Source organism: Balaenoptera physalus (assembly GCF_965194825.1).
Source record: "Balaenoptera physalus genome assembly, chromosome: 5".
Lineage (NCBI taxonomy): Eukaryota > Metazoa > Chordata > Mammalia > Artiodactyla > Balaenopteridae > Balaenoptera > Balaenoptera physalus.
In genome coordinates this window covers 113,553,693-113,614,640 of record NC_138884.1, presented here as the reverse complement: position 1 = coordinate 113,614,640, position 60,948 = coordinate 113,553,693, and the positions used below count along the sequence as shown (strand labels likewise).

General features: G+C 51.8%; 1 protein-coding gene and 2 long non-coding RNA genes across 3 annotated transcripts; 2 read left to right on the top strand and 1 right to left on the bottom strand.

Annotated features, from left to right (window-relative positions):
- The first annotated feature begins 474 nt into the window (after positions 1-474).
- On the top strand, positions 475-10,661 carry LOC309661189. Its single transcript, XR_014263890.1, has 2 exons — positions 475-4,017; positions 4,986-10,661. It is a non-coding gene; the product is annotated as an uncharacterized lncRNA (long non-coding RNA).
- A 14,476-nt stretch (positions 10,662-25,137) lies between these two features.
- Positions 25,138-42,162, top strand: LOC309661415. Its single transcript, XR_014264037.1, has 4 exons — positions 25,138-25,470; positions 38,497-38,707; positions 39,635-39,735; positions 40,259-42,162. It is a non-coding gene; the product is annotated as an uncharacterized lncRNA (long non-coding RNA).
- MSX1 (msh homeobox 1) lies at positions 27,937-32,970 on the bottom strand. The gene is made up of 2 exons (XM_082462560.1): positions 32,244-32,970; positions 27,937-29,886 (listed from the first exon to the last, which is right to left on the bottom strand). Exons 1-2 carry the CDS (start codon positions 32,710-32,712, stop codon positions 29,444-29,446), a joined length of 912 nt encoding a protein of 303 aa, XP_082318686.1. The 5' UTR covers positions 32,713-32,970; the 3' UTR covers positions 27,937-29,443.
- Positions 42,163-60,948: the final 18,786 nt, after the last annotated feature.

Below are 60,948 nucleotides of genomic sequence, written 5' to 3'. Positions count from 1 at the left end.
CAACCTAAGTGTCCATCAACAGATGAATGGATAAAGAAGATGTGGTATATATATACAACGGAATATTACTCAGCCATAAAAAGAAACGAAATTGAGTTATTTGTAGTGAGGTGGATGGACCTAGAGTCTGTCATACAGAGTGAAGTAAGTCAGAAAGAGAAAAACAAATACCGTATGCTAACACATATATATGGAATCTAAACGAAAAAAAACATGGTTATGAAGAACCTAGGAGCAGGACAGGAATAAAGACGCAGATGTAGAGAATGGACTTGAGGACAAGGGGAGGGGGAAGGATAAGCTGGGACAAAGTGAGAGAGTGGCATGGACCAATATATACTACAAAATGTAAAAATAGATAGCTAGTGGGAAACAGCTGCATAGCACAGGGAGATCAGCTTGGTGCTTTGTCTCCACCTAGAGGGGTAGGATAGGGAGGGTGGGAGGGAGACGCAAGAGGGAGGAGATATGGGGATGTATGTATATGTATAGCTGATTCACTTTGTTATAAAGCAGAAACTAACACCATTGTAAAGCAACTATACTCCAATAACAATGTTTAAAAAAAAATGTTGCGTTACTTTCAGGTGCACAGCAAAGTGATTTAGTATACATATTCGTATATTTATTCTTTTTCAGATTCTTTTCCCATATAGGTTATTACAGAGTGTTGAGTACAGTTCCCTTGTTGATTATTTTACATTCAACTCCTTTCCTATGTAAGTGAGTTGGTGTTGGGTTTCAGACCCCTAAAACAGAAAATGTCCAGAGAAATTTTTTAAATGAAAGCATAGTGGGTTGAATGCTGGCCCATAAAAGACATGGCAGCCCAGAATGTTAGAATGTAACCTTATTGGGGGTAAGCGTCTTTGCAGATGTAATTAAGATAGGGATCTTGGGATAAGATGATCCTGGATTAGGGTGGGCCCTTAATCCAATGACAAGGTGACACATAGAGAGAAACACAGTGGGGAAGGCCATGTGAAGTCAGAGGAGTGAGGCAGCCACAAGCCAAGGACTGCCTGGAGCCACCAGAAGCTAGATGTGGCAGGGAAGGATGCTCCCTTGGAGCCTTCAGAGGGAGCACGGCCCCGCTGACACCTTCATTTTGGACTTCTGGCCTCCATAACTGTGAAAGAAGAAATTTCTGTTGTTCTAAGTCCCCCAGTGGTGGCATTTTGTTACGGCAGCCCCAGAAAACTAACACAGTGGGCATCATGCAAAAAAATAGGGAAGGACATTAAGCAGCTGAGGACAGGATCCAGCTGGTGTCCTCTGTCCGTCTGCCCCCACCCCACCCAGGGAGTCTGGTTAAGGCTGTGCAAACAGCTACCGGACATCACGGTTAGCGATGGGGAGGGCGATGATGGAGGGAGGATGGACTTTGCTGTGTTGACTCACCTCCTCTACTGATGTTCAGAGCCCCACCCATGCACTTGAGATGCTCATGACTCCCCTGCCACTGAGCCCAGCCATGGCTGCACGGGCTCCACCCAGCCTTAGGATGCGGAGAACTGACCGTCTCTCACCCCAGGGGTTCTCTATCGATGCTGGGCTCTTGATGCCACGGGAGCGCCCGCTGTGCCCACACACACACTACCCAGCAATGCGAGGAATTAACACCGCATGGGTTAACCTTTGGCCAAGGAGGGGTCAGGAGCCAATGGAAAATTGCTCTGCTCTCTCTCCCCTGGGAGATCCTTCTCAGATGATTCTCACAAAATAGTTGGAGGAGGTCGGGTCACCAGTCACCCTTAGCGGGGTCAGCGCATCCTTCCACCCAGCTTCACTCACTGCCCCCTGGGATCACGCTCCCCGGCAAAGCTGTAGCACAGAAGCATTTTGTCTCAGGTACTGTTTTCTGGGAATCCAGGCAAAGGCAGGACTCACGCATAGTTGTAAACAGAGACTGCATTTAACTCATCTCCATATCCTGCCGCAAGTGTTCTTCACAGCGAAAGCCAGTAAATAGCCAAGTATTAAATAAAATGCTGATGAAGCCATTTTAACAAGCAAACTTCAGGTACAGTGACTTCAAGAAGAAGAAGTTTAATTTTTGCTCTCGTAAGCATCTGGGTAGAGAGTCCAGGGCTGGTGCATGTCAGGAGCAAGGACCCTTCTGTCCTGTTCTCTGCCATCACAACAACCTGTGGTCAAACTTGCTCCCATCACCTTCCTGCTGACAGGAAGAGGGAAGAGGGACAGGAGGTATGCCTGCTCCCTATGAGGGCATGCAACCCATCACTTCTGGTCACATCCGCTCGACCAGATTTGGTCACATGGTCATTCTTGCTACAGGGGGCAATTTTTGATCTGGGACTTCCCAGGCTCCAGAACTGGGAAGCCCCCCATTCTCTGGTATTTTGTTAGAGCAGAACAAACTGCTTAAGACACCAGCCGATACTGGGAGACTCCATCAGCAAAGGGAGTCAGGGAGGATGGATGCTGGGAGACAAGGTATCCTCTGCCACAGATAAAACTGCTTTCTGGAATAGACTATTATAGACCCTCTACCACACAAAACCAACCAACATTTAAAGGGGACCCAGTGAACACGAGTGACATTGATTTAGGTTCTCCTGGGCTAAATCAATGACGCGGCTATGTCTTTCAAGTTCTGGATCAACTAGAAACCTCAGAATAGTTCTACGAGGCTAGGCCTCCATCATCCCCATTTTATGGGTGAGATAAATAGGCTTAGAGTGCTAAGCAGCTTTTCCAGGACCAGGAAGTGCCATAGTTGGAATCTAACCCAAAGCAAAGTTCCCAGAGCCAATGCTTTTGATTCTCACATCACACTGCCTCCTTGGAGTCATCTCATACCATCTCTTGTTTGTCCTTTGTGGAGAACAAACTCTAGGGTGCCCCATGATCTGATGTTCACGCTCTTGTGGGAGCCCCTCTCCTCGAGTGTGGGCAGGACCTGTGATGCACTTCCAGACATAAAGACTGTGGGAAAGGTGATGGATGTGTGTGGTTAGGCCCATGTGATTACATTACATAAGACTGTGACATCTGTCTTGCTGGGTGTGAAGAAGCAAGCTGCATGTTATGTTGTAAGCTGCCCCATGGAGAGGGCCACGTGGCCATGAACTGAAGGCAGCCTCCAGCCTCCAGCCAAAAAGAGAACAGGCCCTCAGTCCAGCAGTCTACAAGGAACTACCAACAGCCACAGGAGCTTGGGAGCAGGTGCCCTCCCCAGTCAAGCCTCAGATGAAACAGCCCCAGCCAACACCTGGATTGAGGGATCTGGAGCAGAGGACCCAGCCAAGCCATGCCAGACTCCTGACCCACAGGAGCTATGAGATAATAAATGTGAGTTATTTTAAGCTGCCAGTTTAAATGAGTTGGTAATACTGTTACACAGTTATACATAACTCATGCTGTCTTAGTTCCCGCTCTGAAAATGGGCACACACACCACCTTTCAGATGTTAAGCTCAACCTGCAGGGAAGGAAGCCCTTGCCCTGCACCCAGCTGTATTAGTTTTCCATTAATGCATAACAAAGTTCCTGGCTGGAAACAATGCGAAGTTATTCTCTTACAGTTTTGGAGGTCAGAAGGACAAAATCCGTCTCACTGGTTCCTTCTGCAGGCTCTAAGGGAGAATCTGTTTCCTTGTCTTTTCCAGCTTCTAGAGGCTGCCACGTTCCTTGGCTCATGACCCTCCCTATATCTTCAAGACCATCAGCTTTGATCAGAACTGTCTCATGCTGCCATGTTATGCTGTTTCTCTCTTTTCTGCTTCCCTCTTCCACTATAAAGACCCTTATGGTCACACTGGACCACCCAGATCATCCAGGATCATCTCCTCATCTCCAGGACACTAAGGACCTTAATACTATCTGCCATCTGAACTCCTCATCTTAATGCCATGAAACCTGACATAGTCACAGATTCTGGGGATTAGAACGTGGACATCTCTGGTTGCCATGACGCTACTGACCGCAATATGATACACCCAGTGCTGGCATTTCAAACTATCATCTCATTTCGTCCTCAGAACAACCAAGTAAAGTAAGTACTATTATAATTCCTATTTTACAGATGAGAAACGGGGGCAGGGAGGGTTTAAGCAATTTCCCCAAAGTCTCGCAGTTGGCAGGGGTAGTATCTGAAAGTAGAAAGTTTGGATTCAAAGCCCGTTCTCTTGACCATTGCACTGCATTGCCTCACAATAAATGCCCAGTGTGTGTCAGGCACTGCGCTATATATATATTGATGTAAAGAAACCCTGAACTCTCAAGATTGCAACGATGGGGAGAGAATCTCCATTGCAGGATGGGGTGGGACCATCACAGTCCCAGAGCTCCTTTCTTCACAGACCTCATGCTGCTGGCTGCTCCTACCATGGTCTACCTCTCTGGTCTGGCAGAGGTTGGGTGGGCAGTGTCCCCCTTAGACACACTCACAGAGCCAGACTGAGGGCCAACAGCTGAGCACTTTGCTGAAGCCCACCCACAAGAGGGGCCAATCATCCCTGGGACAGTAAGATGGAGGGAATTGTGTTTACAGAACATCTCCCAAGGGAGGAGGGTCTGGAAAGAATCCCCACACGGGCTGAGGAATTAGACCCCCAGCCAAAGATAAGCTTGAGGACCGACAGATGGTTGCTAAACTCTAATCTAAGTAGGGCCCAGTTAACTGAAGAAGTTTTGTTTTACTCCATGAAGCCTGCAAGTTTGGGCCAGAGCAGAATTGTTCTGACAGCAGAAGCGATGTCAAGACAGCCACTAGGGGCCCTCCTTCTCCACGCCTGCCACCCCCTCCCCGTAAATATTTACAAAGTAAATACTTAGAGAACATCAGTTTGAAAGGAAAATTGTTAGCCTGCTCAGGGGTCCCACACCTTGTCACCCTCTTCACAGAAGTTCTTCCCTTGAATATCCAGTAGCCGACCTCTATCCAGATTTTTTTCCCTAGAGACTGAAGGATTTCAAAACGGGAATAAATATGGGGAGTAACATAAAAGTATATTTTCTCAGCAGGCTACGTCATCCTGGCTTCTGACCTGCTTCCGTCCTGGTACCTGCTGCCTGGAAGACCACCCTGCCATCTACACCTGCCCTCCATGAATGATAATCTGAAGAGATACGGGCAGTCTCTTCCCCCATCTGCCCAAGGCTCACCCTCCAAGGTCCAGCTTCCCAGCTGAGGACCCAGCTCACACCACACTCTCACACTCACACACACACACACACACACCAGAAAGAAGAAAGTGAGGACCAGGAGATGATGTGATTTGCCCACTCCATGCTACAACCAGTAACAGAGCCACAATTTGAATAAATGTTTTCAGACTGCAGAAACCTCACCGCCTCCCTATCAGAAAAGAAAAAAATAAATAAAATAAGCGCATACAACTTTTCTTGGGCTGGCTGCCCCACGCCCTTCTCATGTCACCACTTAATATTCAAATGTGGAGAATTTCCACGCTGGAGAATAAAAAGTCAAAAGATTTTCCCTAGAAGGCCTCGGAGCTTGATTTCTCACAAATGGCCCCAGGGATGGAAAAAGTCTCACAAATTGAGACTGGCAGGAGAGCAGGGCCCATTTTGTCTGATATTTCTTCTCTCCTTTCTTGGCACCGGTAGGCTTGACTTGCGCCAATGGAAAATTCCCAAGTGCCAAGCAGTTCTCAGATAAACTGCACGCAAGAAAAAAAAAAAAAAAGCCTTTCAACTAAGACAACTCATGAGGGATTAAGGTGGGGCTCCAGCCAAAAAATTTTTTTTTCAGATTCCTGACATTTTTTTTATGTCCATCAGGAGGTTTGCACCCAGCCTCAGTCTGTCACTAAGACCAGCACTGGGTCACATTAGAACCTGGATTTCAGGCTCCCAACATCGCCAGGCCTGGGCTTGGAAATGCCCCTGGGGAGGAATGGAGGCTTCCTGGAGGACCAAGGAGGAGGGTCCCTGCTTGCTCCCATCCAAACTGTGGCCAGGAGAGGTTATGGGCAAGCTTGGAGATGATCAGACCAAGAAAATGCCAGTGGCTCTGGGCCTGCCGGAGAGCTCAGACTTGAAGACAGAAGGATGGACAAAGGTAGAGATTCAGAGAGGGTGGGAAAGAATGAGAGAGATTGATAGGCAAAATATCCTAGCGCATAAAGACAAGATCTAGTACGTAAGGCTCAATCCGTAAGACAAAAGATGTTTTTTGAATCCTACATCATGCCATCTCATATTAACAATAGTGTTAGTATATTCATTTAGGCACTATTTCTTAAGCACCTATGTGTCAGGAATCGTGTAGAAATGGAGGATTCAGCAGTGAAAAGAACAGCCAGAGCCGGCCACTGCTGGCAGGGAGTTTTTATCCCGAGGGTAAAGACAAGCATTAAAACTAACAGTAATAGAGCTAAGGGGTGCTGCTAGAGCTCTGTGAGTGCATGGGAGCGGGAAAGCTGCTGTTTATTTGGCCTTGATGTTTTTATGACGCATGTTCACCCAGGGTCATTTTCAATCTTTTAAATAACCTTGCGAGGTAGGGATGGCTGTTATAATCAGTAGGTTTTCCATGTTAGCAATGAAGAAACAGACTCAGAGAAGTTGAGGATTTGGCTGGGGGTCATACAGGGCAGCCCAGAAGGCAGATGGGCCTTCCCCAGGTCTGAGATGCTCTCCCTCGGAGCAGGGCCGGGGGCCTCGGCTTCCAGGCAGATCCAGGTGGAGGTGCAGGCCTGCCGCAGCTGGGGCTGGCCGACTCCACTGTGTGGGAAGGCTGCCCACCTGGCACCCCCTTACTCAGGCTTCTGCTGGCCCCAAGACTTTAGCAAGTCTCTGCCTTTTCTGGGCTCAGCGTCTCAGTAACAGGGTTGGGTCTCTAAGGACCCTTCCAACCCTGACCTCCTCTGAGGTCAAGAACAGACCAAGACTTCCTCTGGGCCCTACTGCATCTCTCCTGGACATTGGGGGTGCCAACTCTGATTTCAGAGCTGTGATTCTTCAGGGACGGTGTTACCTGAGTCTTGCATAGAACCTTGTTTAAAATGCTCATGCTTGAGCCCCATGTCAAGAGAGGTAGCTCTGGGAAGGAGACCAGGTGATTACCTACAGTGAAAACTACAGAACCTACAAGAAATGAGCCAAGCCTGCAGTGCAAAGAAACATCAGCCCAAGACTGGTGTGCGGGTCTCCGGAAACAGTGCCCTGCTTCACGAGATATCCACTTCTTTATACATGGGAGAATTCTGGGATACTCTAAATGATACTTTCACTTAAAAATTTTTTTTCCAAAGCATATATTAGTTTCCTGTGGCTACCATAACAAATTACCCGCAAACTTGATGATTTTAAATAACAGAAATTTGTTCCCTCATGGTTCTGGAGGCCAGAAGTCTGAAATCAAGGTGTTAGTAGAGCTCAAATAACAAATGCTGGAGAGGGTGTGGAGTAAAGGGAACCCTCCTACACTGTTGGTAGGAATGTAAATTGGTGCAGCCACTATGGAGAACAGTATGGCGGTTCCTCAGAAGACTAAAATAGAATTACCATACGATCCAGCAATCCCACTCCTGGGCATATATCTGAACAACACTATAATTCAAAAAGATACATGCACCCCTATGTTCATAGCAGTACTATTCACAATAGCCAAGACATGGAAACCAGCTAAGTGTCCATTGACAGATGAATGGATAAAGATGTGGCATATATATATATATATATATATATATATATATATATATATATACATACAGTGGAATATTACTCAGCCATAAAAAAGAATGAAATAATGCCATCTGCAGCAACATGTATGCAACTAGAGATTATCATACTAAGTGAAGTAAGTCAGAAAGAGAAAGACAAATCCCATATGATATCACTCATATGTGGAATCTAAAATATGGCACAAATGAACCTATCTATGAAACAGAAGCAGACTCAACAGACATAGAGAACACACTTGTGATTACCAAGCGGGAGGGGGAAAGAGATGGACTGGGAGTTTGGGGTTAGCAGATGCAAACTATTACATATAGAATGAATAAACAACAAGGTCCTACTGTATAGCACAGGGAACTATATCCAATATCCTGGGATAAACCATAACAGAAAAGAGTATAAAAAAGAATGTATATATGTGTATAACTGAGTCATTTTGCTGTACAGCAGAAATTAACACAACATTGTAAATCGACTATACTTCAATAAAAAAAAATAAAAATAAAAAGGTGTCAGTATGGCTAAGCTCCTTCCAGAGATCCTAAGAAAGGATCCTTCTTGTGTATTCCAGCTCCTGGTGGCTGTGGGCATTCCTGGGAGTGTGGCCACATCACTCTAATCTCTGCCCCCATGATCACATTGCCTCCTCTGTGTACCTCTTATGAGGACACTTGTCATTGGATTTAGGGTCCACATGAGTCATCCAGAATGATCTCCTCATCTCGAGATCCTTATCTTGATCATATCTGCAAAGACTATTTTTCCAAGTAACACCCCATTCACAGGTTACAGGGATTAGGACATGGACGTATCTTTTGGAGGGTTTCCATTCAAGGCTGTATGTGGCATATTTGAGTTTTCAACTGCTTTTATACTTTATATAATGGAATTGTACTGGAGTGGACCCTCTGTGATGTCTCCATTTTTAAGATAGGGAAACTGAGGCTCAAGAGGAGACTTGATATACCCCAAGTCACATGGCTAAAAGTTGTGGAGATTAAAGATGACATACCTGTCCCTCCATAGGGAGTAGTTAAATACATTTTAGTAGGTTTTGTTGTGGAATATTATGCTCCTGTTAAAAAGAAAGAATGAGGTTGCTCTAATGGGCTGGTATAAACAGATATCCATGACTGATGGTTGGATTAGAAAAGGGAGCTACAGAGTAATGCTCACAGCCTGATTGTGTGACATTCCACCCATTCCTGTGTGTTCTTGTGCACAGAGGGCCGGGAGGACCTCAGCAGGGGGAGGTTAGGGACCAGGCTCCAGAGACAGACCTGGTCCTGAACTCCTCCTCTCTACTCATCAACACTGGTTCTGGGCAAATTACCTGCCTAGCAGAGCTTCCCTTTCCTCATCTGTAGTATGGGGACAAAAATAGTGCTTAGCTCCTGTGTCTTTATGAGACAGTGCCTACAAAGCACTTGAACAATTTGAGTGATGGACAGTAGTTATTATTATCTTCATTATCATCAATGGATTTATTATTATGTAAATGTCTCAAGAAAGGTTTTTATTTCCATATAAACACTGCAGATGAAACACATTTATTTCCACTTCCTCTAACAGCCCACTACAATAACAATAAAGGAATTTTTAAAAGGCATTCATCTCTGAGAACAAAGGGTGCAGGAATCAAGAGATGTCCATAAGGTTTGGGAAGATGGTGAACAAATGGGCAAGTGATACGCAACCTAGCAGAGCCGGCTCAAGTGAATTCCAAGTCTTAGAGGAGGAATTCTACACATGAGCTGGTCATGCCCAGAACCAGAGGCCCACCTGCCTCTAGAGATTGGGTGAGAGACGGGTGGAAGCAGAGGAGGACTGGTAGAAAGTCCTCCCTCACGTGCATCAAGATGTACACTCATCTCCCATTCTAGTGAACCACTAGAGCCTTCTTCTCTAGAGAAATGGACCCAAACCGGCTCTGGATTCCAAGATACCAGATACATCTGAAGGAGGCAGGCTGGTATCTGCCTGAAAACAGCATGAGGAGAAATTCTGCACTTACAATGATGAGACCACTTGGTGCCTTTCCATACTCAGCTCTCAGAAACCTATTGGCCGGTCTCTACCCTCGATGCCCTTCCCAGGGAAGAAACTGAAGGGATTCTCTCTGGGGAAACCCACCAGTTTAAGGGGAAAGATCCACAGGAACTGTCATTTGGGCTGGATCACTGCCTTACTGCCCACCCAGGTAGCCCACCGGTCCACAATACACGCCCATGCCCACAGAGCCTGTGGTCAACTTTTTTGTGCAAAAATGACCATCCCTTTGGTAAACACCTCTTAATGGGAAAGAAGAACTTGGAGAAAAAGAGAGACAATGCAGCAAGCAGACGAAAACTTTTAAAATATAATTCAAAGCCTCAAAGAGAGAAAATATTGCATCTGTGAAATAAGAACATAGTAAGATGCTATAAAAAGGGGACATTCACAGAACACAGAAGAGCTCTTAAATATTACACACATAACAGCAGGAATGAAAACATCAAGGAAAAGAATGAAAGATAAAATAGAAGAAATCTCCTAGAAAAGCACTGTAGAACATAGGTGAGGAAAGATTTAAAAAAGATTTTTAAAATGTTAAAGTATCGCTACAGTAATCAAGACAGTATGGTACTGGCACAAAAACAGAAATATAGATCAATGGAACAGGATAGAAAGCCCAGAGATAAACCCAGGCACGTATGGTCACCTTATCTTTGACAAAGGAGGCAAGAATGTACAGTGGAGAAAAGACAGCCTCTTCAATAAGTGGTGCTGGGAAAACTGGACGGCTACATGTAAAAGAATGAAATTAGAACACTCCTTAACACCATACATAGAAATAAACTCAAAATGGATTAGAGACCTAAATGTAAGGCCAGACATTATAAAACTCTTTTAGAGGAAAACATAGGCAGAACACTCCATGACATAAATCACAGCAAGATCCTTTTTGACCCACCTCCTAGAGAAATGGAAATAAAAACAAAAATAAACAAATGGGACCTAATGCAACTTAAAAGCTTTTGCATAGAAAAGGAAACCATAAACAAGACGAAAAGACAACCCTCAGAATGGGAGAAAATATTTGCAAACGAAGCAACTGACAAAGGATTAATCTCCAAAATTTACAAGTAGCTCATGCAGCTCAATATCAAAAAAACAAACAACCCAATCCAAAAATGGGCAGAAGAACTACATAGACGTTTCTCCAAAGAAGATATACAGATTGCCAACAAACACATGAAAGGATGCTCAACATCACTAATCATTAGAGAAATGCAAATCAAAACTACAGTGAGGTATCACCTCATACCAGTCAGAATGACCATCATCAAAAACTCTACAAACAGTAAATGCTGGAGAAGGTGTGGAGAAAAGGGAGGGAACCCTCTTGCACTGTTGGTGGGAATGTAAATTGATACAGCCACTCTGGAGAACAGTACGGAGGTTCCTTATAAAACCTAAAAATAGAACTACCATACGACCCAGCAATCCCACTACTGGGCATATACCCTGAGAAAACCATACTTCAAAAAGAGTCATGTACCACAGTGTTCATTGCTGCTCTATTTACAATAACCAGGACATGGAAGCAACCTAAGTGTCCATTGACAGATGAATGGATAAAGAAGATGTGGCACATAGATACAATGGAATATTACTCAGCCATAAAAAGAAATGAAATTGAGTTATTTGTAGCGAGGTGGAAGGACCTAGAGTCTGTCATACAGAGTGAAGTAAGTCAAAAAGAGAAAAACAAATACCGTATGCTAACACATATATATGGAATCTAAAAAAAAAAAAAAAAAGAGGTTCTGATGAACCTAGGGGCAGGACAGGAATAAAGATGCAAACGTAGAGAATGGACTTGAGGATACAGGGAGGGGGGAGGGTAAGCTGGGACGAAGTGAGAGAGTAGCACTGACATATATACACTACCAAATGTAAAATAGATAGCTAGTGGGAAGCAGCTGCATCGCACAGGGAGACCAGCTCAGTGCTTTGTGAGCACCTAGAGGGGTGGGATAGGGAGGGTGGGAGGGAGATGCAAGAGGGAGGAGATACGGGGATATATGTATACGCATAGCTGATTCACTTTGTTATAAAGCAGAAACTAACACACCATTGTAAAGCAATTATACTCCAATAAAGATGTTTAAAAAAAAAAAAAGAAAGAAAGAAATGCAGGTTAGGAGGCCATGCGAAGCAGAGTTTGCAGTGATGCAGCTACAAACCGAAGGATGTCAGGGATTGCTGGCAACCGTGGAAGCTGGAAGAGGCAAGGGAGGATTTTTCCCTTGAACCTTCAGAGGGCGCGTGGCCTTGCCAACATCTTGACTTCAGACTTCTAGCCTCCAGAACTACGAGAGAATAAATTTCTGTTGTTTAAAAAAAAAAAAAAAAAGTTAAAATATCAGTCTAAGCAGCCTAACAACCAAATGATAGGACATAATAGGAAGTCTGAAAGAGAAATGATCAGATTTACAATTCAGGTGCTTTCTTACAACTGAAGGCCATGGGTTTCCAGACTCACCTGGGGCCCAACACAAAGAATAAAAAAGAACCACACCAAAGTACATGATGATGAAATTCCCAAGCAACAGGAATAAGGGAAGGATCCCAAATGCCTACAGAGAGATAAAATAGGAATCAGAATGACATCAGACCATCAGTAGCTGGAAGTGAGAAGACCACAGAGAAATGGTTCCAAGGTTGCTGGAGCACATGTACATGCAAACAAACTATCTTTGGAACGTGAGAGTGAAATGAAGACAATCTCAGTCATGTAAAATTTTGAAAAATTTACCTTCCATGCACCCTGCCTCAGAAAGTTACTGAAAGAGATCTACACCAACACAGGAAATAAACCAAGCAAAAAAAAAAAAAAAAAAAAGGCATGGAACTCAGGAAATCAGGGATCCAACCCAGGAGAGGGGCAAAGGGAACTTCCTGGGTGATGGGAAAGAGACATTCAAGGCTGACAGCTGGGTAGTGGCCTAGATGGCAACCAGTGGTAAGAGGGTAATTCTCTCCAGGAGAAATGACTGCAAGGGGGGAGAAAATGGATCTGAGAGGTTACCTGGTATGTGTGAATTTGCCCAGAAGAGTTTCCAGTTCTGAAAAAGTGAGAAGATGAATTAACTACAGACACATAGGAAATTAAATAAAACGTAAAGGCAATTATCAACCCCAGAAAAAAGAAAAAGCTATACAAGACAGGAAATGTAATTAAAGTTAGCATACTATGTGGTATGATTGTGAACACAATTTACATGGTCATAATAATAAACACTGAATATTGATTTAACAAAAAAATGAAATTAGACTGGTGGGAGGATAATTGGGGGAACTAGGGTAAGAGCAAATTTCATCTTGGTAACAGAAAGTCCACTGATAATGTTTGACAGAAAAAATCAAGAATTATCAGTGTAGAGATATTACTTAGAAAGAGGGAAGAAAATGCCAAAAGGAATAACTAAAAGTTGAAAATGATTGCATCTGGGCAGAAGAATTGAGGTGGGCAGGATGGAGGCTGCTCTCTGTCATTGTAAGCCTTTTAAACCATTTGACTGTAAAAACTATACAAACTTACTTCTTTAATAAAAAGTCAAAATTAATTCTAAAAACTTTAAAAAACCTATCATCTCTGGGGAGAAGAGTGGAGATATGCTCTATACTCTTGAGTACTCTTGTTTATTTTTCAGTGGGAATGTCTTTAAAGTATGGCTTATATTAAAACAAAAACTAATTGTTTAGTGAGCAACAAAAAAGGATCTGGGATTTGAACCCAGGACTCTGGCTCTCTGTGGGGAGCAAGGCTAGCCTCTAAGACGGGAGAGGGGAAAGTTGGACCAGCAAGACGCGTAGGACTTGGAACAGAGAGACAGGGGGGAGGGAATTCCCAGCTGGGAAAAGACACAAAATATTTGGCTCAAAACAAGAAACCCACACAGAGATTTTGGTTTGAAGCTTTGGAAAACATTTGTTTTTGTTCCTCGTAAAAAGTGGATGACGAACCGAATTATTTGAAATGCGGTTTTAACAAGAAAAAAAACTAATAACGTTTCATTAGCATTCTCTTACCAGGCTGTTACTAACAAGTCCAAAGACAGATTTTAAGAGTTCTGGTTCTTTATCATCTCCAGTGAAAACCATCAACACCAGGAGAGAGTTTGGGGTTTGTTTGTTTGTAGTTTGCTTTTTTCCCCAACATTCTTTCTTCTTCTTATAAGTGTTTTACTTGATTTGTATTTTTGAAACCATATCCAGTGCTTTCAGAGCTTACTAATGTGTTTAAAGGCACTTAAAGCAAGCGTGGCTGGATTGAATGGACATGGGTATTCCAGTCACACAGAACTTAATTTGAATTCCAGATACAGGCTCATTAACTGCATGATCTTGAGCAACTGACTTACCCACTCTTGGCTCCAGTATTCCCTGAACAACTGGGACAGGATGCCATGTCACATATTGATGTGTACATTATATTAAAGAACAAGAGTAAAGAACCAAGTAGGTACTCAGCAAACAAAAATGATTCTTTCTTTACCCTAACCACATACAGAAAACTACCCAAATGCTAAGGACTTAAATGACCCTTATCTTAATTTCATCCTAGCAGAATTTCCTACATTCACCTGTACTTTAAGAACTTCTGGGAAATCCTTGTCAAGAGTGATCTCACAGACATCACAGACTGAGGGCAAAAGCTTCTGTGAGAGCCTTAGCATTTAGTGGCCGTGCCCTGGCCAGGGATCAGTGGTAAAACAGGGTCCAACTCGCTATTATGTCTTCAGGCTCCAGCTCATCCAAGTCCTGAAAAAACTAAAAAATAAAAAAGGCATCCAGCTGTAATGCAGAAGGCAGATGCTAGGAAAAGCAGTCCAGTGTGAAAATGTGATGGGAACAGAGCACAGGTCCAGGAATTCAAACATCCGGGCTAATTCTAGTCCATTCCTCCCTGTGCAACCTTAGGCAAATACCCCAAACTTTCTGGCCCTTGGTCTCCTTGTTTGGCAAAAGGAAGTTATAACTCCTGCTTTGTCAGCCTCGCTGATTTGGGGTGAGAGTCTACAAGAGGAGAGTGCAGCTGGGGGACATATCTGTGTGTCTTTTCCCCCCGTATTTCTCCTCTTCTCTTTTCTCTCCCACACTGGCTGATGTTGCGGCAGGGGTGGGGAGGAGAGCAGGAACCAAGCCTCAGGCTTTCCGGCTTCTGAGTCCAGGAACCTGATAATAGTGGTGAAGTTTGAGACCTTACTAAGTCCCTGTCACTATTCCAAATATGTCACATGCATTGACTCATTTAATCCCCATACTGGTCCCATGAGGCAGGAATTACGACACCCATTACACAGATGAAAAAACTGTTAACTAGAGAAGCAAACAAACATGCCCAAGTTCAAGTGGCCAGTTAGTGAGCGGCCAGCACTTGAACCCAAGCTTCCTGGCTCCAAGAATGGCGCTCAGCTCCATCAACATCAACTCCATGTGCACACCAAGCCCGTCCCTCCTTTGAATCTCAAGGTGTCCTGCCTTCACACTGGACAGGGACGTAGCAGGATGTGAGAGCTGCCAGGCCTGCATGGAAATGATGGCCTTTTCCTCCTTTACCATTTTCCCCTAAATCTGTGTTCCCGGGGCTGTCAGATGGGAAGCTGCTGACTTCTCAGCACCCATGTTCCTGCCTCCTGGGTATCCAGGTTTCCCAGGGCCTCCTCTGAGAAATGGGCAGCAGTGTGGACAGAGACCAAAAACTGGGCTCATTGTTCAGGGGCCCAGTTTGCCAGCCAGCTGCTCCCCCAGACCTGCAGGGCCTAGAGCTGCCCACAGAACCTCTCAGGGCTCCACCTGTGTATGAGACGAGAAGTCTTCATTTAATTAATAAATACTGGGGTTTCCCTGGTGGCGCAGTGGTTGAGAATCTGCCTGCTAATGCAGGGGACACAGGTTCGAGCCCTGGTCTGGGAAGATCCCACCTGCCGCGGAGCAACTAGGCTCGTGAGCCACAACTGCTGAGCCTGCGCATCTGGAGCCTGTGCTCCACAACAAGAGAGGCCACGATAGTGAGAGGCCCGCGCACCGCGATGAAGAATGACCCCCGCTTGCCACAACTAGAGAAAGCCCTCGCACAGAAACGAAGACCCAACGCAGCCAAAAATAAATAAATAAATAAATAAAAATTTAAAAAAAAAGAAAGAAATAAAGAACTAATGAATAGTTTTTTAATAAATAAATAAATAAATAAATAAATAAATAAATACTGAAGCCCTACTATGCACTGAGCGCTGTCCCAGGTGCTGGGGCACAGTCACTGCCTCATGGTGCTGAGAGTCAAGTTGGGAAGAGACAGGAAATACATAAACATGTAAACATACACTCTGCTCTCAGGTAGTGATTTATATGAAGAAAATCAAAGCAAGCTTAATCATGATCATGCAGTGAAAACAATGCAATTTTAGACAGGGGAAGTAGGAAAGGCTTCTCTGAGACACTGGAGCAGAAAACTGAAAGAGAGAAAGAGCATGCAGGCATACAAATACCCAGAGAAAAGCACTGCAGGCAAAGGCAACAGTAAGTGCAAAGGCCCTGGGGCAGGGGTATGTGCGCTGCACTTGAGAGACATCCAGAAGGCCAGAGGAGTTACCATCGCAAGAGTAATTGGGAAAGTCATAGGGGGCAGTGGGGCAGATCACGTAGGGCTTTGTAGGGTTAGGACTCTGCACTTCACTGTGAAGGAGATGGGAAGCCATTGAGGCATTTAGAGCTGGGGAGTGAAATGATCAGATTTCAATTTCTTAAAGATCCCTCCTGAAGCTGCTATGGAGAACTGGACAGGATGGACCAAGCAGCAAGCTAAAGGGTCTTAGAAGCCATTATATCAAAGCTCACTGAAGGCAGGGGAACAGCAGGGATGTTTGCTTCGGACTGAAGTTGGACCCGATGACCTGAGTGCCTGACCTCACTCTGCTCCTCCTCCCAGTGAGACCCCCAGACTGTCACCAACTCTCTCTGGGCCTCAGTTTCCTCCTATGGCCCATCAGGACCTGCACCCATGACTGGCTGTCTCCATGCCCAGCTAGCTCTCTGATTCTGAGCCTGGACCTCCCAGAACATGGCAGACACGTCACCCCTGAACCGAAGCCGCAGTTCCTGCTGGTGTGCTGCCAAGAGCACCTCCTTGTAAAGCTGCGGTTCGTGTGGGAGGCGGGCATCCCATTTTATGAAGACTTGATTATTAGCTGAGAGGTTGCACTTACCTCTGCCCAGACCCCTGGAGGACCAGCTCTGTGGGTCGGGTCAGTGATACTGAGCCTCCAGCAAGAAATACCCATGAGCCACCCAGCACACGGGGGCAAGACTGGCTGCATAGTTTGTGGGGTCCAGGTCAAAGCGAAAATGCACAGCCCCTTTTTCAAAAAGCAGGGGGGAAAGTGTGCTCAAGGGGCTCACGTAGAAAGTGTTTGCCTCTCCCTGTGGCCTCACTCTTGCCCTGTAGAGGGGTTTCCTATGTGGTGTCACCCCCTTGCATTCACAGGGACCCTGGCAGGTGTCTGGGGGGCCCCACGTGTGACGTGGCTGCAAGTGCCCACTCCACCAGCTGCCTGGCTCCCCCATCCTGCCAGCCACCTGACCTAACCAGCGACAGGGAAGTCGAATCGGTCAGGTACCTCCTCTTCCCTCGGACCCCCTGCCCCAACCCTTGGCAAACGGGTGATCCCCAAGGGTGTTGCAATTTCTATGCTGGGATGTGCTGGGCTCCTGGATCAGGGTGGACAAGAGGCTCACCCCTCCCAAGTTGCCCATGGAACACGTTCACCCACCATGCCCCACCTCCAGATGCCCTGGGGTGTCTGCGCACACTGGCACACGGGCCCCTGCCAGATGGAGAGCAGCAGCAGTCACGGGGAGGGAGCAGAGGGGGAGGCTGGCTGGGTCCTGAGTGACCAGGAAGGAGGGGAGCAGACAGCCAAAAGCTGTCCCGGGGAGGCAGCTGGAGGCAGGTCCAAGCCCCCAGCACATAAGACATCACTTACAAAATGTAAACTCACGATCAAAATTACCAAGGACTTTGAGAAGGGGACTGCAGCATTAAACCCCCAGCCTGGGACCCTTCTGAGAGTGGGTCCCAGTGTGACCACACTGGTCACAGGCCCATGAAGCCAGCTCAGCATGAGAACAAAATCAGAATGGCCCCTGCAGGCAGGGGTAGGGGGTGGGCTTCATTCCATCAGAGAATTTCAGAGTTCCCATTCAATCCTGGTGAGGCGGGCCTGAGTGCAGTGCTGGACCCACCCAGCTGCAGATGGAGACCAGTGGTAGGCACACCCTCCCAGGTGGAAACAAGGACTCCCCAGGCAACTTAGAATTCCACCCAGGAGGAGCAGATTTGACTCAGGAAAATGAAGACCCCCAAGATCCACGAACATCTGTAAAACTGTAGATCTTCAGGCACCAAGACTTCCTGAGCCTCTCCAGAGGCCACTCAGCAAGACGGTGCTCCCTCTCTCTCTCTCTCTGCTCCATGCTCTGATACCTTCAGCCAGCTCAGGAACGTTGCTTGTGGCCCATCCAAACTGCATGCCTCGTCCATCCTTAAATGGATGTGCTGGTGGGAGGCAGACGTAGATCTAAGCAGTCACCTGAAACCAGTCCACCTGGAGTCAGCTGGGGTGTCATGGAATGACTCAGGTTTGCCTTCTCAGCCCAGATTTACCCTCTCAGGCACTGAGGGGCCATGGCAGGGCACTGGGCCTCAGTTCCTTCATCTGTAAAATGGGCACAGTGAGAACCTGTCCCAGTTGCACGCTAGATAATGAAGATGACAGGAGACCAGATTTGTGAATTCGGTTTAAAAGCAGAGATGTCCATTTTCCAGGCAAATCATGCCAGTGCCTTTCCACTGCTAAAGGATGCTCGAAGCCAGAAAATTCTACCCACATCAGTGATGGGGGACCTTTGCATTTCCTGGTCCCTTAGCCTGGAGGTCCTTTATTCTATTAAAATGTTCCCTACATCCCCCATCAGGCATCCCGTGCTCCCAGTCACATCCTCATCATACCACCTGGCTTGACAACATCTGTTTTCATGTCATTGTTAGTGCCAGCAGCCTCCACTCTCATCCCGAGCTGCTCAGGGACCAGCACCTTGTCTTGTCACAGCATTGTCCCCAACACCTCTCCCAGCTTGCCTGGCACAATGAACACTCATCAAATGAGTGGGTGGCCCAGGGTCTCCACTGGTCACTTCACACCTTTTAACATAAGAAATTACCTTTTTTTTTTAATTAATTAATCTAATTTATTTATTTTTGGCTGCATTGGGTCTTTGTTGCTGCACGTGGGCTTTCTCTAGTTGTGGTGAGCGGGGGCTACTCTTCATTGTGGTGCACATGCCTCTCATTGCAGTGGCTTCTCTTGTTGCGGAGCACCAGCTCTAGGCGCACAGGCTTCAGTAGTTGTGGCACGCGGGCTCAGTAGTTGTGGCGCACGGGCTTAGCTGCTCTGCGGCATGTGGGATCTTCCCAGACCAGGGTTCGAACCCGTGTCCTCTGCATTGGCAGGCAGATTCTTAACCACTGCGCCACCAGGGAAGCCCCAAGAAATTATCTTAATCACATTGAAAATAAAAGGTGAGAAAGGGAAAAGTATTGGGGCGGGGTGAAGGAAGGGTAAGAAGAACGTCCTTTCAGGGTCCTCACCACCCTTCCTTGCCTCCTCCAACCCGGCTCTCAGGGGACCTATGGAGTCAGACTGAGGGCTCCCCTTCTAGAAATCGAGGCCAGGACGCAGGCGGTGCACCTGCCCCAAGCTCTCATCCACGAACCCGGTAGCGTTTACTGGGCCAGGGGGTCCGCTGACCGGGCCTCTCGGATCCGCCGCCCTATCCCCGGACCCTGAGCAGTTCGATTTGACCTGGAAGAGCCTCAGATATCAGCCGATAGGCGTTTCAAGAGAGCAGAAATATTCGCCGGGCGCCTCCTTGCGTCCCCCGCCCAAATCAATGCGCCGTGAAGTTTCCAGCTCAGGCCTCACCTCCCGAATTTCTCCTTCGAAACCACCTCCCGCCCCCGACCCTGCCCGGCCCCAGCGTGGAGGAAAACTGGGTATCCCGGTCAAGAGTCCAGGTTCCTGAGGGTTCACCCGGAAGCTGCTTAGTGACCTTGGACGGGTCACTTGACATGTGTGGAGCACAGCAGACCCGTCTAAGAAAGGGAGTAAAGACAATATTTTCTCTGAAGGTTACAGGGTGAATTAAGCGAAATAGCGCATGTTATGTGCCTGGCACAGCGTCTGGCTCAGAGTAAGCGCTCATTTAGGGCATGCGGCACTTGCTTCCCCACCCGGTGCTGTACTGGGCGCTGGCATAAAAAAATCTATCAAACCACAGTCTGCCCTCAGTTCACAGGAGGAAACGATGTTGACAGATGTACTTGGTGCAAGACTTGAAGCATGAATAAAGTGGGGGGCAGGGCAGGGAGCTCAGGCTCCACCTTTGTTAATAACACCAAAGGAGCAGATATTATTCAGATAATTGAGGGCGGGTATCTTCACTCTCTGGACATGTAGTCCCTTCCCTCCATGTGCCCACCCTGCACTTACACAGCCCCGAGAGTGAGTGCCTCCCCAATTTTTGCGCCCTGGGCACCTGGCTTGACTTCCCGGGTGTGGGCTGGAATCTTGTCTAGCCACGTGGCCCTGGGCAAGTACCTTCACTTCGCTGGGCAGCAGTGTGCTGCTGCGTGCAAAGCGGTAACGATAAGAATCCTGTCCTCGGCTCGTGAGGATTAAATGGGACTGTGCAGGGCAGGCGTTGGGCGGAGAGTCATGTACCCGCCCCTGCCCAATAGCAGGCAATCCTCTTCCTTCGCTGGCGTCCAGGCCTCAGTTTCCTAAACTGCGAGATGGATCCAGGGCAGGCCCTGGAGGACGGCTGAACTCCGGGAGCGCACTCCGGGGCGGGACCGCACAGCTGGCGCACAGCTGGGCCTCGGGAGCCAGGCCGGGTGTCAGAGGGAGGGGCGGGGGAGCTTAGTTGTGAGCTGCGGTCGCCGCGGGGGGTGTCCGCGGCGGACTCCGCCCCACAGCTGAGGCCCAGCTGGCTCTAGGGCTGGCTCGGCCGGGTTCCAGGGACTCCAGGGCGGGAGCTTGGGCGCCGGGGGGCGGGGTCTCGAATCTGAATAAGCTCGGAAGGGAAGAGAAACTACAGTGGGGCCTGGGGCTTGCCTCACCCCGTCGGGTTGCCAAGCTTCTCCAGAAACTCTCCGAAGGTGTCGGAGTGGGGAGAGGCGCAGAAGAGAAGGAAGGTTACCAAGAAAAAAGCATCTCTGCAGCGGCCACCCTGGTCCAAGTCGCCATCACTTTCCCTGTAACTGGGGCCCGCGGTCCCTCCTATTCCGCCCCCACCGTTCTCCTCGCTAACATCTCCCAGAGCTTCAGAAACTGCAAAGCGGACCGTGTAGGCCTCCTGCTCTTAATTCGACAGAGGCCAGTTCCAGCCTTGGCTAGCCTCTTCCCGCCTCAGGGCCTTTGCACTTGCTGGTCCCTCTCCATGGGAGATACTTCCCTTGGCTCCTCTTCGCCCTTCGGGTCTTAGCTCACAGGTCGCCTCTGTAGAGAGGTCCACCTTGACCGCTCCCATTGTGCTTCCTGTCGCCGTCCTGTTATCTTCTCCCTTCAAAGCATTCATCTCTACCTGAAGTTCGTATTTGTTAGTGTGTCTGTCTTGTTCAACCATTGAATGAATTAATGAAAGTACACTAGACACAGACTTTCAGTCTGTGACCTTGGCCAAATAGCACAACCCCTTCAAGCCTCAGTTTTCTCATCTGTAAATGAGGACATTGATCCCATTGGCGACAACGGCACATCTCTAAGGCAATGTCCAGAACGATTTCTCCAAATCTGACCTGGGTTTAGGGAGGCACCGAGCACCTAGAGCAAGGCAACCTGGTCAGTTCTGACTGTGGTCCGAGGGGGATTCTGCCAAGTGCTCTGGCCCAGGTGCCGGTGCTTCCTGGTGGCTTTGTTGCCATTCAGATCAGTTTCTGCATTCACGCTGGAGGTATCGGCAGTGGTTGGTGGAAAACACTGATGCAGTCTTAGGCACTTGTGTGACCTTACCCGCCCTGTGACTTGGTTTCCTCACCTGTAATATGGGTTAACAGTGTGTCTGAGTCTTAGGGAGAGGATTAAAAGGATTAATTCTGGGTTCACAGTGGCACAGAATCTTCCATCCTTCCCATCACCATCCGAGGACAAGAACATCCTTGCCACTTTTCACCCACTCATCCGCCACCCTTAGGACCACCCCCCCATGCCCTTGGGGGATCCAGGCATCCCGACTTCCAATTGGCCAGCCATAGCAGCCACAGAGGGTATCAGCACGACCAGCACAGAGCGTGATCATGGCCATCCCTCCACTGTGCTGCGTGCTCTCCTGCTCCCCAGGCACGTTCCAGGTCGAGTCACCCCAGCCTCCTCTGCATTAGCCTGGATGTGACTCCATTCCCGGGACCAGAAAACTGAGGCTCAGAGAAGTGAGAGGCTAGGTGACAACGCCCAGCAAAGGCTGCCTCCTTCAGAAGCTCTGCTCCAGCTCTCATTAGCTGTGTGCTTTTTCCTGAGTCACTCAATCTATGCTGCAGTTTCCTCGTCTATGAAATGGGGATACCAATGGTGCGTGCTCTCCTGGTAGTGAGGATTCGTTGGCATAATCTGCGTGGAGCGCCTGGAATGGTTCTTGTACATGCAAGGGCTCTACACATGTTACCGCAGTCACATCAGGAAGGATAGGTCCATCGTTAGTTCCCAGCCCCAGCTTGGGAACGCAGGTGATATAACAGACCAACAGACCTGGGGAGAGCTCTTTCCCTTTAGCTCTCTCCAACCCTCCCAGGAGTCATTGTTGTGCCCACTTAGCAGACATGGAGCCTGAGTCTCAGAGAATGGGGGGAGGGGGTGTCACTCAGCCTACCCCAAATATTTACTTCCAGTAGGTGTGGCCCTGACATTGGCCACTTCTTTGGTAGAAGAGCCCCAACTGCCACTGGAGGACAGAAGCAGGGAACCGGTCATCAGAGAGAAAATAGGGTATCTTTTTTCAAGTAGCATCCCCAAACGCAGAGTTCAGCCTTCCCTCGGGGTAGCTCACCTGAGTGTCGACAAAGTGACAGGGGCCGAGGAGTCCTGAAGGTGCCTGGCTGGGGAGGCAGGGAAGGGACCCCGCGCAGAGGAGGCTTTGAGGTCGCGCCCCCATCTACCCAAACCTACCCACCCAGCTCCTGGTAAACAGGGCAAAGACAGCCTGCAGCGCCCCGCGTTGCAAAACCCGCTTCCCATGGGTGGGAAAAAGACTCACAGCGCCGAGCACGGAAAACCTCACCCAGACCGCAGCCCCGCGCGTCTGCAAAACCCGCTTCCCGTGGGTGGGGAAGGAGGCAGCCCCTGCGGTCCCACAGCAGCGAGTTGGGATCCAGCCACCGCTCGGCGCCCGCCTGGAGCCATAGTTTCCTGGACTAAAAAATGGGCAGCAAAGGGAGCCGTGGCGGGGCTGCTGCCCGGACCCACTCAGCTTCTGGTCGGGGCCAATCATTCTCTCTGCTCCCAGTCAGGCCGTTGAATTCGCTTTTACTACCCGCAAACACAGGTCTTTATTGCACCCCGCCACGATGCTCTAGGTCCTGCGAGCCAGGCTTTAGGGGCAGATTCCATAGGTTCCGAGAGGAGCATCAACTTGCTAGAATTCACCATCCAGAAAGGCATAAACCTGGATTCCAGCCCCCATGTCTGAGTTGTCAGCCCCGACTCTTTCGGATTCTCTAGGAAAGTACACACACACACACCTCTTTTAAGTACTCATCATCAAGGGTAATTGCTGGCAGTGCGAAGCATCTCACAAGCACTTTATTTCATTTTATACTCTTAATAATTCAAAGGGATTGTTGCCACATTCCACACTTTCTCTACGGGGAAAGTAAGGCTCAGAGAGGTTAAGTAACTTGCCCAAGTTCACACAGCTGATAAGTACCAAAACCAGGATTCTTAAGACCAGATGGTCTGACTCCAGCGGTAAACTGGCTGCTTCTAGAAGCACCGCCTTCTCGGTTGGGGGCAGGACGGGGGTGTCTGAAAGGATATTCCAGATCTTGGGCCTGGGTTCAGCGGAGCACGAACAGGACTTCGGATCTGATTGCTGGGAAGGCTTCGGAGACTCTTCGGAGGCGCAAGGCGGGTGTGTGAGACGGAGGGTTGGGGGAAGGGGGTTTCCAAGGAGGACCCCCAGGATGAGAAAGAAGAGCTGAAGTCACCCCGGGGTTCTTGGGAGTGCCTAGCATTCCTGTGGGCGATTTTTGATGCCTCCCAGTAAAAGCTTTTACATCCTGGGACTGATCCCACGCACACGCGCTGGGCACATTCCCTCACGGTGTCCTCCACGCAGCAGATCTCCCCCCAGACGCATCCGCTGTGCTCTAGGCTATGCGGCTCACTCCTCTGTGGAGCCCTGTGGCCCAGTCTCTGAGTGGCTTCTCTCGGCCTCTGCCTGAAGTCTCTTTCTGCGAGCTGGAAGTCTCTCAGTACATCATTTCTCAGAGTTTATCTCCCCCCAACCAATGTCTATCAGTGGGTCTCCCCCCCCGCCCCAAGATTATGTGTAAATATCAGTGTCACCCGGTCCTAAGTGACAGAACTCCCGTAGGACGTTGGAGCGTAGCCTTGACGTGCCTCTATGAACTGGAGCTGTGTTCATTGGAATGCGTGTATGTTGATTGTGGGCGTTGGGTGTGTGCTGTGTGTGTTTGGTTGGGTATATGTGTTGGTTTTATGTGTACACAGTGTGCAGCGTATGTTGGTTTTGTGTGGTTGGGTGTCTGTGTGGCTTGGTTGTGTATGTGTTGTGTGTGTCGAATTGCATGTGTTTGGGAAGTGCCGTTTGGGCGTGTGTGTATTTGTTGACTGTGTGGGTCTGTGTGCTGGGTGTGTATGGTTGGTGATGTGTGCTGGTTCTGTTTGTGTGTGTGCTGAGTGTTGATTGGATGTGTGTTGGGTATCTGCGCTGGTTGTAACATGTTTTGCATGTGTCAGTTCTGTGTGTGTTGTGTTAGATGTATGTTTGTTGTGCTGTGTGTTGGTGTGTTGTATATGCGTTGATGATATATGTTCGTGTGTGTGTGTGCATGCGTGCTTGCGCGCGCGCGCGCAAGCGCTCTCTGTCGCCGAGGGAGCCTAGTCCAGCGTCAGGCTCCAGCGCAGCAAGGGGCAGGGGCTGGCGAGAGCAGGGGCTGTGGGCCTGCGGGGCCGCGGGAGGGCGCTGTGGAGGAGGCAGGCCAGTGTGATGAGAGGGTCGCCGAAGGCGTGGAGCGGGCGTGCTGTGCACGGCGGCAGTGGGAGCTGAGTGGAGCGGAAGGAAATCCTAGAGTCTGGGGCGAGCGAGCTGGGGTGCTCTGGAGAATGGACACTGGGCGGGGGTAGGTTAAGGTGTTTGCCCCGGCGGCGGGCGGCGGGGCTGGGGGAGTGTCCCGGCCCGGCCGCGGTGTGAGCTGCTGAGAGGGCGGGGACAGAGCCGGGGAGGCCGCACAGCCCCGGGGGCCAGGCCAGGCCGGCGCCAGCCGCCGAGTTGAAAGGCGGCCGCGGCCTCTCCTCGCTGCTTCCCGTTGCGCCCCCGAGGGCTCCAGGCTGGGCGCAGGCCGAGGCCGGGCCGGCCTCACCTCCGCGCCGTGGGTCACTAGGGGGCATCGGTCAGCGCGCGGCCCGGGGCCAGCCTCACAGCGGTAGGATTCGCACTCATGGCTCCCGCCTCGTGCCTCGTGAGTAACTGTCTTCACTGGGTCTCCTGAGACAGCTGGGCCTTCAGCCCCGGGTCATCGAGCAGAGAAAGGAACCCTAGAACTAGGCCCTCTTAGCGCGATCTCTCCAGCCCCACCCCAGCCTCGCAGGTCCCTGGCCGTCCGGGCCCCGCCGACCTGCACCCAAAGCTAGGAGCGCCCCGGTCCCCCGCCGCCCGGTAATCTCGGTTCTCCGCGGGCTTCCACGCCATGGGTTTTGGTCTCGCCAGAGTGATCAGAAGCTGAGTTTTGCAGATTGAGACTTCCGTCTCCTCACAGACAGCGTGCAGGGCAGGTGAGATGCCCCTCTTGTTCCCCAAGGGACAGCGCTTACTTGTGGTCAGGGCTGGAAGGAGTTAAGTTCGTAGAGCTAAGGCCTGAGTTCTGAGCGGCCAGTTTTCCCAGCCCCAAATTGCTGGCCCGGACTCTGTGACACTCAATGAGAGGGAGCTGGGCAGTACTGGGAAAGCGTGGATCCGCGAATGGAATCTGTGTTCGGAATCCTTGCTCTCCCCCTTATTGGCTGTGTGACCTTGGGAAAACCGCGTAACCTCTCAACCGCAGTGCTCTCCCTTGTAAAAAATCTCCTAGGGTTGTTGGGAGGCGCGGGGGAAGTGGCGTGCGCCTGAACTCCAGCGCACAGTAGGCTGCGTTAAGTGCTGGCTCCTCCTCCATCACAACGTGCAAGCGAGGTAGGTGGCGACTCCGTCGTGATTGATCCGATGTTTCCTGCCAGGCAAGGAAATTGACCCGTAAAGGACCAGGCCCGGGAACCCCTGCCCACTCCGCCCTCGCTTGATAAACAAGCAACTGCGTTGCAAGGACTGGCCTGGACAAGAAGCAGTGCCCCAGCCCCGCCTCGAATTCCCGCCGGACCCGGCTGAATCTGGCTCAGGGTCCTCACCCCACAGCAGCGCGCCGCCCTGATCCAGCAAACATTTATTGAGCACCTTATGTGTGCACGCCCTATCGAGGGAGGGAATTCAGAAACAAAAGCAGGGAGGCAAAGAAAAGGCTGAACGAAAAGAAACAAAAATGGGGAAACCAGGGGACATAGGAGTGGAAGGAGACCCGGACCCAAGGCTTGCAGAAGGGCTGGGGTGCGCGCGGAAGCGGGCTCGGGCGGGGGTCCCAGGGCGGTGGCCGGTTCCATACTGGCTGAGGCGCTGGGTGGGGGAAGGGGGCGCGCCCACTTCGCCTGCAGCTACCGCCAAGCTGGAGCCTCGGTGCGTCTGCCGAGCGCGAACAGTTGCTCATTACTGCAATTATGTTGCTCTAAGGTTGCCTCGACCCTAAACTGCCAAGTTTCGAGGAGCCAGGAGGCCCGGGAGTCCGGGCCGGAGGAGATACCCGATCCTGCCCCGCCATTCCCCTATCCCGCACGGGTGGAAAAGATTCCAGTTTGCCGACGCACCGTGAGCTGAGAAAATTCAGATCCGCCCCGTATAACCCGGGCGCCCTCCCGCGCAAGGGCTCGTTGACGCTTCCCCAAAATCCTGGGGGCGGGGGAAGGATTCCCAGGCCCATTTCGCAGATGAGAAAACTGAGGAATGGAGAGACAGTGATCTTCCCTACCCAAAAAGTCAGGCAGCCAGGAAGTGGCAGGACTGGGATCAACCACATGGGCTTCTCTGACTTCAAGTTCAGTACAACCTCCAAGACAGGAGAGTCGCCAGCGGTGTTCCAGAAAGGAACCCGGAAGATTTGTGGAAGCCAGGGTGTCCTGCGCGCGGTCACTCGGGATGCTGTGTTTATAGAGGGGGGAAATATCCTTTCAGTGTCTGCAAGAAATAGGGATGTACCTAAGCCCCTTTAAGGGGCCGCGTGGGCATACGGAGTCCAAGACATTTTAAAATGTAACTCCCCTCTCTTGGGGATGAAGAGGCCCAACTCGGGTTATGGCCGTGCTTGTGCCAGCCCAGAGGCCGGGGACTGCCTGGTCATCGGAACTGCACTCCACAGCAAGCTTGCTTTCTTTTCTTAGGGAGGGGAGTTGTGACAAGTTCAGGCTGCAGCGCCAGCCGCGGGGACAGAGCCTTTGCCGGAGCTACCTAGACTGCAGGATCCGAGACCCAGGGTACCCCGGAACTTGCCCGGCACTAGACGAGAGCCCACCTGGGGTGCGTGTGCGCAACCCTGCGCTCTCTTGGAATTCGAGGCTGACCTCCCCTAGGGCTAGAAGCCGCGCAGTGCGCCACAGACTCGGTTTCCACATCGTGAGACGGTCTCTATCCGTGGAGACGTCCACCCTCCCCGAGTCCAACGCCAGGTACTTCGGGTTCTGACAACCCTTGGTTTGCTGGCTTCCCGTCGCAAAGGCTCGAGCAAAGGCTGCCGGGGGACTGCCCAGCGTGGAGTTTGGAGGCGCCGCCACTGCCGGACAGAAGTGGAGGGGGGGAGGGGCGCAGATCTGGTGAGAATTAAGCCAGGGCCCCCAACTCGAAAGAGAACAGAGCGGGGCCTGGAACATAGTAAGCTTTATTTGCTGGAGGTCATTTTCTGCCATCAACATCCTCGCAGAATTGCCCCCAGAAGGCTAAACTTGGCGCTCGTTCAAATATATTCTCCTGGTAGCCTGAATATAACCTACTATATAAAAGAAAAAACAAGTTTGTAGGCAGGGCTCATGCAAAGGACACACTAAGGCGGGAAGTGTATGGTCGCCCTGGGTTTTCAGTAAAGATTTTTTTTTTTTTTTTTAAGGGTTGCAATAGGAAGTGTGAAGGCGCTCATATTCTGGGAGCTCAAAAATTAGTTCCGCAAACCGCGTCTACACCGGCGCGGCGATTTAGAGAAGCAAAGCAATGCCTCTCCATCCCCCACTTGGCCTCCTGTGGGAAAAACAGGTTTGCGGGGGTGGGAATTGTCTGGATTAGCTGTCTGCAGTCATCAAACCATTTGGGTGATTCGCTTTGTTTTCATAGACAGGTTAAAAGGGGAGAAAAAAGAAAGAGTCGGTTATGGGTCGCCTGAGCAAGTGTCGATTTCAGCTTAAAGTGAATTGGAAAATTGAGCCTAATTATCCTAGGTAATTGCTTCAATTCTCCACTTGACTCTGCTAACGCAGATCTGTCCTGTGTTCAAAAAGACACCCCCCTCTGTCCCTGAATATCCTGTTGTCACCTTTGAAAAGTTGCTGGCATCAAACTACCATCAAACTGAAAGCAACTGTACATGTGAAGAGATGGCAAGAAGTAAAATTAAAAGACTAAATCAATAAGGAGATAATTTCTTGTAGCTTAAAATTAATTTATTTAACAAATATAGCTATAATATAAATGATAATAAAATTTCAAATATACAGTATATTACAACAATCCCTTCCAAAGGGAATCTTGAGAGCCACCCAAATGTACTGTTAAATAGAAACAGAATTTTTAATTTTTATTTTACAATTTCTGTCTGGTACTGGTAAGAGAGAGGTCCTTTCAACCTACCTTTGTCACGCATCTGTGTATCCCTCCCCCCAAAAGCAAATGTTTTACTGTTGAAGTTCTCTTAAGTTTTCCAGTGGAAGGACCTGGGATCCATCTCCCCTGGAAAGTTCTCTTTCTCTCCCACTGTTCTCATTTCCGACATCTTCAGACATGAATTTCTCTGTGCTTTTTCCTGCCTGGTGCAGGAGGCACGGCCACTAGTTCTGGTGCAACCACTAACTCTGCTGGGGACTGTGGATACATTTCTCAGCCTCTCTGGCCTCGGTTCCCCCATCTATAACTCGAGGGGGTAGATCTAGCTTCTAGAAGAGCGTTATGGGACCCTTCTAGCCACTTTGGGGGAGGGGATCAGACTTCAGAGAGTGAACTCAGGGGTCAACCGAGAGGAGAAACCAGAGCAGTGTAGGGGTTAAAGGGAAGGAGCCAGGCGGGGCCGAGCAGGGGAGCGCCCTGGGGGAAGGCTCCTGCTGCTTGCTGGAGAGATCGGCTGGCACCACAGGTAGGCGACCCTGGGCCCTCTATGTCAGGTGGTACATGCTGTAGCCTACGTGGGCTGTGTAGAGTCCCACGGGCGCCACGGGCAGCGCGGCGCGCTGGAAGGGGCTAGAGGCACCGTAGAGCGAGGCGCCCGCGGCGGCCGCTACGGCCGCGGGGCCGCCGAGGGGGAAGGAGAGACCGAAGGCTGCGGGGGGCAGCATGGGTTTGGCGGCCATCTTCAGCTTCTCCAGCTCTGCCTCCTGCAGTCTCTTGGCCTTGGCGCGGCGGTTCTGAAACCAGATCTTCACCTGCGTCTCCGTGAGGCTGAGCGAGCTGGAGAACTCGGCGCGCTCGGCGATGGAGAGGTACTGCTTCTGGCGGAACTTGCGCTCCAGCGCCAGCAGCTGGGCTGTGGTGAAGGGTGTCCGCGGCTTGCGGTTGGTCTTGTGCTTGCGCAGGGTGCAGGCCGGGGGGCTCAGCCGCCCTAGGGGGCCGAGAGAGAGAAACGCAGGAGGTTAAGACCCCGGCGCGGGAGAGTCATCGGCCCATAAATGGGAATAATATTAAATTACAACACCCGCTCTTCATTTGCGTGGAGCACCTCAGCGCCAGGCACCACGAGAAGCGCTTGGAAAATATTTTCTCCAATTCCCACCGCAGCCCCTCAGGGTAGACGTTCTTGCCTACCTTTCGCAAATGAGGAAACTAAGATTCCAGGTGACGCGTACCCATGTTCAAGGCCCGAAATAACTGGAAAGAGGCGGGACAGCTCTTAAAGCTAGATGGCCGCTTAAGAAGGCCTTTCTCAGTGGGGCCTTCTCCACCGCCACGCCACGCACATTGGGATGGTGGATGTTAGAATGGTGAAACGCGCGGAAAGAAGCCCTGCAACCCAGCCCGGGATCACGTTTAGTTTTAGGCGTTGGCCGAACATTTCTCCTTACCCACTAAGTGGTCAGCGCTGGGCTAGGCCATTCTGTGGCCTGGAATCCAGATCTCTGATTTCCACTCTTTCCCTTGGAACAGTGCGTTCCTACAGGGTTCTAAGCTCGGTCCCTGCTGACTGGAGGTGGAGCAACCCCGGATGTCATGAATGTCACACCACGGCCAAGTCTCAAATATAAAAAGTGCCATGGTTTGAGGAAGCGCTTCATCTTAACGGGGCTGCTGCTGCTGATTGTCTCAATTGTCTCCTGCGCCTCTCCCACCCCCAGTGCCTTGGCCTCTGGTCACTTTCAAATGTGTGTGTGTGGGGGGGGTGTGCCTCAGTCCGCAGAGATCAAGACTGCTGGTGCCGAGGTGTCTTTTTCTTACGGCTTCAAAATATCCCTCAAGGATGGGCTGTGAGCGAGCACCACCTCAGAGGGCTCATGCAGGTCCGGGACAGGGTCTGCTGGGCCAGTCAACCCCTGCCACACCCAGCAGCTGCGGCCAGTTAAAACAGGGACCAAAATTATTCCCAGGACAACAGAGATCCCGTCGACTTTGGGTCGGGACCCAGACCCTAAAAGAATCCTCAAGTCCTGGAAAGGACGCTTTGCCTATGCAGCAGCTGCTCTCGGGGGAGAAATTAATTCAAATCGAGAATGTTTCACCAGGCGGGTTTTGCCTAATTATGCAATGCTTTTTGCACGCTTAAAAAAAAAAAGATCCTTTGGGCTCTCAGGCCACCAGGATGTGAGTCAAACGAAATCTCGTGTTAACATCCCCGCTTCTTCCCTGGTCGAGACCATTGAGAGTCCGGGAAGCAGTTGGCCCCTGACTCGCTTTCCGCCGGGCCACCCAAGGGGCGGGCGCCGAGGGAAACGTCACTCCCTTCGGTAGCAACAGCCCAGCGCTGGGCCACCTTCTCCGGCCGTTAGGCCCAGGGAGGGGCTGGCCTTTCAAAGACGTTTAATCCCCAGATAAAAATCATTCCTCAGCATCACGCCATTGAATTCGGGTTGCTATTATGCCGCGCAAAATAATCAGAGGAAACGAGGAAAACTTGGGAATTTCCCGTGCTCCTGAAATATCTCCGAGTGTGTTCGCTGCGCAGAGAAGCCAGGGGGCCGGGAGGCCTTGGAACGACCCCGGAGGCGTCTTTGGCGGCTGGAGTCAGCTTCCATGACCCAGTCCGAGACATTTGGGAGCTCCCTACCGTGTTGGAGGGGGCGCCTCCCACTAACTGAATTGGTGCCCCGCCCCCTCCACTGGAACCTGAGCGCCCCCTCCCCCTAAATGATCCATCCACCCAGAGCACCAAGTGTCTACCTGAAACACGAAGTGGGGCGGGGGGGGGGGGGGGAAGGATTTTGCAAGAGATTCGGAAATACTTTGGGCAAAGAAATACTTTGGGGGAGGGGTTGGAGAAGGGGAGGGGGCGCACCAGGCTTCTACTATGAGAAAGTGAAACTCTGCGCACTGGAAAGGTGTCCGCACCCCTAGAACCCACCCGTTGCAGGAACGGCGAAGTAACAGGGCTTAGGGTCTGAAAGAGGAGCCAGGCGGGACTCCTGGGGTCGTTTGGGGGGGTGGGAGGGGCAGGAGGAGAGGGTGCCCAGACACCCGTGTCCTACAAGTGAACTCCTATCCACAGCGTCGCCTAGCCAGGGCGAGGAGCCTGCGAAAGTGGACCTTGTGCTGGGCCTCAGCCAGGCCTCAACCCTCTTCCTGGGTGGGAGTGGGGAGAGGCATCAACCGCCGGCCTCCCCGCCAACCCATCTGCAGCACGGGCTCAGGGTACCGGGCTGCAGGTACGCAGACGCCCGAGACAAGCAGGCGCCAGCGCGCGGCCTGGCGCCCTCGGGTCCCGCACCCCCGCCGGCCCCCTCCCCCGCCGCCTGGGTTCTGGCTACTCACTGGCCGGAGGCGGGGAGAAGCGGGGGTTCTGCAACCACGGGGTCCTCTCAGGCTTCTCGGGGCTCTCGGCTTTGACAAGCGCATCTTCTGGCAGCTTGAGTAGTCCTCCCACCGAGAAATGGCCGAGCGGCCGCGGCGAGGACGGCGCATCCGGGGCACCCAACGACCCGGGCCGGGAGCCCAGAGGCTGCGCGGAGCCGCCCGCCGCCTGTGCGCCCTCGGAGGCCGCCAGGACGCTGTCCTTGGCCCCGGGCTTCCTGTGATCGGCCATGAGCGCCTCCACGCTGAAGGGCAGAAGCGAAGGGGACACTTTGGGCTTGGCCCCCTCCTCGTCTGCGCCCATGGCGGCCGCCGTGGCCGCGGTGGTGCTGGGGGTCTGGCCCCCGCCGCCCCCCGCCGGCTTGCCGAAGGCGGAGTCCTCCACTTTGACACCGAGTGGCAAAGAAGTCATGTCAGCAGCCGGGGCCATGCAGAGCTGGGCCCCCCCTCCAGCCTCAGCTCCGGCCAGCCGCCGGGCATGAGCTTCGGGCGGGCTGGGAGCGCGGCCGGCCTCTGGGATTGCCCGGGGCCCTGGCCGGGCGGGCCCTCCTGCGCGCGCCTCCCGCCCCTCCCCAGAAGACCAGCTCCGGCGCTCTGGGCCTGGTTATCCGCTGGCGCCGCGGCGCAGGCCGAGTTCCCGGGCGCACCAGCCGGCTCCGGGTCGGGCCGCAGCTCCCCAGAGAACTTGTTAATAAGGCGAGGCCAGTGCGGCGGCGGCCAATCAGAGCGCGAGGGGGCGGTCCCGGAGCGATCCATTGGGCCCCGCTCCGGCGGACTCGCTCGGAGGCGCGCTGGGCCTCGGGGCGCGCAGGGATGGGTCCGGCCCCGGGAGGGCAGAGGAGGGGAGGGGGCGCTCGAGAAACGTTCCTCTGCGCTAAAGCCCGCGCCGCCTGTCCCTGTGTGGTTCCTCCTGGGTCTCTATTTTACTGTGTTCCTGGGGGACTTTCCCTTGTTCTCAGTCCTTCTCTTCTGCTCTTCCCTCTCCTCCCCTTCCTTTACCGCTCCTCTTTCCCAATTGCTCCCTTTTTTCTCTACTCCTTTCGTGTTTCTCTCTCCTACCTCTCCCCTTACCTTTCTGTTCAGTCAGTTGCTGTGTCTGTTTCTACCCAGTGGATAGTGGAGGATAGTCCTCCTCCAATATCTGCCTCCCCTTTTCTCTACCACGATAATTTGTGTTCAAGCCATTTCTTATATATTCTTTTCATAGTTTTAAAAATCTGCAGGGTTATTTATTATAGTAGAAAGACATAACATTAATTTCTTCTTTAAACATTCATTTTCTTCTGTTTCAATCTTCAAAACTTTACCTCTGCGTAAAAGTGGGCCTTTGTCTCCTAAGCGCTGGACTGAAGTTTGCCCAAGAAGCCACGCTCCCGTGGTGCTATGGATGTTAACAATAAGAATACATTATGTTATCTGGAACGGATAATCGAGTTTCATACCCGATGTGTACTTTCCTGCTGTGAACTTTCAGGAGGATTACAGCACCTATACCGACGACCGGCTCGGGGACGAAGCCGGTTCTTTTGATATAGAACTTATTGAATATAAAACCAACAGAAACGTCAACAAAACACTGATCTGGCCTTAACGTAACCTCGATCAGCGTGTCCGCAAAAACAATAACAGTCCCTATCTCTGGATCGCTGATCTTGTGTGTGTGTGTGTGTGTGTGTGTGTGTGTGTGTGTGTGTGTGTGTGTTGGGGGTAGGGGGAGGCGCATTTGGGAGAGACGGCCAAGAAAAGAGGACTGCTCCTGGGACGGATCCTTGGTGCTGGGCTTGAGAATTTTTATTTTGCCAATTTCGGAGGAAACGTGATTTTATTTTTGCTGTTAAAAAATAGAGGAAAATGAGTTGGGGGTGTGGGGAGACGGAGGATCTACACAAACTCGGGTCGGGGCTCGGCGGTTTTCTGAACCTCTTCTTTATGGCTTCTTATCCCGGGGCCCAGGCCGGCGGCTCCCGGGGAGCTGGCGGCAGTGATTGGCGGCTCACCGGGACCGGCCATTGATGGCTGCGGGGTTCTAATCTCCAGGAAACACAAGGGGCTGCCGTGGCCATTTAGGGGTAATTATCCGAGCGCGGAGGGACAGCGAATTCCCTCGCCTTTTAACTGGGCGCAATAAAAGCTGTAGATTAGGGGCATCCAGATTAAGGAAAATGAATGACTAGAGAGGGAACTTTATTACCCGGACGGCGTCCGGGGTCTGGCAGGAGGGGTCGGGCTGCGGACGCTGGGGCCATTGGCAGCCTCCCATCTGTCCGCAGGCTCCACGACGTTAAGGCCTTGGGCGGGTTCGGGAATACTCTCGTCTGTGAAATTTACGCAGCCTCTCCAGACTTCTTGCGCTCCCAAAACTTCAACACAAGCATTGGGCAGGGTCTGGGGCCTCCAGCTCGCGTCCGGCCCAGCTGGAGGCGCGGCGCACGGACGCGGCCTCTCTAAAGGCACCGTACCTCTGGGGGGCACGGAGAATAGAGAGTCCTTCCTCCAGGCAGGGAAACCTAGGCCCTGGAGGTTTGCCTGAGGGTGCAAAGGATGGAAGGCCAGAGCTGAGCGACCTGACACTCAGCAAGGCTGTAGGCCGAACACCTTGCTAGCAGCCCAGACCGGATGGCCGACTTCTATTGCCCGCCTTTCCAATTAAACTCTCGCTGGAACGGGCGAGCCGGAATCTCACTCTGCACTCGGTTGAAAGAGGGAGAGGAAACCGAGGCCCCTAGGCTGTATGGGTCAACATTTTAAAAGCGAGCAGTGTGACTTTCGGTTGGGACTTGCTGTGTTCCTCCCTCGTCTCCCATAGCAAAATGTTACGGGATCACTTTGAAAATCTAATATAACTAAGAACTTTCTAACTAGAAAATGCACATCAACAAAAGCAACTTAAAAGGCTCTTTACCCACTTGGAGTCCGCCAGATAAGAACCCCTGCTTTATGGCGGAGCTGGGGCTCGAACCCCGAGAGTGCAGGCGCGCGGCGTAGAGGGGGCTCAGGGCTGTGTCCGGCGGGCGCAGCAAGGCCAGGCCGCGGGCCGGGGGCCGGGCGGCCGGGCGGCCGGGCGGCGGGAGAAGGGCCGCATCGCTAATTGCGGGGATAAACAATCTGTCACGATCCCTCAGCGCGCCTAATAGGCAGACGAGGATGTTGTTTTTAGGCGCCAGCGGCGGCCCGATCAAAGGCAGCAGCCGGCGCAGGGGCCCTTGAAGTCGCGCCCCCGCCTCCTGGGAGCAAACCGCCTGCGCCCGCAGCCCCCGGCCCTGCCGCCCGCCCCTCTGCTTCGCGAGCCCGTCCCGAACCCCACGGCATCTTTTTAGGTTCGGTCTGGGTTCGTGTCTGTTCTGGCTCGGCGCGGCGGGTTGACCGCAGCACCCGTGCAAGGCGAGAAGAGTGTCTGCAGAGGGAAAGGGGTTCAGAGTGGATTCCACGTGGAGTCCGTGCTCAGAATCGCGCGGGGTTCTTCCACCGATCCGCCACTGGGCTGCAGGAAAAAGATACCCACGGTCTCAGAGAAGGGACTTAGAGAAAAAACCCAAAATATCCATCTGTCTCCCGGGGCGCGTTGTTCCCGCGGGAGGAAAGGCACAAGTTTGGGGCAGTGAGAGGGAGCCTTCTCTGCGTTTATTTTCGTCTGGGCCTTTTCGGATTTCCCGGTTGGCGGGTTCCGAGATCTGACAGGGCCGGGGGCTGCGCCTGTTATCTCGCCGCCAGCACTAACCCCCAGGCGCTTCTACTCCCGGCATTTCTCCGCGTGGCCGCTGCAGCCAAGAAAGCCAGGCTGTAATTCATGCCTGGCAAGGGCAGGGCTGGCCCGCAGCAGATAAAGCTCCGGGACTGGCGCTAGGCTTCCGTCCTCGCGCACTCCGCTCCCTTCCCCACCCTCCCGCCTGGCTCCTACTTCCCTCATTCCGGGGCATCTTAAAGCGCTCTCCATGCCCCGAACAGATCACCTCAGCATTTCGGTTCCTAAAGAGGGTGTGTCCTGCGGCCACTCTCTGGGCAACTGGTGGTGGTCGTTTTTTCCCGCAAAACGCCTGTTTTACGGGACTGCGTGGCTGCAGAGGAAGGGTGGTGTTTTAAGACTCCCCCCTCGTGGGCAAAGATTTGTTTTGAGAGGGACCCCATTGTAAAGACCGCCGTCACTATCTGGGTATTGCGCACGGATTCGAAGAGCCTGCAGACTGGTCCCTCACTTCGGCATTCGTTGTCACCTCCGTCGGGTTTTTGTTTACGTCCCCTCCCCCCCTTTCCCAATGCATTTTGTGGCCTCGACCCAGGAATCCCGCGTGCATTTTTAAAATGTGCAGCTCAGTGGGATCCCCCGGCAATTAGCGAGCCCCAAACAGTCCTCTTTAATAGAATGAATGTGCTATGAAAACCGATTACCCGGAACGATTTATTTTGGTGGGAATTCACCAATCTCCAGGAGGGCGACGGAGGGGGAGAGAGGGGAGGTATTTTGTCCTGGAGGTAAGGGGGGTTGACGGGTAGACAGAAAGCACCACCCCGGGATCCCCCAACTTGAGGAGGGGGCCTCCCGACCGGAGTTCTCCAGTCTTTTGGTCTCCGTCGCCTAGAAGTGAACGGCTAGGAGTCAGAGGTTTGGGAAACTGTCCGGGAGTCACTGATGGTATCCTTCGGGAGGATTCAGCTTTCCAGAGAAAGACTCCGGAGAGCTAAGAACTCCAGGGAGTCTTCAGCTACTGCCTGAATATCCACGGCACAAATCCGGAGCAAAAAGCTTTCTGTTTTCCCGGGACCTGGGCAGAACTTATACCTTTTAAGAGTTGTGGTGCTCTTTTTAATGTGAAGGGTGGGGGAGGAGGTGGGAAAGCTACTAGTAAAAAACATTTTCTCCTTCTTGCTCGTTCCTTCGCTTAAGTGGGCCCAACTTGTGCGTGGAACTGCCCAAGAGCGGAGGATTTCACTGGGAGAAATCGACAAGCCCGACTCCCTGTTTCTTCCCCCTTCCCGCCCTGCCCTTCCACCCCCTCCCCCCTTACTTCTTTCCTCCTGAGCTGGCCGGGGCTTCCTTGTGTCTTTAAATTCGGAAGGGGGTGAGGGGGTCTAGATCCGCAGGGGAGAGAGGGGGGCCCCCCTTTCAAATGGCCCAAATTAATGTGATCGCGACATGAGGGTGCACTTGGGGAAGATGAAAGCGGAGGCCGGCCGGCTCCTCCTAGAGCTCTATAATTATAGATAATATATCCCATTTCAAAGCAATTAGACCAATCAGGCGTAACGAACCACTTTGCTGCCGACGAATAACAAAGGCGCACGGTTATTTAAGCCTGGAGATGTCAGGCAGACCCCGAGGCTCCAGGGGCCGACCAAACATCTTCCATCCCGGCTCTGCCCACCCTGGGCCGAGGAAGGCTCGCCCTTCTCCCCCCAGGCTCTGCCCAGCCCACCGAGGCCCCCATCTCAGTTCCGGCAGGGGCCTGGATGTGCAAGGGTTGGAAGGAATGGGAGGAAGAGAATTGACTTTTTTTGAGTTGGGTGTCAGGGCTCTTGTCAGAGGTTTCACAGACTTTCCCCGATTTAATCCTCTCTACTCTGGGAGATAGGTATTACTATAGGCTTTTTTTCCCCTTCCAGATGACAGAATAGAATCAGAGAGTTTAAGTGTCTTGCCCAGGGTCACACAGCTAGTTGGTGGTGGCGCCAGGATCTGGACACAGGTGGTCTGAATCCCCAAACCACTCTTTTCACTCGCTGTAGCGGTCTCCTCTCACTGAGCTGTCAAAAGACGAAATGCATTAAAATACAGAGGGTGCTGTCAGGATTTGGCGGCACCACCTCCCAGTCCCGCCCCCAATCCAGGAAATGGGTTTTGGGTCCATCACTTACTACTCTTCTCTCCTGCTCCTCTCCTCCCCCTGCCCACCACATTCTCGAGTCTTGAAAACGCCAGATTTCCCATGAATTTATCAAATGTGGAGGATCTCAGAGAAGAAAACAGATCCGGACTGCGAGCTGCTTCACCAGCTGAAGGCCATTTTTTCCGAGCCTCGGTTTGTCGGCTTTAAAATGGGAACTCTGTTCCCCAGCTCAGAGACGCTGAGCTTGGCCCTCCCGCAGTGGCCATACCGCCGGACTTGGCGCTGTGGCAGGTTCCCAGCGCTGTGAGCCCTTGGAGGTGCGCTGAGGCATCCAGGGGGTTCTGGGGCCTTCCTCTAGACTTGCGAATTCCTCCTCTAAGGTGTCTCTGCAGGTGGGGGACCTCGTATTTCACCCCCAGCTCGACAACCCGGGGAAAGAGGCTGAGCGAAAGACCAGACTGGGCGGAGATGGGCAGGAACAGTGACCAACAGACACAGGCAAAAAGACACACAGCCTCGGAGATGGCGGAGGATACAGTGATGGATACAGCGATGCCGAGAGCCGAGGAGCCTCTACGATCCTGGGACTTTTGAAAGACCTAGGTATTGAGTGGGATGGAAGGCGAGTTTGGGATGCCTAGGAAGGCCAGAGCTGAGATGGGAAAAGAGAGCAGTCGAGGGGAGCTCAGGGCGTGTCCTCCTAAGTGTGGCCCTCACCCCGCCGTGGCTGGGCAGCCGACGGGACTGTGCCGAGTTCGCGGGCACGGGAGCCGGCCCTTCCGCGACCAGGAGGGGTCCCTACAATCTGGAGAGGAACGGGGGTGGGGCTAGGTGGTCTGGGAGGCCCCCGGGCCCCCTCTCACGGCGATTCCCACCTCCGCTCCTCTTTCTCTCCGTGGTCTCTCTCCCTCGGGTCCCTGGCTTTTGACATTCCTCCTCTGCATCCTCTTTCCCTCAGTGTCTCTCATCTGTCTCTGGGGTGGGTCTTGGTCTCAAGTGTGTCTCTCTTGGTCTCTTCCGGTGGATCTGGCAGCCTCCATCTCTTCATCTCTCCGCTGTCTCTGTGTCGTTCCATCTCTATTACCATGTTTCTTCCCACCCCTCCCCTCCTCTTTCCCTTTTTCTGTCTTTCTTGCAGCCTCTCGCCTCCCCCAGCCTCCCCCCAACCCATGATTCAGTAGGAATCACTGCCTTCAAGTCGCTCAGAAGCTAATGCGACTCCAGCGAGTTCTTTCTGCAGATAGTTTCCCATTTCTGGAGCAGCAGTTGGCATCTTTGGAGCTTCAGGAAGTGCTCCTCCCCACCCACCGGGCTCCTGCCTCTACTGCCCATGGGCCGGAGCTAGTAATTTCTCTTCTGAGCCTCAGTTTCCCCATCTGGACCGTGAGCCGCACAATATAGCTTCCCTCTAGGGTTGTCAGGAGGATGGAAAAGGAGGGTGACAGAGGCCGAATGAGGCTCTGCGGACACCCAGCAGGCTCGGCAGACCTCAAGGTGCCAGCTAAGAGTCCTTCACTCCCACTGTTCCAGAACCTGAGGGAGGAAACGGCTTGCAAATGCAGGACACACTGACGAGAGGGCAGGAGTGCCCGGGGAACCCACGGGGAACAGTGGAGAACAGCAGGCAGCAGGTCTGTAGGGAGAAGCGGTTGGCCCTGCCCCTGCCCTTGACCCAGCGCAGGGCACTTAGACGCGACCCCAGCCAGTTCCCTCCTGGCTACTCAAGACTCCTCCTAAGGGCTTGCAGGGGCACGAGCCAGGCCGCCCCAGTTCTCTGTACTCTTACTACCCTCAGCTGTTCGGAAAAGGCGGTGCCTCGCCTCTACCCGATACTGTTCCCTTCCTGCCTTCGCAATCCTTGGACCTCCCCTTCCTTGCCCGTGAGCATGAACGAGGGACGCTCAGCATTTGAAATGAGCTGGGTGCCACCCTCCTGGGTAGGGCGGAGGGCTAGGGGGGACAGTGGCTGGAAAGCCTCCGGCGTGCAGTAGGCGCTCAATCAGCGCATTATGGAACACATGTTCCATAGACAGGGAAACTGAGACCCAAAAAGGAGTCACTTTCCCACAGTCTCTGAGCCAGAAACGGACAGAACTAGCACTAAATGTAGGTTGCCCGATGCCTTACCTTGTGCTCATCCTTCCCGGCCCCCAGGAAGGTCGGGAAACCCGGATGTTCCAACTGTGACCAGTGGCTGGTACCTCTGCGACCTCACAGAGGACCCTGTCCATTTTCGAGGATTCAGATGCAAAAGACTGTAAAGTGTCGTGCACCCTGGCACAGTCTGACCCTGGTAGTTTCAGGGAGTGTCTGCCCCCTCTCTCCAGCGAGGGCTGGGGCATGGGCTCGCGGAGCCCTGGCACAGGGTTTGGTTCTTGGAGCCAGGGCGGGCTGGAGTGAACCCGCTTTGACTGAGCATCTACTACGTGCTAGGTGCTTTCAACGCATCACCACAGTTAATGCTCACAACAGCTCCCGAGATGGCCATCCCACTTTCCAGATGAGAAAACCGAGCACATTCCAGGCCGCACAGCTGGGCATCGGGGACACCAGGACTGGAAACGGCGTCACTGCTCATTTCCACTGCGCCACGCATGTAGAGACGAGGGGGAGTTTTTGTTGTCCCACTCTCAGCCTCTGCACGGCGTAGATGGGCCGTGGATGTTGTAAATGCCTGCGGTTTTGATTCAGTTCTGTTTTTCCCCCACTGCCAGCGAGTTTGGGCTGGATCCGGACTAGACTTCTTCACACCCTCAAGTTATAAGTGCGCTTGGAAGGGGCAGGTCCACGACTCCCTATAGGGCCACGCCCCTCACCATGCCACGCCCCTCTGGACTCCGGGGAGTCCTGGCCCTGCCCATGGCCTCAGAGGAGGCGTGTAACAGGGTGAATGACAACCCCTGCCTGGACCTCAGTTGCTGCATCCGTGTAATGGCCGTGCCAAGCCCCACTTTGCCGTCCTCCCTGAGGTTGTATGAGGAGGATCTGAGTCGAAGGAAACTGGAGAGCTTGAGGAGCCAAATGCCAGGATGAGGAATCCTAAGTCCCACTAATAATAAATACCTATTGACAATTACTATTGCAAAGCACTGTTCTGAGCTCTTAAGGTGTCTTAATTCATTTAATCCTGACAACAACTCTATTTTTATCCTTGGTTTACATATGAGAAAGCTGGAGTTAAATCGTTTATGAGCAAAAACCAACATAAAAAATATAAAATGTTCTAAGATTTCTCATGGCACCCAGGGGATTCTCAGGGTGCCCCACTGCATGGAGATACCTCACTTTGGAGCCTCCTGCTCTGGACTCCCTGATGGGGAAAGGGCAAGCGAGCTGCAAAGCCTGGCCCACCCACAGGGCCTGGTGCTTCCAGTTGCCCCAGCTCTGATCCCTGGGAGTGCCCTCCGGGGTGGCCCTCCAGAGCAAGCTTGTGTGGGCCCCCTGGCACAAGGACAGGGCCTGGCATAAAGAAGGGACACTTCAGAGTAGAGGTGAATGGATGACTAGCAGGCAGTGTCAAACCTTCAGCACAAGACAGACCCCTAACCCAGAGCATCCCCGGCAGGTCAGACACATTAGGGCCAGAGACCCGAGCCTTGGGGTCAAGGGTAAAAACAGTCCATTTTAGTGCTGATCAAATAGTTCTTGAATGACGTTTTAAAAAGAACACTCAGTTGCTGGCTCTGCTGAGTTTAAACCTCCTTTAGACATGAAGTTGAGCTCTAGCTGCCTCTTCCTCTGAAGATAGGGAGTTGAGGCCCAGAGGCATCAAACAACACGTGCTTGGTGTCACTCAGAAAGGCCTGCATGGACTCCAAGTCCAGCGGCATGCCCCTGGCCAGCTGGCCACCTCCACCCGGCAGGACCTTCCCTGGCTGCGTGTTTCTCCCTGTGTGTCAGACACTGACTGTGGTGACTGCTGGATGCTGGGAGGAGGTAGCAATGTGACTTTCATCCAGAGGCCCCACCCTTCCGGGAAGGCCGAATTTCCCTCCCTGGGCCGTCCTGGTGGAGGAGAATTATGCTCCCGACAGCCTCTTCCCCAACCTTTCCTGCAGGAATGAGCAACCTCTCACGGAGGCCCTCCCCAGCCGGGGGCACCCCCGATGCTCTTGGGCTTCCCAGCCAGGGATATAGGGCAACCCCACCTGAAAGGGACCCTTTCCATCCCTGCGGAGACCTCCTATCTGATCAAATCGTGGGTCCTGGGACGCAGCCCAATTAAGTGAAAATAGATCCGGCCTTATCAGGTTCAGGCGTGGTCCCAGCGGTGGTCCCCCGGCGGCCCTGGAGGGTCCCTGTCTGTTTGATTTTCCTGCTCAGACACACTTGTTTAAACAGACCCCTCAGGGCCTCCTGTAACTGGAGCCAGCCCAGAGCCTGATTGCCAGGTGAGGGGAGGCCAGCTCAGATGGTGAGCGGGGGAAAGGCGAGCGAGAGAGCCCAGGCGGAAGCCACCTTCGGCACCTGCAACAGCCTCCTTCTGGTAGTATGCTCCTTGGGTTCAAATCCTGGCTCCATCCCTTCCAACTTTGTGCCCTTGGAGGAGTTCCTGACCCTCTCCTGTCCCCCGCTCTCATTCTGGGAGAAGCTTAAATGAAGAGGAATACCTCCTAAGTGCTCGGAGGGATTTAGTGATCTGGAAGTCGGGTTCTGCCATCACAACAACCCCGAGGTGGGTCCTCCAAACCTGGGAGGTGGGCACTGTTGTGTCCACTTAATGGGTGAGGAAGGGTCCTGAGAGCTACAGTGACTTAGATGGGCCAACATCTGGAGACAGCAACCCAACCCAGCCCTAAGGCCCCAAAGCCCATGTTCTTGCCACCCCACGGTGCCCTGAGGACAGTTCCTAGCTCAGGGTCAGGGTCAGGGTCAGGGTCCTGCACCTGTGGGGTGTGGGGAGGGGCAGAGTGCAGTGACACAGTCAGCGATCGCCTCACTTGGGCCCATGGGGCTCTACCTGCTCTGCTCTCTCCTCCCCACATCTCCCAACGTTACCTAGCCGCCTCTCCCTTCGCCTCCAAATCTGCTCCATGAGCGGCCACCCTGGGCCCCTTGCTGGTGCCCAAACACTCCTGCCCCAGGACACCTGAAGTGTTCTCCCTCAGGTGTCCCCATAGCTCCATCCCTCACTTCCCTCCCGGTCTCCATTCATGTGTCACCTTTTCAGAGAAGGCTCCCCTGAACACCTTCTCCCACTCATTCACTCCCTCCAGCCTGCTTTATTTTTTTCCATAGCATGCATCGCCATCCAACATTTTATTATTATCTCTGCTATCTGTCTCTCCCCCTTCAAATTCAGCCCCCTACGGGCAAATGCTTTATTTTGCTCTCGACTGTCTCTCCATCACCTAGCACGGGGCCCAGCATATAGCAATTGCTCAGTAAATACTTGCGAACGACCGAATAAATCTCCTGCATAGTTGCCATGATTTTAGGAAAGTTACTGACCTCTGCATGTCTCTATTTTCTCATCTGCAAAACGGGCCTAATAAGTCTACCCACTTTCTGCTGTGAGAAATAAGACAAAGCATGTGCGGTATTTGGTGCAGTGGCTGGCACTGAGGAAGCCTGCATTGAAAGTTTTTTTCTGACCAAAAGAGGTCAGTGGGCTTTCCAGAAGATTCTTGTCAGCAAATAGAGTGATGCAAAAGGACCAGCTTTGATGCCAGGTTTTGATAACTCACCCCAGAAGATAAACTCACTTCCCATCTGCTATTTCATCTGAGCCTTGCAATGACTGTCTGACCTGACCAGGAGATATTGGAGCTTCTTGCAGGTGCAAGGCCAAGGCCCAGAGAGATCAAGACATTGCCCCATTGTCACACAGCTCAGGAACCTTTCACATTCCCAAGAGAACTCCCTTGTCCCTGCCCTAAGTCCCCAGCTAGAGGCTGGCAGCTCGTTGACTGACATTCTTGGACTTGATCCAGGTGCTATGTTTGGGAGGATGGTGGTGTAGGTTCAAACAGGGTGTTTTCTTCACAGGAGCTGGTGCCAGAAGGACATTGGGGTACAGAGCAGCCTGTGCCAGAGTGTGGGTGTGGGAAAACAGACAGAGTTTGGACATGCTGAGTGGAGGAGAATATGCCGGTCCAGGTGGAAAGAAGAGCAGAGGCAGGAGGGGGAAAGGGGCAGGTTGTGTAGCGTTTGAAGGTCAGAGAGGTGACCCCCAAGGCTCCGTGGCAACCCTGCCTGCCCTCCAGCATTCCCAGACACTCTGGGCTTTCGGTCAGGGGAGGGCATGGGCCAGTTTGGGGCTTCCATGGACTCTGTTTTCCCAGCAATAACAGTCATTAAAGCTGTCTTCTCAAGCCCTCATTATCCTGTGTTTACAACCCTTCTAGAAAAACAAAAGCCAGCCCAGCATGCCTCTCCCCAGATCACAGGCAGGCGTGTTAGTTCTCCTTTCTGAGTGCAAAGAGGAAAAACCTTCCCTGAGATTCTCCTGAGGCTGGGTTGCCTGTGAGGGTGTGTTGTAGACTTTCCAACTTGGAAGGCAAATTTGGAAGAATTTTTTGGACTAATGTTAAGATTTTACCCTCATGATGCAAAGAAGGGTAATGAGAAGGGAAGGCAGAGAAGTAAGTGATATTGGCTCTGTGTTAAGTGCTTTACTTATCTTATGCACCCAACAGCCTTCAACCCAGGCACCATTAACCGGTTTAACAGATGGGAAAACAGAGGCACCGAGCAACTGTGGTCTGAGGTGAGGGGCTTAGTGTTTGCTTCTGACCTCAGGCACGTGGAGAATGTTAATGATGGAGTAATCACCACCATGAAACTTGCAAAACACCCACGACGTGCAGGCACGTTACCTCATTTAATCCTCCTGGCTACATGGAGTCCGTGCTGTGGTCTCCATTTCACAGGTGGCCAAAGCGATGAGGGTGACGTGATGGGGTAACTTGCCCAAGGTCACTCAGCTACCGGAGGGTGAGTAAGGACTTGAACCTTGCAAAAAGTGGCAGTTGTCGCTTTGGAGGGAAGACTGGAGAGGCTTGTGAAACCAAAAGGAAAGGAAACCAATGTTTTGCATGCCCTCGCTGCCGCCACCCCTCACAGGAAGAGTCCCCCTTGCCTTCTCCCTCCCCACACGTTCTCTGACATCAAAGGTGGGAGCAGCAGGTCCCTTTGCTCAGCTGGTGCATCTGGGGCAGAACAATCCCAAGCCAGCGGCTGGGTCTCAGCAAGGGTGGGAGCCCAGAGAAAAGGGAGAGAGGGAGGAAGAGGAGCAGGAAGAGGAGGAGATGAGGGTCCATCAAAGTGGCTCCTCCCACTTGCTCTGCTTGGGTGTGCTGTGCATGTGCAAACCCCCGGGATGGGATGGGGGTCTTCAAAGAGGAAACTTTGAGGAGCTCTGCCTCCTTCTCCTGGGTGCCAGGGCCCTCCTGAGTGGAGACGCAGGACTTCCCAATGAGAACTTAAAAAAAATAAAAATCAATGCTACGGAATCATGCCATGGCTTCAATAATCCCATCAACTGTGCTGACACTTCACAGACTGGATGCCACGTGTTCTTCATGTCTGACTTGCGAGGTGGCCTCATAGTCCCATATTTCTGGGAGAATGGGTTGAGTGACTTGCTGAAGGTCACTCAGCAAAGTGGTATCCCCACTGTACATCAGACTTTGACGTGAAGTTGTCCTAGTAGGGAGTGTATTCGTTTCCTAGTATTCGTTTCCTATGAAGTACCCAGAACGCATGGCCTGAGACAGAAATTTGTTTTCTCACAGTTCTAGAGACTTGAAGCCGGTGATCAAGGTGTCAGCAGGGCTACACTGTCCCCGAGACTCTAGGTAGAATTCTTCCCTGCCTCTTCCTGGCTTTGTGGTTGCCAGCAATCCTTGGCGTTCTGTGGCTTACAGCTGCAACCCCAATCTCTACTCTGTCTCCTCCATGTATGTCTTCACATCGTCTTCCCTCTGTGTGTCTGTGTCCAAATTTCTCTCTTCTTAAAAGGACAGCAGTCATATTGGATTAAGGTACCACCATCCTCCAGTGGGACCTCATCTTGATCACTTCTGCAAAGATGCTATTTTCAAATAAGGTCCCATTCACAGGTATGGGCAGTTAGGACTTCAACTTGTCTTTTGCGGGGACAGAATGCAACCCACGACAAGATGTATGTGTGTCCTCCTCTTTGCCCAGGGAGCTCTGTGGTGCTGCTGGACACCCAGGCTCTAAAAGTAGTAAACTCAGAGCAAAATGACGGCAATAGCAACTCCTGGGTCCCACAGCTCCTTGAAAGGACACAGTGCCTTCATGTCCTTTTTTGAAGCCCTTGCACAATTTTGTGCATTAGCTGATGGGCATCCTTATACCCATTTCACAGATGAGGAAATTGAAGCTTAGAAAGATTCAGAAATAGTATCTGTCTGACTCTAGAACTAACCACTGTCCCCAGGGAGTGGGGTGGGCAGGCAAGGGTTAAGGCTAAGGCGGGGCAGGTGGGCCCAGTCCAGGCCCTGCTGACTCGCTGGGCCTTAATACCGCCACTCTGCTCCCTGTGGGCACTGTCAGTTGCCTGGGAGCTGATTAAGATGTCACAGAGGATTATGATGTCAGGTGCAAGAATCACACTCCAGGAGGGGTGACTGCTGGGCCTGGAGGGAGGTTACCCTAGCAACGGAGACAGGACATCCATACAGAGGAGTGGCACAGCCTGGTGGGAAGGGCATGGGGCTTGGGGTCATGCTGTCCTGGGTGCGAATTCCAGCCCCTCAGCTCTGCAGCTGGGTGACCTTGGGTAAAACACCACACCTTCCTGAGCTACTGCCTCCTCATACACAAGATGGGGGTGAATAATTCCATTCCTTTGTGGATCAAATGGAACAGCCGAAAAAAATCCCCTGGCCTCTGAAAGCATCTGCCAAACAGCGGTCCCCAGGGAACCCAGGCATCAGCTCCAGAGTCGGGGCTCAGGCGTGGGCAGGCTTGCCAGAGGTGGCAAAGAAATAGTGCCAAACTACCTCGCTGCCAAGAGCTGAGGCTGCTTAGAAAGCACCGTCACCTGGTGATGGGGAGCCCTGTTAGCGGCCTTCTTTGTGTCAACCAGCAGGAGGGGAGGGGCTCTTCCCCAAGCCTCCTAAACGTTCTGCTCAAATAATGCTGACCACAGCATGTATTCACTGCCTGTTCACTTGTTGCTTTCACTATTTGGCCATGAACCCCGTTTATTTAGATCCCTAGAGACCAGCATAGTGCCAAACAAATGTTTAAATAAATGAAGGGAAAAAAGAAGGTGTTTTCTCAACTTCCCTTTTTCTTCCTCGGAAAAAAATTTTTCCTGACTTTGAGGATGAAATATTCCTCCTCCTCTGCAAAGTTACCCTCCCCAGTGTCCTTAATTCTAATCCTCTTATTTCCCTAGATCCTGACTTTCATTCATCCACTCACTCATCTACCCACCCAGGTATTCAGCAACTCATCCATCCATCCCTCCATCATCCATTCATCCATCCACCCATCCTGTCACCCATTTATCTATCCATCCATCCCTCCATTATCCACCCACACATCCATCCCTCCATCGTCCATCCATCCCTCCCTCCATCCTGTCATCTATTTATCTATCCATCCATCCCTCCATCAGTCATCCACCCTTTCACCCATTCACCACCCACCCATCCACCCATCAGGGCAGCAGACATCCAAGGATCTACCTCTGAGCCGTGTCCTATGCTAGGTCTGCGGGGCCCACAGGGTCAAGTCAGACGAGGACCCTGGCCCTAAGGAGTTCTCAGTCTTGCAGGGCTGAGAAAACATGAATGGAAATACCCCTGATGCACGGGAGAAAGGGAGGGTATTTCAAAGAGGGGAAGGCCAGGTACTGGAGGCCCACAGTAGATGGAGAAGTGATGCTATAAATGGGAATCAGGGAAGGCTCCTGGGAGGAGTAAGAGCAGAAGGGGGGGTTTCTTGGGGGAGGGGAATGTGGGCGGGAGAGGTGAGCGAAGGGGCAACTGGGAAGCAACTCACCCTTCCACAGCCCCTACCACGTGCTGATGTCTCCTCCCCCTTGCGGAGCCTTCACACAGGTTCAGAGAGATTAAGTAACTTCCCCCAAGTCACTCAGCTTCGTGAGTGGTAGAGCCGATTTGAGAAGCTCAAGTCTCAGCTCCTCAGAGACGCCTTCTGGGACCACTTCTGCACCTCACACTGTGCCTATTTCCTTCATGCCGTGTCCTTTCTGTGCCTGATGTCTCTCTCCCCCACTGGAAGGCCAGCTCCACGAGGGCAGGGACCTTGCCTCGCTCCCTGCTCTGTCGCCAGCCCCTGGAGCATAGTTGGGGCTCAGAGACGTCTTTCCTGAGATGCCGTGATTGTACCAGTCCTGGGCCAGGAGATGGTTCTCTGGTCCCTGACCTCCTGCCCACTCTTTGAAGCGCTTTTCTCCCTGGAAGCCTCCCTAATCAGCTGCCTTCTGACTCTGGCCAGACTGGCCTTTCGGGTACTCAGGGCCCATCAGCCGAACGAACGCTGCTCTCAGGCCTCCTGGCCAGGGTGGGCACCCACCCTGCACATTTTTGATCGTCTTAGGAGACGAGCACAGAGCAAGCAGATAATTGAAAAGATTATCCCAGGATGGGACTCGTGGAAGGTTGATTTATGGTGCGTCATCCCTACTTCAGGGTTTTTATTGGAAATTGAAGAATGGCTTCCCCACTTGAGCCTCGCGGCTGCGTTTAACGTCCACCCATCATGCAGACCCGCACTGGCCCCCGGGCTCTCTGCAAAGTCACTGTGCCTCAGAGCTCTGGATGTGACCCCAGCAGCCGCCCTGTGCTGAGACCCCGCCTTCCCCCTCCCCTTCTTCTCTCCTCCCTCCGGCTCCAGCTCCCCCCTCCTCCTTTCACTTCTCTCTTCCCTTCCCTCTCCTTTCTGTCCTTGGGGGAGTTGAGGGAGGTGGCTGATAGGAAGGGAGGGGGCTTTACCGAGGAAGTGGAGGATCCACAACAATGCTTAAGTGAATCCAGCCTGGGCGCTTAGCCGTCCTCCAGGGCTCAGCTCAGATGCCCTTCTTCCGTGAGGCCTGCCTTGATTTTCCTTTCGAATGTATTTCCCGAGCTCCTGGCTGGTCCCTCTGTTCATGGGAGTGCACCCTTCCCACCCGGCACCAGAGATGCCTCCACCTCTGAAGGGCAGAGGCTCTGTGGGAGTGGGCTTGACCCCGGGGAGTAGGGGCAGGAGGGCGGGCACTGAGGTGGGGCAGCTAACGTGTTGGGGGTCGTTGGCCAACAAGGAAGATCAGGTGGGGACCGGTGTCAGGATCCAGGTGAGATTATAACCCAGGTGAGCTGTGCGGCTTTGGGCAAATCACTTTACCTCTCTGAACCTGTCATTTCTCATTTACACTATGGTGATAATAACACCCACCTTAGTACAATGTTCTCACCTGGACCAGCAGCATCAACACCGCCTGGGAACTTGTGAGAAATGCAGATGCTCAGGCCCAACCCTCCACCTGCTGCTGAATCAGAAAGTCTGAGGTGGGGTCCGGCAAGCCCTCCAGGGGTCTCTGATGCACAGGAGAGTACTGCTGAGGCAATACCTGGGATAATGCACGGGAAGGCGTTGGCATAGAGAGGCAGTGGGGACTCCTCGTCCCTTCCTGCATGCTGAGATGAAACTGTGGGTACTGTTCTGACAGGAAGACGCTGGCCAGAAAAAAAGTGTGTGATCTGGGGTCTGTAGCAGCAAATGCTGACAGATCCGACAGATCTGCAGAACGCCCTCCCTTCCCAAGGCATCTGTGAGCCTCAAGGAAGGAAACAGCCCCTGGGGCAGGCCCCACCTTGGGGGAGGCTGGAAGATGCAACCAGAGAAGGAAACAGGCCTGGGTTCAAAGCAGACCCTGAGGAAGCCTCCGGAAGAGAGGGCAGAACGCTGCGTGAGAATCATTACAGCGGGTGATCTGCGCTCTCCTGCATCCAGGCTGTGTCTGGTCACTTCTCTTAGAGAGAGATGGGTGGCACGGTTCCTGCCTGTAAGGAGGGCTGGGGTGTAGAGCTGGTACAGGTAACTGACACCGGACACGTGGTTGGGGGGGAAGGGCTGACAGTTCCTGCTGTGGGCCAGAGACCCTGGGAGAAGGTCCAGTGACCACGGAGGCAGAGATGGGGATGATGCAGCCACAAGACAAGGAACGCCGCTTACCAGCAACCACCAGAGGCTGAAAGAGGCCTGGAACAGCTTCTCCCCTGGAGCCTTCAGAGGGAGCACGGCCCTGCCGACACCTCGATCTTGGACTCTGGCCTCCAGAACTGTGAGAGATAAGGTTTCTGTTCTTTAAAACCTCCAGTCTGTGGTACTTTGCTAAGTCATCCCTAGGAAGTGAATACAGACTTTGTTTTAGTCCCACAAGAAATGCTCTGAGGAGGGTGTATGACTCCCCATTACACAGATGAGAAGGCTGAGGGTCAGAAAGGTGAAGTGCTTTTCCTAGGGTCACTTAGCACCCGGGGGTCACCAGGATCCCAGACAAGATATGTCTGCACACAAACAGTGTGTGTTTTCCCAGTGTAGCTTTGCTGCGGGCAAGTGCCCACCCGTGGGCATGACTGCAACTTCTTTCTCTTTGCTCCTGTCTTGGGCTCCCCGTGGGACAGGTGCTAACACCTCTGACCCCAGGACCCTCTTCCTCCTCACTGTCTCCCCCTCCCTGCTCCCCAGGATCTCTCTCAGGGGTCCTTTCACACTTTCCTGTTCTTCTGGTTGAATAACTTGGAAACTCGGTCCTGAACAGCTCCCATCCTCTGGACGGCTGACTCCCCCACTACTCCAGGTGTGGTCCCCAAACCATGGCAGCAGCCTCACTGGGAATGGTCAGCAATGTCTAGAGCTCTGCCAAGATAGAATCCGCATTTTAACAAGATCCCCAAGCAACCTGACCAGCACTAGAGTCTGCAAACTTGAGTTTGGGTCTGTACAGCCTTTGGCACCCATGCCCCCTGGGGCGTCCGTGCAGTCCGCTGGCTCGGGAAGGGCTGTGTGGAGCAGTGAGGAGAGTGCAGGCTCTCAAACCAGAGCTCGATTTGACTCCTGGCTCTGCCACTGGTCAGCTGTGTGACTTTGGGTCAGTTTCTCAACCTCTCTGAGCCACATGTCCGTGTTGGTGGATAATTGAACCAAGTGCCTCCACAGAACCACATTCAGTGGGCTCACTCAGGTGACAGCTCAAGAACGCCAAAGCAGGGACTTCATGGAGGCGGGGGCTTAGCTGGAGAAATTCCTGGGGCTTCTGGGGAGACGGCCTCTAGTCCTGCCCACCATCATCACATCACCACCCTCCCCTGCACATTCTCCTGCCCTATTTCCTGAGAGGTACCTCGAGGCCTGGTCACAGGACCCTGGGTCTGGGGAGGGCAGTGGTGATAGAGGCCAAGGGCGGTGGGTCCTCCTTCCTCCCTGCCTGGGCTGGGGGGCCTCCTTGCCCACACCTCCCACCATCTTCAGGTGGCTGTGCTCTTCATCCCCTTTGCCACCTGCCTTCTCCGTCTGGTCCCAGCCCCCCTTTTCTCCCTCCCTGCCCCTCCTGGGTGTCTTCTCCCATCCTCTTCTCTCCCTTCCTTCCCCGCCCTCTGCCCTGGGCACACAGTGGGGAGAGGTCCTTTGTTGCCCCTTCTCCTGGGACACCTCTCATCCTGGTCCTCACAGGCACCAGGTCAATGCAGTCCCTAAATGGCGACCACGCCCAGTCCCCAGCCCCTCTACTCGGCTCTGCTTTCTCCTTCCTGGCTCCCTGTCCCCGTCTCTCCCTCTCTGTCCCTTTTCTTGTTTCTCTCTGTGTTTGCCTGTCTGGGTCTGTTTCTAAGTCTCTCCCTCCTCTCTCACCATGGAAACTGATTTTAACTCTGACCTTATCCAAATGATTACAAATAGGAGGGGAAACCACAGGCCTGAAATCTCTGCAAGGAGGCTCCTTCCTCGGGGCGGGGCCGGGTGCCCCTTGCAGGCTTCCAAAGGGCAGCCTGGGATGCCCTCCCTCAGCACCCCTCCCAGGCCTGAGCCCCGGTGGAGGAGGGGCTAGGACACACCCCAAGGCCCTGGGGTCAGAGGTCCATGTGATTCAGGCTGGTCTGGGAGGACTGGGCCGCCCTGACCCGGGCTTTGGGGTCTCCGGGCCCCCTTGCATGCAGCAGCATCAGTGGGGTTTTATGGTGAGCAGGCCCGGGGTCTGAGGAAGCTGGAGGTGGGGACCCGCCCTGAGGCAGTGCAGAGCCCGACAGCGCACCTATCAAGACCTGTTTGCCTGATCCTTGCTCCCCTGGGGGCTACTCAGAGACACAGTGTGGGGCAAGGGGCTTAATCCGGCCTCTTTCATCAAAGGAGACTTGTCTCTCCCTTCATCCTTCCCCCTCCCCAGAGATAGACCCGCCATCACGCTATCACTTCTGTCCCTTAGAGAGAGAAACACCTCTGTCCCCACTCCTCATCCAGTCCTGAGGTTTAGCCAGTAAGGAAGGATGAGGATTTGCAAGATAGGGGATAAGATTACATTAAAAGGTTTGATTAAGGAAATAGAGGAAACGGGGTTTAGTGTTTCTTACCTCTGTTCTGGGTCTTAAAAGTGAATGCTTTTATTGCAGTTCTGAGGCAATCAGCCACAATCTGGGGCTGCAACCTCCAACTCTGCTGTTGAATGCCCTCCTTCCTAAAACACATACACATGCACACTGGCATGTTCACTCGACATGGACATACACTCACATCCACGCACACACAACTCATACGCTTGCATACATACTGAGCGCTTCTACACACTCACACACACAGACACACAAGCTTATGCACACTCACGTGTAGTCACACACTCAAACCACACATATACGCACACACAACTCACTTGCACACTCACGCACACACACACACACACACACACACACACACAGGATTTCCCCAGCTGTAACTGAGAAAACATCCAGACTCCCAAGATTGCTGATGCTACAAGGGAACCCCAGAGGCCCTCTGGTCCGGGGATGGCAAACGCACTTGGCCCAGGGGCAGGTTGACCGCAGCAGGGTGGGACTATGCTGACCAGCACAGCTCTGGTCCCCCGGGGAGGAGGAAGCCAACACAGCGCAGTAGCTGGTGCCGTGGGAGTCCTGGCTGGGGCTCACCCACCCTACTGCAATTTTAAGAGATGCTAGAGACCCATACTTTTATTAGGAATTTCCCAATGTAAAAACGCTGGCTAATGTCGTTAACTAAAAGCAACAACAGCTCTTCAGGCTCCATCCGTGCTGGGGGCAGCCAAGTGAGGACCTCTTAGCAGGCCCACAGTGCCCATTTCCCAGGTGGGGAAACTGAGGTTCAAAAAGTTCAGTGGCTTTTCAAGGCTTACTCAGGAGAATTGACACAACCAGGAATAGAGCTAACATCTTTTGGGGTTTCTCAACAACTTGAACCTGATAAATCCAGATCATTCACCAAAACAAAGAAAAGTTTATCAAAGCAGTCACTTCCTTTAACCTAAAGTTAATATTCCTCCAACAGTTCAAATGTCACTTACCCAGAGTGTCCCGTTTAGAGAACCTCCTGCCCTTTGCACTCCCTTCTCTTTACCCCACAACCCTGTTTTTGTTTCTTCCTAGCAGTCATCCTGATTGTAAATGAGCTTCCTTTGCCAGGAGTTTATTTTTAATGGTAGTCAGTGGCCTGTTCTCCCTGCCCTCAGGCATATGGGAGGTCCCAACACAGCCTTTCCTGGCCCCTCATTAGTGAATGGGGCCATGTGACTGGTTTTAGCCAGTGATCTGTGAGCAGAAGTAACTTGTGTCATTTCCAGTGAAAGACTTCATAGCTGTTGTGCAATCCTACAGAACACCCTTCCTCCCAGGTGTGGTGACCAGCAGTTTCTGGGAGGTAACTCCTCCATCAGTCTGTTTTCCCCAGTGATTAGCAGCGGCCCCCTGGTGACCCATGGTGGATGTGCAGCCTGAGCAAGAAATAAACTTGTGTTAAGCATGGAGATAGAGGTGTTGTTTGTTACTGCAGCATAACCTTTCCTATCCTGACTGCTACACTTTAAAAATGCCCATTTCCCACTATTGCAATGTAGGGAGAAACCTTGCCTGTTTGTTCACTGTTGGTTTACAGCGCCTAGACCCAAACCTGGCACTTTGTAAGTACTTAATGAATGTCTGCTGAATAAATGGATACATCAGATGGTGCAGTGAGTGACAGCACAGCCTTTCGAAATAAGACAGACCCAGACTGAAAACCCAGCTCTGCAGAATGACTTTGAGCAAGTGACAACCTGTCTCAGTCTCCCCTTGTTCTCCTGTCAAATGGGGACACAATGAGCCCCATCTCACATGGGTGTGCCACAGATGGATTGAGAACACTGTCTTGCATTCCCAGCACTGTGCCTGGAGCTGGGTAAATGCTCACAAACAAGAGCTGATGATATTCTCATTAACGTGACTGATGTAGCCCAGGGAGTAGCTGTCAGAATTTCTCCAGATGCGTGGTACAATGCCTATGCCAGGTCCCAGTCCTAGAGGGTCTAGTCCAGTAGACCTGACCCAGAGCCAGAAATCTGCATTCTAAAGGAGCTTCCTGGGTGATCTGATGCAATGGTTTGAGAAAGCTAACCTGTTTTCACTGAGCCTGATCTATCATCAGTTCTGGGAAGGTGGAAGGCTTGATCCGCCTGTATTTAGTTTGACATCTGACAGGAGGGCTCATGATTTTCTCATAGCAATAATACTGAAAACAGTTTGAAGCACTTGCCATGCACCAAGCTCTCTGCCAGCGTGGCTAGCAGGTCTCCGCTCATAGTGACCCAAGAGGAAGATGTTGCATCCCCACTTTACAGATGAGGAAACTGAGGCTCAGAGAGGGATGGGTCTTGCCCAAGTGCACCCAGCTGGGGAGTGATGGAGACTTTGGGGAACTCGGTTTCAAGTTCTGTGATGTAATGAGTGACCCAAACTGTAAATGATATTGATGTGGGTGAGGAGGTTTGTGTGTGGAATCCTGCAGGGATCTCCAAAAAGAGAGGACTAACAAGATGAAGTATAGTGCAGTTCAATCTAAACGCCGATATTTACTTAAAACAATTTTATTGAGGTATAGTCGAATACAATAAGATATACATATTTAAAGGGTATGATTTATTAAGCTTTGACATATTTAAACACGTATGAAGACTTCATCGTAATGGAGATCTTGAACGTGATATTTGTCTTAGTCATCTCAGGCTGCCACAACAAAACACCACACACCGGGGTCCTTAAACAACAGACATTTGTTTCCTCACCTCTTTGGAGTTTGGAAGCCCAAGTTCAGGGTTCCAGGATGGTCAGGTTCCGGTGAGGACCCTCTCCCTGGCTTGCACGTAGCTGCCCTCTCCCTGTGCCCTCACATGGCATAGAAACAGAGGCAGATCCCTCTCTCCCTCTTCTTATACGACCATGAACCCTAACGGATTAGGGCCCTACCCCATGAGCTCATTTAACCTTAATTACCTCCTAAAAGCCCTGTCTCCAAATACAGTCACACTGAGGGTTAGGACTTCAATCTGGGGGGAAACATAATTCAGTCCATTGCAATAACTAACTTTAAAAACTTCATTGGTTATCCAAGTGTGGGTAAAAATTTATGCTCATAAAAGTTTATTGCAGAATTATTATAATAGTGAAAAACAAAACCACTTAAATGCCTAAGCATTGGAGAAAGGCTGGATAAATTATGGTGTGTTTACAAAGTATATTATGAATGTAAATCCAGATCTAGGACAGTACCTGACACTTGGTAAGTGCTTAATAAAAAAGTTTAAAAGCTATGCTTACTAAGAGTTTCCAGTGATATGGAGAAATGCTTTAGATACAATATTATGTGAAAAAAAAAATCAGGATTTTAAATGGCATTAGAAAGCTACTTCTAACCACATATACAACAAACACAGAGAAAAGACTAGAAAACATGACAATTTTTTTTAAAGGTTTTATCTTTTTAATTTTTTTTTTTTAATTTATGTTTTGGCTGTGTTGGGTCTTCATTTCTGTGCAAGGGCTTTCTCTAGTTGCAGCAAGTGGGGGCCACTCTTCATCGCGGTGCGCGGGCCTCTCACTATCGCAGCCTCTCTTGTTGCGGAGCACAGGCTCCAGACGCGCAGGCTCAGTAGTTGTGGCTCACGGGCCCAGTTGCTCCGCGGCATGTGGGATCCTCCCAGACCAGGGCTCGAACCCGTGTCCCCTGCATTGGCAGGCAGATTCTCAAGCACTGTGCCACCAGGGAAGCCCCATGACAATTTTAAGAGGGATTGTCCTGGGGTGATGGGGTTCATGGAAATTATATTTGTTGCTTTAAATAATACTTTTCTTTAGTTTCCTAATTCTTTAAAATCAGCACACACTACTTTTATAAAGAGGAAAGAAACCTGTATTTGCAGATTAGAAGCAGCACTGGAAAACTGAATTGCACAGGAATGGGAGAGGAGAAACCCAGCTTGACACACGTTCATGAAAATGACCACAAACCATTCAAAAAATAAGAGAGATATGGGTTTGTGTCACAGATGCAAACAGATGTATAATTTGGGGGCAGTTCACTTAGATTTCCTTGGGCCTCAGTTTTCACATCTATAAAATGGGTACCATAATGGGCCCCTTGGAAGGACGCTATGAGATTAACTGAGTATGTGTTTTATCCTTGCTTTTCCTGCCTCCATCCTCCCTGATTGCTTTCTTTCGTCTTTTGTCTCCTCTTTACATTGCTGATTCTTTCTCTTGTTTATCCAGTTAACATTTGTTGACACAGTTTTTTCCAGGCGTGGACTAGCTCCTGCGGATGCAAAGATAAATCAGACATTTGTGCCTCACCTTCCAGGAGGGGGAAAATGTCCACAGTGGGCCAGGGACAGGCCAGGCTCTTGGGGCCAACCACTTCTTGTTGTCATGACAACATGGGCACCCACTCACCTGCCAGAGGAAACTGTCTTACATGGACTGACCCATCCGTGAGAACAGGTTTATCTGCCCATGAGGGGTTGTCCCACAAGGGCCCTCTACTAGCAAGTTCTGGACCCATAATCCTACTTCTGCCAAGGGAGAGGGAAGGCTGCAGATGGGATACATAATCCTGACATCAGGTGGACTTAAGAAAGAGCAGACATCTGACCCAGGCCTGGAAGGGTTAAATAGGAGCTTAACAGACTAGGAAAGTTCAGGGCAGAGGGAAGAGCGTTTTCAAAAGCCTGGGGTTTGACCTGCATTGTGTGCAACGTGACTCATTCTGGATGGAGCGGAGTATAGACCATGAAGGCAGCACTTGGAGATGGCTAAGGGGGTAGATAGGGGCAGGAACCACATCCCAAAGGGCTTTGTAGATGGGGCTGGGCAGTTAGATCTTTAATCCAGAGGCAACGGGAGCCACTGAAAGGCTCAGGCAGGGGGAGGCACCCAGACTGACTTCCTTAGGTAGAGACGCCTGTGGATCACTGAAGAGGGTGGAACAAGAGAGAGAAAGGAAGCAAAAGCAAGCTTGGGAGCTGTTTCATAATATAGGGAGGGCTGTGGGGACGTGCTGGGGCAGGCAGGGGTGGTAAACTCTGAAAGATACAGGGAAGGGAGAGCTGACAAAGCTTGGTGACTACCTGGAAGTGGGTACGGCGGGAATGGAGTGTGTAGGGAAGGACTGCCAAGCTCCTGGCGGAAGTGACTGTGGACAACGGTGGTCCCTTCAAAGGCAGGAAAGCCTGGGAGAGAGAGGGAGGGGGAGGAGGGGGAGAGGGTGGAGGAGAGGGAGGAGGAGAAAGGAGTAGGGAGGAAGAGAAGAGGGACAGGAGGGAAGGAGAAGGGGGTGGAGGAGGAAAAGGAGGGAGGGGAGGAAGAGGGATGGAGAAGGGGATGAGGACGATGAGGAGGAAGAGGAGGAGGAGGAGGAGGGGGAAGAAGGAGCAGGAGGCACTGATTTCCTCATTGGTGGGGGGGGTGAAGGAACTCTGCCTGGGGGAGCCAGCAGTCTCTTCTCCAGGCCCTTGGGTGACCTTCCTGCCCTTCAGAGGCCCTGCCAGGCTTAATAAGGGCCTGTGATGTGTGGAGACTATCAATTACTGAGATGAGTTTATTTTGAAGTCCAAGATAGGAATGCTGGTGTCTCGACCAGGTATGTGTTTACACCTCCAGGTTGGTGAGGCCAGAAATAAACACTTTGTCACAGCGTCAAAGCTGAGCCCAGGCCCTAGAAAGGTGCTGCGCCAAGGTCTGCCCTCCAGACTCCAGGTCCTGGGGGAAGGGGGCCACACTCATTTATGGGGCCCCTGTTGTGTGCCAGGCAGTGCTGAGAGGCAAGGATGATGCAAAGGGACCTTCACCCTGGAGACTCTTGTCTGGGGGCAACAGGCGGGTCCAGGCAGTGACAGTGGGATGCAGTCAGTATTGGCAAAGAAGGACTTGGACTTGGGGCTGGGGGCCTGGGGGGGGGCATCTTTGCTGAGCATTGGAAGAAGATAGTCTGGGGGTGGTGCTGTGATGGGGTGGGCGGGGAGCTGCCACTGAACTGTGTGTTAGTGTCCTATGGCTGCTGTAACAGGGAACCATAGCTTGAGGGGCTTCAGACAACAGAGACTTATCCTCTCAGAGTTCCGGGGGCCAGAAGTCCAAAGTCAAGGTGTCAGCTGGGCTGTGCCCCCTCTGAAGAATCCAGGGAATGATCCTTCCTTACCTCCTCCCAGCTTTTGGTGGCTGCCTGCAGTCCTTGGCTTGTAGACGCATCACTGCAACCCATGTGTCTGTCTTCACACTGCCTTCTCCCTTGTGTCTGTGTTTCTTCTCTTCTCAGAAGGACACCAGTCATATTGGATTAGGGTCCACCCTAATCCAGTCTGACCTCATCTTAATCACATCTGCAAAGATCCTATTTCCAAATAAGGTCATGTTCACAGGTGCCAGGTAAAGATGAATTTAGGGGGGACGACGTTCACCCCAGAGCAGACTGCGAATGGTTCATTGTGACTTGGACTTTCATCTGAGATAGGTGAGGGGTACTAAGCAGACCTAGCTGGAGAGGGGAGGCACAGGCTAGACCGTGGGAGCCTGTAGGCTATGCAAACAGCCTTGGTCCCAGATTGCAAGGTCAACAAACGCACGTCCCCTGTCCACGGAACACAGGTGGGAGACCCTGAGTGGAAATCCTTGCAGAGTAATGCAGAGAGGGATCTTGATTTGCGTCTCCGATTTGCATCAGAGGGCTGTCTGAATTCGAGGGGTTCTGGCCTCATCCTCACCAGCACGTCTGCAGCCCTGACACTGCAAGTTTATTCCTTGGCAACAGTTAAGGTGGAGAAAGGCAGCCACACCAGGGGCAACCCCTCTTTTTGGTGTCTGGGATGGTTTTCCTTCTTCCTACGGCGGCCCTGTCTCCAGAAGGTGATGCAGCCTCCACCCTCCCTCCAGGGAAGAACCCCTGCTTGGTCAGCCTGGGCCTGGTTCTCCCTGTCCCAGATCTTCTTGGGCTCCCTGAGAGCACACACTTAGAGTCACTCGTGATACCTGGTGCCCAAGCTGCATCTCCTCTAAGGAGGCTGGGAGGATGGGATGCTTACTTCTCACTTCTTGGGTGCCAGGCATTATGCTCAGCACTCTAAATTCATTTCCAATTTGAGGGCTCCCACTCACTGTGAACTTGGCTATCCTCATGTTACAGAGGCGGGTGCCGAGGCCCAGAGCAGCTCAGCCGCCAGCCAGTGAGTGGTGTGATGGTTAACTCCATGCATCACTTTGGCAAGGCTACGGGGCCCAGCTGTCTGGTTGAACAGCATCCTAGAGAGTACTGTGAAGCTATTTCTTCAGTGTGATTAACAGTGGACTTTATAGACAGGGAAAGACAGGGAAAGACAAAGACTGTATGATCTCACTTATATGTGGAATCTAAGAAATACACAACAAGCTAGTGAATATAACAAAAAAAGAAGCAGACTCACAGACATAGGGAACAAACTAGTGGTTACCTGTCGGGTGGGAGGTATAAGCTATTGAGTGTAAGATCGGCTCAAGGATGTGTTGTACAACACGGGGAACAGAGCCAATATTTTGTAATAACTTTCATGGAAAGTAACCTTTAAAAATTGTATAAAAGGGCTTCCCTGGTGGAGTAGTGGTTGAGAATCTGCCTGCTAGTGCAGGGGACACAGGTTCGAGCCCTGGTCTGGGAGGATCCCACATGCCGTGGAGCAACTAAGCCCGTGAGCCACAATTACTGAGCCTGCGCGTCTGGAGCCTGTGCTCCACAACAAGAGAGGCCGCGACAGTGAGAGGCCCGCGCACCGCGATGAAGAGTGGCCCCCACTCGCTGCAACTAGAGAAAACCCTCGCACAGAAACGAAGACCCAACACAGCCAAAAATAAATAAATAAATAAATAAATTTTAAAAGAAAGCAAAGTTCCAAAAAAAAAAATTGTATAAAAGAGTTTAAAAATTAAATCAATGGACTTTGAGTAAAGTAGATGACACGCCATAGTGTGGGTGGGCTTCACTCAATCAGTTGAAGGCCTGAGGAGCAAAGATTGAGGTTTGCAGAAGAGGAAGGAACTGCCCGTAAGACTGCATCCGAGAAACCTTCCCTGAGCCATCTCTCTCTCCTCTGTTTCTCTCTCTCCATATATACATATATATATATATATATACACATACATATATATAGTATACATATGATAGATACATAGATTTATAGATATAGACATACACATAGATCTAGGTCTAGATATATAGATATAGATGTAGCTATAAATATCTACATCTTTCTGTCTCCCGATTGGTTCTGTTTCTCTGGAGAACCCTGATTTACACAAGCAGTGAAGCAGTGATTCAAATGCTGGGCTGCCTGACATCAAGCT

Coding starts and splice junctions, on each gene's coding strand:
- MSX1 (XM_082462560.1), bottom strand. CDS start 32,712: ATGGCCCCGGCTGCTGACATGACTTCTTTGCCACTCGGTGTCAAAGTG. Junction 29,887..32,243: donor CTTCTCCCCGCCTCCGGCCA/GTGAGTAGCCAG, acceptor TCGGCCCCCTAG/GGCGGCTGAGCCCCCCGGCC.